The sequence below is a fragment of the Engraulis encrasicolus genome, chromosome 14, assembly GCF_034702125.1.
Source record: "Engraulis encrasicolus isolate BLACKSEA-1 chromosome 14, IST_EnEncr_1.0, whole genome shotgun sequence".
Classification (NCBI taxonomy): Eukaryota; Metazoa; Chordata; class Actinopteri; order Clupeiformes; family Engraulidae; genus Engraulis; species Engraulis encrasicolus.
In genome coordinates this window covers 37,226,172-37,298,260 of record NC_085870.1, presented here as the reverse complement: position 1 = coordinate 37,298,260, position 72,089 = coordinate 37,226,172, and the positions used below count along the sequence as shown (strand labels likewise).

The window sequence follows — 72,089 nt, the reverse complement described above, 5'->3', positions numbered from 1 at the left end:
TCTTCCTAGATAACCAACGAACCATCATGGGGGATGGAGATATGGAGTGCTTTGGCCCTGCGGCCATGTACCTCCGCAAGACAGAGAAAGAGCGTATGGAGGCCCAAAGCACACCCTTTGATGCCAAATCAGCTTTCTTTGTGGTTGACAAAGCGGAAGATTATGTGAAAGGAGTTCTGCAGAAAAGAGAAGGCGGCAAATGCGTAGTCATGACTCTGGAGGGTGATAAGAGTAAAGTAAGTCATTTATTATTATTACTATCATTATTATTGTTGTTGTTGTTGTTGTTGTTATTAACTATTATTAATAATACATTTTGTTGTTATTGGTGTAATAATATGTATTATTATTATTATTATTATTATTATTATATCAGAATATAACTATGACTAATTTGAATGAAGATTAAAATGGTACAGGTTAAGACAGTAAAATGGATTTAAAAAAAAAGAACCACAGAGAAAACTTTGAAGCAAACTGCCACATGCACATTCTATTTACTTCAGTTTGCAGAAGAAGAGTGCAACACTGCTTCTGATGAAGGCTTAGTGCTGAAACGTCAGCAAGCCAAAAATAATGTGGTGAAGCCGTAATGAAGCAGTATTGTGCTCTTCCTGCAAACTGGAGATGGTATGTTACGATGGTACTCTGAAAAGCTGCACCTGCTGACAAAGGGACTTTGAGTTACTCAACATGGAATGTGGTTAGATCGATGCAGATCTTGTTTCCTTTGACATTTTCTGCATTATATTTTCACATCTTACAGGAAGTCACGGTGAAAGAGGATGAAATCTTCCCCATGAATCCTCCTAAGTACGACAAAATTGAGGACATGGCCATGATGACCCACCTCCACGAGCCTTCTGTGTTGTACAACCTCAAAGAGCGTTTTGCAGCATGGATGATCTATGTAAGACTGAGATTTAAATAGCAATAACAAGTAAATAAAAATATAAACAATGTACATGTACTGTATAATAGAAAGACAATTAATGAAGTGTTTTCTTTTATTCTCTCTCAGACATATTCTGGGCTGTTCTGCGTCACTGTGAACCCCTACAAGTGGCTCCCAGTGTACGATCAAGTCGTTGTTAATGGATACAGAGGCAAGAAGAGGATTGAAGCTCCACCCCACATCTTCTCCATCTCTGATAACGCCTATCAGTTCATGCTCCAAGGTGAACAATTTTTAAACAATATTTCTACATTTTGATGATACATGTATTGTTGCATTGCATGTCCTGCAAATGGAATGATGTGGGAATTAAGTTATATTAAGTCATAAGAGAGGGATTAATGAGAAACATTTCTTTTCAGATCGTGAGAACCAGTCCATCCTTATTACGTAAGTAACCATTACAACTGCTGTAATAGCATTAAATAGTGACCTCGCCTTAGCAAACATATTTGAAAATATCTTTTTGCCCCTCAGTGGAGAATCCGGTGCAGGAAAGACTGTAAACACTAAACGTGTCATCCAGTACTTTGCAACAATTGCAGTGGCTGGAGGAAAGAAGGATCAGCCAGCTGCAGCTGGAAAAATCCAGGTTAGCTTCCATATTTCTATAATTGTGTGTGCAACTGTGTAAGTTTCCATTTTGATCATATCAAAATCTGAAAATTAAATGGCGTTCACTGCCCTGTAGGGGTCACTGGAGGACCAGATCATTGCAGCCAACCCTCTACTTGAGGCCTATGGTAATGCTAAGACTGTGAGGAATGATAACTCCTCCCGTTTTGTAAGTATTCAAAAACATTCAGAGCCGAACAAAATTGTTATATGAAAATGCAGAACTTAAAATAAAGTGTGTGGATAAAACATACTCCTTCCTCAGGGTAAATTCATCAGAATCCATTTTGGCTCATCTGGCAAGCTGGCTTCTGCTGATATTGAGACTTGTAAGACTCTTGAAATATACTCCACAAAAAATCAACATATTACATTTTGGAATTTAGCTACAAAAACACATCTAATAATGTTACAACTGTGTGTTACAGATCTGCTGGAGAAGTCAAGAGTGACATTCCAGCTGTCTGCTGAAAGGAGCTACCATATCTTCTACCAAATCATGACTGGGCACAAGCCTGAGCTGATTGGTAATGCAGGATGCTCCCATACACAAAAAAACAATACTATAAGGGAAATGGCAAAATGACAAAAAACACCTCTCACACGTCTTGTTTGTTTTCCAGAGGGCCTGCTTATCACCCAAAACCCCTATGATTTCCCTATGATCAGCCAAGGTGAAATCACTGTCAAGAGCATCGATGATGTGGAGGAGTTTATTGCTACTGATGTAAGATGTTAAACTTGAAGTGAAAACACAAGTAGATTAATAACTAATATATATGCATGGTTAATGCATTCAAAAGAAAAAAAATATGTCAAGATTGATTTTGTTTTACTTCAGGCAAAAAACAAATGATTGAATTTAAATGTAATGATAAAATATATGTGTAGCTTCTAATTCCATGATCCATGATTCCAAGTTTTCGGAGTTTCCTCTGTATTCTGTGTGTGGTATTGGAGCTGTCATAGTTTGTGTTAAATTCACAGAATTCTTACTAGTGTTGGATGAATGCAATTCCCTGGTGTACATGTATCCTTTATATCTGCAAACCTGTTGTAAGTTATTTTTGCTTTTTGTTTATGAAGACATACATAGATATATATATTTTATTTTTCTCATGTAGACAGCCATTGATATTCTGGGCTTCAATGCAGAGGAGAAACTTGGCATCTACAAGCTCACTGGGGCTGTGATGCATCATGGCAACATGAAGTTCAAGCAGAAGCAGAGAGAGGAGCAGGCTGAGCCTGATGGCACTGAGGGTGAGGACTGAATTTCAGCCAAACCAGGATATGTTAAACCCTCCAATTGCTTAAAAAATAAATAAATAAATGAGTACATTTTTATTTCTAAACAGAGGCTGATAAAATCGCCTACCTCATGGGCCTGAACTCTGCTGACATGCTGAAGGCTCTATGCTACCCACGAGTGAAGGTCGGAAATGAGTTTGTGACCAAAGGCCAAACTGTACCACAGGTCAGTATGTATTTAATGTCTACTGCAAAATGCAGCTTTGGAATCTCACCTTCATGTGAATAAAATATTCATTGTGAGATTAATATCTAAACATTATTTTCTTTAGGTGAACAATGCCGTTTCAGCTCTCTGCAAGTCCATATACGAGAAGATGTTCTTGTGGATGGTCATTCGTATCAATGAGATGTTGGACACCAAACAAGCAAGACAGTTCTTCATTGGTGTGCTGGACATTGCAGGATTTGAGATCTTTGATGTTAGTGTATTTCTATTCATTGTAAAACTGAAATGTATTTCTATTTGTTACCTGAGTACGTAGTCTTATAGTTCTAATATACATATATATATATTTCAACAATAGTTCAACAGCTTGGAACAGCTGTGTATCAACTTCACCAATGAGAAACTGCAACAGTTCTTCAACCACACCATGTTTGTGCTTGAGCAAGAGGAATACAAGAAAGACGGTATTGTGTGGGAATTCATTGACTTCGGTATGGATCTGGCTGCCTGCATTGAGCTTATTGAGAAGGTAAAATCAGTGACAAAAACAAATTATGATCAACAACAAAAACACTATGAAACATAACATTGATTTCTTTAACAGCCACTGGGCATCTTCTCCATCCTTGAAGAGGAGTGTATGTTCCCCAAGGCCTCAGACACTACCTTCAAGGGCAAGTTGTATGATCAGCATCTTGGCAAAACCAAGTGCTTTGAGAAACCCAAACCAGCAAAGAACAAGAAAGAGGCCCACTTCTCCCTTGTGCACTATGCCGGCACTGTGGACTACAACATCAGTGGCTGGTTGGACAAGAACAAGGACCCACTGAACGACACTGTTGTGCAGCTGTACCAGAAGTCTGCAATGAAATTGCTGGCCTTCTTGTATGCATCCCATGGTGGTGAAGGTAAGAGGGCTTCCTTACCTGTATTTTAATTTATACTGTCAGAGAACTTAGTGAAGTTTTTCAATGCCTGCTATATCATTGACACAGCTGATGGTGGTGGTGGTGGTGGCAAGGGTGGCAAGAAGAAGAAGGGTGGCTCCTTCCAGACCGTGTCTGCTCTTTTCAGGGTAATAACTTGAGATATTTTAATGCTTCATTGATTCATTACTTTGTGTCAGCAACAGGGATGCAAGCAATTAATTGACTTGAATCGACTAATGCGTTAATCGATTAAAAATCATCAATCGTAATTAATCGCCGATTCGACTGACAAGAGACCCAGTTGAAATGGGCATGTGAAGCGTGTGTTTGAAGAGATGTGTAAAAAGTGGGAATATTTAAATTATCGTTGGATGAAAGAATTTAAATAGAATAAATTTAAAGTAAATATTTCATCTAAATTTTTTATTTAAATATTTAAAATGAAAAGTTTTTTTTTTTTTTTCGGGAAACACTGAGATTTCAGGGGAAACGCAGTCTGTCAATTGATCGTAAGTCGATTGAAAAGGTCAATTAATGAATTAATCGGTCATTTGCATGCCTAGTCAGAAATGTGAGATATGGACAAGGAAAGTATATTGTCTTGAAAATCTCTTAATATGGTCCTGTTCACAGGAGAACTTGGGCAAGCTGATGACCAATCTGAGGAGCACCCATCCTCACTTTGTGCGCTGCTTGATTCCCAACGAGTCTAAGACTCCTGGTAAGATAATAGCTTAGTCGTTCAGTAGAACTGTTTTTGGATGTGCCATGAGCTTTACTGGGTTAATTAATACACACAATACTTTTGTTTCTTACACAGGTTTGATGGAGAACTTCCTGGTGCTTCACCAACTGAGATGTAATGGTGTGCTGGAGGGTATCAGAATCTGCAGGAAGGGCTTCCCCAGCAGAATCATTTATGCTGACTTCAAGCAGAGGTTATTTCTTAACTGTTTAATTCCAATGTTTAACATTTAAACATTGTCTTGTGTTTTCTGACAATCACAAAATGTTATTCATATCAAGTAAGTCAGTTTTATATACACATATATCATATAAGTGAATTATTTTTTCTATACTCACCTTAGTATCTAGCCTAGTAAACCAGCACCATCCGCTGGATCGCTTTTTTTTTTTTGCCTGCGAGTGGTCTGGCCTCGGACGGTCGAACATTTTGAACACATTGCCCTGAATCTGGCAAACCAATCAAAACGCAGAGATTTGTTTTGCGACGAAGCTCGCAAGGCTGGGAAAGCAAACCAACGAGAAAGGTCGTGCTGATTGGTCAGAGCATTGGCCTATAGGCACAGGCACGTTTTGAAAGACAACGGGTTGTTCTCATCAACAATGATGACCGGATGTACTATTCATTGGGGCAAGACTAAATTATACATCCAATCTCACATTTAGGCTAGTTTATCAGGCTACCTGGTAAGTTCACAGTATGACTTTAGGAAACAACGGTTAGGACATAATAGCAGCAAACAGTGTTGCCAGATTTTCTATGACAAATAAGCAACTGACGTCCTTAAAACAAGCCCAAAAGAAGCAACCAAAGGGGTGGGTTGTCAGTCGCGTGCCTAGTCAGGGAAGACCTTGCTCTTTGCGGGGGTCTGCGTGGCAGCTAAAATCACAAGTGACCACAGAAAGTGGGAGTTAAGGATGCTGTAGTAGCGTCACTTGTGAGGATGAGTGATAAAAAACGAGTTGCCATTGAGAAACACATCCAAATCACCGGCAGAGCAGGAGAAAACAGCAAGCCCAACCCTGAAAAGAACAAACGCAAAAAAAACGCAACCCGCGACTTTACCAAATTTAAAGCGACTGCTCAAAAAAAGGAGCCCAAGGTCGCTTATAATAAGCGGACTCGGCAACACTGGCAGCAATAACAATACACTTTTCAAAATATCATTTGAAAACATTACCTTTTCACACCATTTCAGATACAAAGTGCTGAATGCCAGTGTCATCCCTGAAGGACAATTCATTGACAACAAGAAGGCTTCTGAGAAGCTCCTGGGTTCCATTGATGTGGATCACACTCAGTATATGTTTGGCCACACCAAGGTTAATTATTTATCAATTTGTGAATGAACGGCACATGTTTTGAGAATACACGCATGAAATAGCATACTCTACCTTCAAGCAGTACAAATTCAAAATCAATACTGGATGTTAAATGATACAAACTCTTGTAGGTATTCTTCAAAGCTGGTCTGCTGGGGACCCTTGAGGAAATGCGAGATGAGAAGTTGGCAGTTCTGGTCACAATGACTCAGGCGCTTTGCCGTGCTTACCTGATGAGAAGGGAGTTTGTCAAGATGATGGAAAGGAGGTAATATTCAATGGAAACGGTCAATTTTCATCTAAATTAGAAAGTCTTGCCAAAACCTCTCACGTTTTTTGAGTCCCTGAACGTGTTTTTTAAATGAACATCTATGTCCTCCCAAACAGAGAAGCTATCTACACCATCCAGTACAATATCCGCTCATTCATGAATGTGAAAAACTGGCCATGGATGGGAGTATACTTCAAGATCAAGCCACTTCTGAAGAGTGCTGAAACTGAGAAGGAACTGGCAGAATTGAAGGAGCTCTATGGGAAAACGAAGACTGCCCTGGACACCGCCCTTGCAAAGAAGAAGGAATTAGAGGAGAAGATGGTTTCCCTGCTCCAAGAAAAGAATGACCTACAGTTAGCTGTAGCATCTGTGAGTTACCAATTTAAGTTGTGTTGTCCTTTGAATTTCAAAAAGACTAAATCACAAAAACTAATCAAGCAAACATTGAAAAATCAGCGTATTAAAAATACATCCACAAGAAATTCCATATCATGCGTCAAAATTTGAGTGCAGGTATCAGTTTCATTTCCTGTAGCAGCTGTGAGTTATCTTAATTGTTCCATATTTACTTATTGTGGAATTCATTTTGATTTCAGAAATCAAGTACAACTAAAAACAGCAAAATGACCGGACCAATGGACCAATAACTCAACTAAACTTCCGCATAAGGCCGAAAAAATGTCAAAGAAATCTTAAAACTATTTTTTCTTTCACACCAGGAAACCGAGTGCCTCTCAGATGCAGAGGAGCGATGTGAAGGACTCATTAAGAGCAAAATCCAGCTAGAAGCCAAACTCAAAGAGACAACCGAGAGGCTGGAAGATGAGGAGGAGATCAATGCTGAGCTCACTGCCAAGAAGAGGAAACTGGAGGATGAGTGCTCTGAGCTGAAGAAGGACATTGATGACTTGGAGCTTACCTTGGCCAAAGTGGAAAAAGAGAAGCATGCCACAGAAAACAAGGTAACATTTGTTAAAGTTGAATATCCATCTCAAGAGTTCTTAGGGAAATCATACATTGAGGACCAATATAACGTTAAAATATTTTTAGGTTAAAAACCTGACAGAGGAGATGGCCTCTCAGGATGAGAGTATTGGCAAGTTGACCAAGGAAAAGAAAGCCCTCCAAGAGGCACACCAGCAGACTCTGGATGATCTCCAAGCAGAGGAAGACAAAGTCAACACACTTACGAAATCAAAGACAAAACTTGAACAACAAGTGGATGACGTAAGTACTCAACAAATGAAGAGTTTCGTTGCAAAACGGTGTCACCCAATTTTGATTTTTGCATTTTATTATTGGAAATGACTTTGCAAAGTCTTATCATCTGCAGTATGTATGAATTCTTGCTATTCACATATTTTGAGAACATACTTTTAAAACCTAAATAAAATGCATTTTGCAATGCAATGGAATGCCCAATACAAAATGTCAGTTTCCCAAAATTCTACAAAATGGATATACAATGTGTTGCAATGAAACTCTTCAAGTATACCCTACAATTTTAAACTAATGACAAGAAATAAGACAATAAGCAGAATGTCAATGAGAATGATTCCCAAATGTGATGGACTGTTTGGAAATAACAACTTCAAATATAACTCAATATTACGCTAGATATTACATTTCTGCCATGTTTTTCATATTCACTTCATAAAAGCTGGAGGGCTCATTGGAGCAAGAGAAGAAACTCCGCATGGACCTTGAAAGAGCCAAGAGGAAGCTTGAGGGTGACCTAAAACTTAGTCAAGAAGCCATAATGGATCTGGAGAATGACAAGCAACAGTCTGAGGAGAAAATAAAAAAGTATGGCATATCAACCAAAACACTTTAAAATAGTGGGCACTAGTGCATGCCTAAAACATTAACTGTCTTCTGCAGTATCATCAACAAAATATACCAAAACGATTTATTAGCTTCATGATCTCCCTTATTTTTTTTCCATATAGGAAGGACTTTGAGATAAGTCAGCATCTCAGCAAGATTGAAGATGAGCAATCACTTGGAGCTCAACTTCAAAAGAAGATTAAAGAACTTCAGGTGACTAATATTTTAAATTATGTTCCCAATTTTGGAACATTTGGAACACAAAGTCCAAAGTAGTAACCTTTATCAAAATATTCAGGCCCGCATTGAGGAACTGGAAGAGGAGATTGAAGCTGAGCGTGCTGCTCGTGCTAAAATTGAGAAGCAAAGAGCTGATCTCTCCAGGGAACTTGAGGAGATCAGTGAGAGGCTTGAGGAGGCTGGTGGGGCAACTGCTGCTCAGATTGAGATGAACAAGAAGCGTGAAGCTGAGTTTCAGAAGCTGCGTCGCGATCTTGAAGAGTCCACCCTGCAACATGAAGCTACTGCCTCCGCTCTTCGTAAGAAGCAGGCTGACAGCGTGGCTGAACTGGGAGAGCAGATCGACAACCTTCAGCGCGTTAAACAGAAGCTGGAGAAGGAGAAGAGTGAATACAAAATGGAGATAGATGACCTCTCAAGTAACATGGAAGCTGTGGCGAAAGCAAAGGTATTACATTAATGAATGAAATATGTATTGACGTTTCTTTTAGTTAAGCATGAAAGCGTGATTAAATTTGCACATTTTCAGGGAAATCTGGAAAAGATGTGTCGCACCCTTGAGGACCAAATGGGTGAGATTAAAGCAAAGGCTGATGAAAATGCCCGTCAGCTTAATGATGTAAGCGCACAGAGAGCAAGACTCACTACTGAAAATGGTAAGTCAACTCTTATGATAACGCCATTCATCCAAATTCTAACTTGTGGTAAGAAAGATAGCAATTTGTCAAAATGATATTGGACAATATGAAATAATAACTATTAAATCATATTTTATAAAATTATGGGAGTTGGGATAGAATTTCCTACACATTTTGTAAAAGAGTGCAACTGCTGCTGCTCCAAGCTTGTTATACTATTGCTAATTTTTATTCTTCTGAATAGTATATCTTTTTATGTTTTCTTTTGAAGAGCGGGGAATTTTAATTAGGTTAAAAGTTTAGGTGGAAATTCATCAGTGAAACACTAAATAAAACATATGTAATGTGTGTCCCAAAGGTGAGTTTGCCCGTCAGCTTGAGGAGAAAGAAGCTCTGGTCTCTCAGCTGACCAGAGGCAAACAGGCCTTTGTACAGCAGATTGAGGAGCTGAAGAGGGGGGTTGAGGAAGAAGTCAAGGTAGGTTTCGTAATTAAAGTTGAGCAAAAGCTTTGAAAAACTTGTGCACCTTCTTTTGATGTCAGAGTATTCAATATAATTTATACTTCTTTAAAGGCCAAGAATGCCCTGGCTCATGCTGTCCAATCAGCTCGTCATGACTGTGACCTGCTCAGAGAGCAGTTTGAGGAGGAGCAGGAGGCTAAGGCTGAGCTGCAGCGTGGAATGTCCAAGGCCAACGGTGAGGTGGCTCAGTGGCGGGCCAAATATGAGACTGATGCCATCCAACGCACTGAGGAGCTGGAGGAATCCAAGTTAGATATGGTTTTATTACAAATATCAGTATCACTTTTTTTCTTATCTATGTGAATATTGCAACATTTTACAAAATTATCTTTCTTTCAGGAAAAAGCTTGCACAGCGACTACAGGAGGCTGAGGAATCAATTGAGGCTGTTAACTCCAAGTGTGCCTCTCTGGAGAAGACCAAACAGAGACTCCAGGGAGAAGTAGAGGACCTCATGATTGATGTTGAGCGAGCAAATGCATTGGCTGCCAATCTTGATAAGAAGCAAAGGAACTTTGACAAGGTCTTTGGCATGACAAACCATCTATGGCTTTGGTTAGCATTGTATTTGTACCTAATACCACTTTTTCATGAATAGACAATTTCATGGATATGTTTTTATTCTTTCGCATCAGGTTCTGGCAGAATGGAAGCAGAAGTTTGAGGAAGGTCAAGCTGAGCTGGAAGGTGCTCAGAAAGAGGCTCGCTCTCTCAGCACTGAGCTCTTCAAGATGAAGAACTCATATGAAGAGGCACTGGATCAACTGGAGACCCTGAAAAGGGAGAATAAGAACCTACAGCGTATGTCAATATTTCTCCTCCACATACTTGTGTCATATACCAACAAAGTATAGAGGATACAGTAATTAAAGGTGGACTGTGTAAGATGGGGGGCAGAGTAGGTATTGCAACTATGCTCCTCATTGAAACTGTGCTGCCTATTGCCAAATTTGATGTTTTCATGAATATTTACTACATAATGTATTAAATATTTACTAAGTAAATTACCAAAGTAAAGTAAGATTCGCAGCTAAAAATGTCTATTTCTGGAAATTCAAAATGGCAGACAATGGAGACGATCCCCCTTTTCATGTTTGAAAAGTGCTATTTTTACAGTCCTAATGAATACTTAGAATTTCATGGTGGTGGTAAGTATTGATGAAAAAGGTTACATGTGCGAATGGGCAGCATTAATTCTGCAAATACACTACTAAAACTATTACACAGTGCACCTTTCAAACTGCATAATCTATGCATAGACCATTCAAAACAACTCCAATAAAACAATTGTTATAACTATTACTATTTATTTTTACAGAGGAAATTTCTGACCTTACCGAGCAACTTGGTGAAACTGGTAAAAGCATTCATGAGCTTGAGAAGGCTAAGAAGACAGTGGAGACTGAGAAATCAGAAATCCAAACTGCACTGGAAGAGGCAGAGGTAAGATGGTCATGTTGAATTCAGACAATAACCGTTTTGTAAATCATTTGTATCTTCTTTGGTGAGAACAACAGCACAATAAGCTATTCTACCTGTCTCTCGATATAGGGTACACTTGAGCATGAAGAGTCCAAGATTCTTCGTGTTCAGCTGGAGCTTAACCAGGTGAAAGGTGAGGTTGACAGGAAGCTGGCAGAGAAGGATGAGGAGATGGAGCAGATCAAGAGGAACAGCCAGAGGGTGATTGATACCATGCAGAGCACTCTAGACTCTGAGGTCAGAAGCAGAAATGATGCCATGAGAGTCAAGAAGAAGATGGAGGGAGACCTCAATGAGCTGGAAGTACAGCTCAGCCATGCCAACCGCCAGTCAGCTGAATCAATGAAGCAGCTGAGGAATGTCCAAGGACAACTCAAGGTATAAACAGAGTCTACCATACAAGCAACTTGTTAAAACAGTGGTTCTCAACCTTTAACAAACGCCCCCTTGACCTCATCATAAACCTGCCAGTATTGAGAAAAAAAAATAGACTAATGCCCCCCAATGGGAACTAAGCTCCGCCCCCACTCAGCTGTATTCTTCTCAGCGCCCCCCTAGGGCTTCTCAATGCCCCAAGGGGGACTGTAGCGCCCCGATTGAGAAAGACTATGTTAAATATAAAAACAAATATTTCTCTAACTATTGTGGCATTATACACAGGATGCGCAACTGCACCTTGATGAGGCTGTGAGAGGACAAGATGACATGAAGGAGCAGGTTGCCATGGTGGAGCGCAGGAATGGCCTTATGGTGGCTGAGATTGAGGAGCTCAGAGCTGCTCTGGAACAGACAGAGAGAGGCCGCAAAGTGGCCGAGCAGGAATTGGTGGATGCCAGTGAGCGTGTTGGACTGCTGCACTCACAGGTAAGTGAGAAAAAATAAGCTATTGGTTGTTCTAGTAGAATTGAATTCAATATAAAGTATGTATTTAAAAATAGAGAATGAATTAGGTGTTTTTCCTCCTTTAGAATACTAGTCTGCTCAACACCAAGAAGAAGCTGGAGAGTGACCTTGTCCAGGTTCAGGGTGAGGTTGATGACATTGTTCAAGAGGCCAGAAATGCAGAAGACAAGGCCAAGAAAGCCATTACTGATGTGAGTTAAACCTTTGATACACCGTGTAAAGTACAGTCCACAAAGCGAGGGAAAAAGCTTTAAATTTTGTACATTTTTGGTATCTACACAAATTACACGGCAAGAAATACACAACCAAACAAGACATTATCTTCTAGGCTGCAATGATGGCTGAGGAACTGAAAAAAGAACAGGATACCTGTGCTCATCTGGAGAGGATGAAGAAGAACCTGGAGGTCACTGTGAAGGACCTGCAGCATCGCCTGGATGAGGCTGAGAACCTGGCCATGAAGGGCGGAAAGAAGCAACTCCAGAAACTGGAGTCCAGGGTATTTTGAAATATGTAGAATAAAAATGCTTCATTGATCTCAAAGAAATGTAAGGACGAAATGTGTGGAAATACTTTATACTATTGCGTACTACTGTATACTAATATACTGTAACATTGTCGTTGAAAAGTTTTTTTTTAATGAATGTAGGGTACCTATTTTTATTGCTATGCTATTGTTCACCAGAATTAAGCTAATCATCTATTGTCCCAGGTTCGCGAGCTGGAAGGTGAGGTCGATGCTGAACAAAGACGTGGAGGAGATGCTGTGAAAGGTGTCCGCAAATATGAGAGGAGAGTCAAGGAGCTCACTTACCAGGTGAATAATTCAACTTTGTGAATCACAAACTACATGAATGAATGTAAGACATAATCAGCTAACTACATTTACTGTTTTACTACATTTCTGCAGACTGAGGAGGACAAGAAGAATGTCACCAGACTGCAGGATTTGGTAGATAAACTTCAGATGAAAGTCAAGGCCTACAAGAGGCAGGCTGAGGAAGCTGTGAGTAAAGGCTTTGATTTAGATGAGCTAAATTCTGAACTATTATAATTAAACTTGACTGCCAATAACTGTAAAAATCATTTAATGTTCATAGGAGGAGCAGGCCAACACTCACCTGTCCAAGTTCAGGAAGGTGCAGCATGAGCTTGAGGAGGCTCAGGAGCGTGCTGACATCGCTGAGTCCCAGGTTAACAAGCTGAGGGCCAAGAGCCGTGACTCTGGCAAGGTAGGGATGACTAATTGAAAACACAAAAAGTCCATATAATAAAACATTATTATATTATGCATACAATTATCTCAATTTTTAAAAATCACTATTATCTCATGGCACCGACTTCCCTTCTGCTTTTTCTGTGTTCCAGGCCAAAGAGGAGTGACCAGTAATTGGGACGATGTAAATTAAAAGGGATTCATATAATATGACATCCTTAATAAAGTTATTTGAGCAATACCACACCTGTCTTTATCGTCCTTGAATTTCTCTTAATGCACAATGTTTTCCAAGTATCAGCTCAGGGATGAATATGGATAGAGATGAAGATTTTTTTCAGAAGTTTATAATTGTCTTGCATGATAGTTTATCTGAAAGACTGAAGTGTGCGTGTAATGAGCTAGCTTCCGTTGAAAATGAATGGCCCAAGAGAAGTCATGTTCAAGTTAATAGCACATACGTAGGACCTCTACTACTCTTTATCTACTATCTAATAATCGACCACAAGTATTGTTGCATTACACAAAAGATCAATTTGTCCATATGGAGTGTCCATGGTCGGCAGATCCTTCGTGAAAGAAAGTGAAAGCCCATTGGGAAACTCCAACTCCCATTGTCATTGTGACACAGCACTCCACAGCACACAAGTGAACACTGCACACTGCACACAACAACATTGCATTTATGCCTCACCCGTGCAAGGGGGCAGCCCTCAGTGGCGCCCCATGGGGAGCAGTGCGTTGGGACGGTACCATGCTCAGGGTACCTCAGTCATGGAGGAGGATGGGGGAGAGCACTGGTTGATTACTCCCCCCACCAACCTGGCGGGTCGGGAGTCGAACCGGCAACCTCTGGGATGCAAGTCTGACGCCCTAACCGCTCACCCATGACTGCCCATCCTTCACGACAGGAGTAGAGCTGCTCTTCCTCTAAATACATCCATGATAAACATTTTCACAGAGATACCATGTCTACACGAAACCTTCAACAATAGCCCATTTCCTTTATTAAATCAAAGAGGGTTTGAACGAAGATCACAAACCCATTTTGCTACAAAATGAAGTCACAGAGAGGACAGTCTCTCGCAACCCCCTCGCCAAATACTTCTCAACTCACCCCCAAGGAACTGAGCTATCAGGCTATTAACATAAAACAGGAGATGCAGCAGAGACATGGTTCTACTACTACTGTGCCGTGCTTTTATTGTTATGAATAATCGGTCGATTTTATAACTGTTGGTTTGAGATCACATCTACAGTATTTAAATATGTGGTAAAATCTGAAACAACGGGCTAAACATAAAACAAATTGCAAAAGGAATGATTCACCCTTTTTATTGATGCTTAATCCACCCTACATCACATATGAAAAAACAACCTTCATCACGTCAGTGGAACATATTTCCTTAAAGGTCAGAAGTAGCAGATTTCCAATGAATTTTGCCAATCAGTGGGTAAAACCCGCTACTTTTGGCCTCGGAAAAAGTATGTTCTGCTACAAACCCCAACTCCATAGAAGGTGGGACACAAGGTAAATTGTGAATAATAAAAAAATACTGCCATTTTCAAAACGTCTGATTCTTACATTTTGATGGAGAACGGCACAAAGAAAACATATCAGCCATCAAAACTGACCAAAATTATTGTTTTGGGGGATATTCATGAATATGTAAAAACAACACGTCTCAAAAGTGTTGGGACGGGGACAATAGAAGGCAGCAAATGCCAAGGAAGACTAAAAACAAAACAAGATACAACACTTAACAGTTAAATACATTAACCGATGAGATGATTTTATATAAAAAAAACAGTGTTGATTCCTATCTTGGACATGATTTCACCTGTTTAAATTGAGAGTGTATTCCTTGTCATGTTTTGCAATGTTTTCCTGTCTGTAGTGCTTACAGTATTTGTATTTTTGGAAAAAAAGGTTTGCACACTCCTTTGGATTTTTTTCTTCAAGTTATTTTTTTCTTCTTTTTATTCATTCATTCAATGGCAAGCATGATGACGTTTCGACCTCTCCTTCGACGTCATCATGCTTGCAATTGAATGAATGAATAAAAAGAAGAAAAAAATAACTTGAAGAAAAAAATCCAAAGGAGTGTGCAAACCTTTTTTTCCAAAAATACAAAGTTGAGGATTTCCCATTCATTTTTCCATAGGGTGACAGTATAGGAGCTGGTGAATAGGATAACATTTTAAACTATGACATATTGATTTCAAACTTTCACAATTGTTAAAGCCAAATTAGGGCAAATATTTTTTTTGCTGCAAGTTTTCTACTGTTTACTAAGTTTACTACCTGGCGGAGCTGGAGGAGGAAATGGCGGTGGTGTTGCGCAAGGTCAAGCCAACCGAGGCTACACGGACAGAGATCTGGGCCATCACAGATCTCATCCTCCGTGTCTCGCGATGCTCGGCTCAGTCAGCCCGGAGGACACTTGGACTGGCTGTGGTGGTACAGAGGAGCCTACTCCTGAACCTCTCAGCCACGGGAAAAAAGGACAAGTCTGCTGTGCTAGTCCATCTGGTGTCCCCGGAGGGACTCTTCAGCCTTGCGGCTTTCACTGCGATCCAGGAACAGTTTGAAGGTCTCAAGAAGCAATAGCCAGCTTTTAAAGCCATGATGATGCCCCTGCAGCCCATGCAGCAGCGCACACTCCAGCACACACCCGAGCAGCAGAAGCGAAGGCCCTCCTTCCGCTCCATTGTGTCCACTCAGTTTGACCTTGGCAGCCTGCCAATGAATCCCACTGTACTCCCAGTCACCCCCACACAAGTGCTCCAATAAGACAGACAGGGGCATTAAAAGCTTTCGCCGGACCCTAGACAAAAATATCTTATAGGGACGTGCACACACACACAGTGTGTAAATAGGCCCCAGGCCCCCTCCCTTGGGTAAGGGTCAGGTTGTCCAGCTCAAGTTGTGGTAATAGCTTTTGCCAGCCTAGGCTCTGTGAGACGGTCAGGGTGGCCTGCTCAAGTGGTGGTAGAAGCCTTTGCCAGCCTAGGCTCATTGGGAACAATTCAGGTTGACCTACCCAAGTGGTGTTAACAAAGTTGCCGGCCTACATTACATTATTACATTACATTATATTTGGCAGACACTTTATAACCAAAGCGACTTTCTAAAGAGGACATAATCATAGCCAACATCCATAGCAAATACAAATTGCACAGGAAATATACAGAACAACAAGTGCAGATGCAAAGAGGGGTTAGTAATTTTTTCTTTCTTTTTTTTTTTTTTTTTTTTAAAAGTAGGGTACACAATCACAAATGCATACATACAAACCATGTCAAGACTCTGGCCTGGGGCTAGGGCAGCTCAAATATTAGTCTAGTAGATAGTCACGAAAGAGTAGAGTCTTTACTTGCTTCTTGAAGGCTGCAAGAGATGTGCTTAGTGCTGCCTCTGGGAGACTGTTCCACCACTTGGGTACAATAACAGAGAACAGTCTTGAACAGTCTGGCCTAGACCCAGACAGCATATGAACAGGCCCCAGGCCCCTCCCTTTGGGCAAGAGTCAGACTGGCCCAGCCAAAAGGGCGTTAATAACCTTTGCTGGGCCTAGGATTCCTAGGTAAGCGCCAACTCCCAGTGATATCATACACACACACACACACACGGGCTTGTGATTGGCTCAAATTAGAGAAGCCCTGGGGCCAGGAGAGAGAAAAAAGGCAAAGGCCCCAGAACTCAATGAGCTTTGCATCTGGGACCTCCCTTGACACTCTCCTAGGAACAATGATTCAGGCTGATCAATTCTCTTTGTTGCTGTCTAGCTGTTTGCAGTAAGTTCTCTATGACTTTGGTTCTGATTGGGACTCAGGCTCAGGTTGTATCTTAGTGCTTTGCAGGACTCAGTCTTCATGTTTAGAATTTGAAATGCTTTACTGTTGACTTTTGTCCTGTTGAATCTGAGCCAAGTCGAGTGAATAAAGTTTTCAGCAACAACAATGTCACAGTGAGTACTGTCTTAGAAGAAGAGGTGCAGACATTACTTGTGCAGGGAGAGAGACCATGCACAAGAAACAGCTGTGAACTTCTGGAAGTTAATGCATGGCCTTGATTGGTCAATGCATCTAAGTCAACTCTTGCTACTACAGTAGGACAAAGGAGACGTGGCAGAGTAGCACAACAACACACAACAGTTGAGTTGAGAGCTAATTGTCTATACACTGATTTCATATTGGTCCCAGTTCAACAGCGCAGGTTTCACAAAAGCCTCAATATCTCTGTTTCTCCGTGGAGACACATAGAGACGCACAGTTTTCACCCACTAAGAGGTTTAAGGGTGTCGGCATGCTTACTGTAGGATACGTGAGTGCGAGAACGATTTGTTCATGAACGCGTTAACATGCGTATTTAATGTCAAAGTCGCGCGTTGGACACTACAGCCATATGCGTGCGTCAGGTGCGATATCTTCAAACTCGCTGGGGGCGATCCTAAGAAAGACTGCACAGTTCCACGCGTGTGCTTCTGGTGAAGACGACAATGCCAGCAACTTTTAAGAGCGTCTCACTGAGTTTGTCTGAAATGACAAACATTTGCGATCATGCTTCCTTATTGCACTTTGAAAAAGGAGCGTGTAAATATAGGAGCAGTAGCAGTATTGTTTCCTTGCCCAGGGAGCCTCTCTTTTTGTTTTTTGTTTTCCTTGCCGTCTGTGTTCCCAATTTCCGCATTGCAATGCTGCGTGCTCTCTGCCTCTGGATGTTACCGCCAGTATTTTGTGTTTGGTCAACTGCTTTTAAAGCAAGCATGTGCAGTCGGTTGCTCGCGGTGACGTGCGTAATTTGCGGCTCGCAGCAAGCGTGTCAAGACCTTAACTCTCCCCTTTCAAACAAGCCATAACATATTTCAGTGGCTCTGTCACATAATAAATAGTTTACTTTACAATATATGTCAAAAAAATTATCAGAACACCAGCATTCTACGCCAATACTCTGAGAGAGAAAAAAGGAACAAGGTCAATTGTTTGGCCTTTACATTTGACCTTAAATCATCAATATCACTTTGGCAACCATTGTATTCTGGAACCTCATCATCAACTGATAACTTCCAGCATGTTAAAGAGATTGCCGTCAAAACCCTTTTTTAACATATTTCACGGTGTTGGCTGGCGGGCAACAATAACAAATGAAAAGCTTCCACGTTTAATGTTTGTGTATAAAAAAATAATATTTAGCTTTGTTATATCAAATCACAAAGTTGTTTCAAACTTATTTATCTGATCACTGTATTTCCTACGCATTTGTTTCTCTCAACCAGCTTCATACTGTGTCCAATATCCAGTTAACGAGGTTTCTCCAAAGCTGGAGGGTGATGTCAGATTAATATTAAGATGCTATATTCGTCCTTGGTCCACATAGTTGGTACCATGTAGCTGGTACCTAGTATATTAGATTACAGATTTTATTGAGTTTGATTTCAGCTGCCATCCTGTGGGGTCAAATATGGCCTGACCTTTAATTGGAGCTTAAAATAAGGCACAAAATGAAACATCTTGAAATAAATCCATGTGGCTGATGTTATATGAAATAAAACATGGATAAAAGTGGGTAAAGTATATTATATACCATGAAGTACATACCATGAAGAACATAAATCTGTTAGCATTGCTCAACAATATCGTTGCCATCTGATGACCATGAGAATGAAGACTATGCTGAACATAGACCAGAGGCTTGACATTAACTTTTCCGCTCGCCTGCCACTGTAGCTAGTGATTTTCCCGAGTCACTAGCCATCCAGCTATTCTATCAGCCACATTTTTTTTTTTTAATCATGACGCTGTACATTTAACCTCAGAAGATGAGATGCTTAAAGCAGAAAGATGAGTGCATGGGTTTCTACATGGAAATAAAACAAATAAATATGAACTGAGTAACTGAGCTTTTTGTTGAACTTAAATAAAACAATTGATACACAAGAGGCAAAATGCAGAATATACGCTATTGTGATATGTCATACCATAGAATAAGCTACCTGCCAGAATGGTTAGTGGCACTGAAATTGTTAACAGCCAATATTTGAGATCAATATTTAGAAAACTGAAGTTGACCCTTCAGTATGGTACTTCAAAATGACTCACCTAAATCACATCAATCACACTGGAGAACAGTCATCAGGAAAATGATCTTCTCCTAAAGAAACCAAATATCATGTGAGTTAAGTCATCAAACATTTTACATCATAACACAACATAGCTCCCAAATAAAGATAAATCCAAACTGACGTTTGACGCTTGTCATATTCCCTGCATCTGAAGTTATTACTATGAACAGCAAGTCTTGTCATATTCCCTGCATCTGATAACAAAGACCCTCAAAGTGGTTGTTCTGCAGATTCAGACATCAAAAGGCGGGCATACACTGTGCGATATTTTCAATCGTGGATGTTAAGCTCCTGCTCACACTGCATGAGGGAATTCCATGATTTAAAAGTTCACATCTCACGAATCACGTCCTCACACTATAAGAGCAGAGGCCCGGATGCGAGCAGAATGCTCACACTGTGCAACATGACAGGCTTGTTTTCCGGAAGTGCAGATGACAAAAACAGGGAAAATAAACGCACGCCTGAGGTGAAGATGAGAAGGCGCTCAAGAGCGAATCACACCACCTTGTCAATTTGTGCATGTGTTGTGTCAAATTGGGTAGTAGCAGAGTCATACAGAGGGGAGAGTTGTGCAATTGGAGGACCAGGAATTAAATTGCAGCCCCGCCTATCAACGAGATCGAGGTCGTGCCTATAGCGGCTGTCTTTCCATAGACTCAACATAGAACCACCACATTAGAAGCCAAAAATAAGGACTAACGAACTATACTGCGGGGTAATCACCACAAATATGTAAACTATCAACTGTCTCGGTAATGATAATCACAACAGTTTTACCATCTGTGATGTTTATCTGAAGTTATTACTATGAACAGCAAGTCTTGTCATATTCCCTGCATTGCTGTGTGCTATGCCCACTTCTAGGCACTAACATTCGCAACGCTTAAGCAGTTCTGAGATGCTAAACAGCTAATTTTGCTAATGCGGAAGTCGGCCCTAGGACACAGACAAGCTGTCAATCAACCAGAAACGAGTTTAGCCGGTTTGCGTCTCTCCATGTCGCAAACCCAGGGGTGCGGTCTCCTTTCTCACCGTTTTAGAGGAGGCGTGTTTATTCTAATTACCTCCGCCAGGAGGTTATGTGATCGCCCGATTTGTTTGTTTGTTTGTTCGTGTGTTCGCAGCACCTGGCCTCTTGCGCCACGTCACAATGGCAAAGTCATCAGACCGAATTAGAGCCCTTATAAAGGCTGGACAGGGTGTGATGACGTCACGTCCCAGCGAGTATAAAACGTTCTGCTGCACCTGTCAGAGTGTCATAAGCAACAAGATGCATGAGGTGAAAATCATCACTGATCACCAACTATGTTTGGAGGACAGCTTCTCCTGAGCACTGGCTCACCGTCGAATATGCCACGGGCGTCCTGTTTGTTGCTGCCACGGGGTGTGCGAGGTGAATTGGACAATTCTCAAGGGACTGTCTTTGCCGCGAGAGCGCTTACACCAACCACTATCAAAGCCCATAGCCCACAGCGCATGTATTTGGCATACAACCACGGGTGCGCGAGGGAATTGGACAATTCTTAAGGGATTGTCTCTTTAGACTGCCACATAGTCCGTGGTTATTTATTGCACGCGAATTGCAACCAGTGTTTTATCCGTGGTGATTTAATTGCTGCTTCACAGCGCACTAAGCAGCCTCTGTGAAACGCGACGCGGCAAGAATATCACACACACACACACACACACACACACACACACACACACACACACACACACACACACCCCATCTATTTCCTCCAAGTTCGTGAGACCGGCCCAAGGGAATGACTGTCTTTTGCCGAGAGCGCCTACACCAACCACAATCAAGTAGCCCATGTGAGGAAAGTATTTGGCATACGGCTTTCAACAGGCACCCTTGAGGTTGTTGAAGTTCACAATGCTGTCACAAAACATTCGTAAATGCTTAGGGAGAGGTGCGCGCGAATTGCAACTAGTGCATAGTCCGTGGTGATTTGTTGCTTCACAGCACACTGATGCCATAGCATATCAGTAGGCCTACCACAAAACATTAGCGTAGCCTAGTATGCTGAACTTAATTTCATAACGAACGAACGGTGAAGAGATTCATAACAGCGCACTGAAGGCATAGCATATCGCCAGCAACACAAAACATTCCAGCATAATATGCTGAACTCATAGATTGTTATAACTAGCTGTACTTAATTTCAGAACCAACAGTGAAGAGATTCATAACGGCGAACAGTGATTTTCAATAGACCTAAGGAATAGGGAGCAGGGGATGCCTCTTCAATAGTATTAAGAATATTCTGTCCATTTGTTTTTTGAATGAAAGAGAGCGCGTCAAGCAGGTGAATCCGGCGATGCCCTCAAGGAGCCAAAGTGTAGCAATGAAATACGAACAAGAATTGTATAATAGTTGGACTATTCAAAGTTATTATAGCCTCTGTGAAACGTGAAGTCCAAGCCAAAGCATCAGACACACGCGCACACCGCAATAGCTTTCCAAATCCTACCTCATTCTATCCCAATTTTAATGTCTAAAAAAACATAAAGGCCTGTATATATTGTAATTCAATAGGTCTACAGCTCATCCACTGATTGATCCATGTACTCCATCATCTGACTCAAAAAAAAAATATGGCGAAATTACCGGCAACATTGTCACTGCGAGCTCTCTGAGCTCTGCGCTTTTGCAGACGTTGGCAACAAAGGAAAGGGGTCACGTCTTTCAAGCTCGAAGTTAAGTTTTCAACTAGGCCTAGTTGGTGAACAAACATGGGATGAATGAATGGATCCATGCAAGTCATCTGTTAACAGGCAAATTAAATTGTATGTAATGACTAGAAAATCATATTGACAAGCTTGCGGTTATGGAATGACAGTGGCGTCAGTGAACTCGGCGACGCCCTCAAAGAGCCAACACTTATCCGTGAAACATGAACATAAACTAGGCTACAACAAGAATTGTATAAATAGTTGGACTATTAAAAGCTATTAGCCTCTGTGAAATGCGGATCTGAGAGGGATGTAGTACACTTGACAACCATGTTTTCTCTGGATTTGAGATTTTAAAGGGTAGGCTATGAAAGGCAGCATGCTGTCTATCATATTTCTTTTATAAATGTAAAAAATGTGTCAAATAGCAACCTGTGAGCTTCAATAAGCATTTGCAAATCACAATCACTTTGCCAATAGGCCTACCACAATCACAGGTGAACTAAACAGGCCACAGCTAACCAGAGGAACATGGTACTGTAATGGAGACAGATATAATTTGGTTACAACTTCATGGTTCAATTTTCTGAACAGGTGTACATCTACATGGATGACACCACATCATGACACACATATCCTATGTGTCTAAAAAGGAACTGAACTTCCTTGGCGGAGGTCTGCGCTCTCTGAGTGCATTTCTAGTTACGATGGTTTTCAGACACTGGATTTATCAACAGCCGCTCACTCCTACGATGGGATTCGAGAGGTACGTATGTTTAGTAAATCTCACAAGAGCCTTGTCATACGACGAGATCTGCACTCATTTCTACGATGGTTTCTACGCAAGTTTGTTAAATATTGGCTACTGTCTTTATGTAGCAAGAGGCTGGTGCTGTACGTATTTTTAAGACAAGTCCCAGGGGAACACAGAATGAGGGAATAGCATCAGGATCAGGAGGTGACTGTGTGGGTTATGAAGTTGGAAATCCGTGTAAATATGCAACATAGGATGAATAAAAGGACATGTATGCAACAATTTGTAATGACGTGGCGAGATGCAAGTATGTCCAAATGTTGGTAACGGCTTGCACTGTACGTTGGTAAGCACGTAATGGAAGTGTTTGTAAGTGGAAATGTATGGAATTCACTTAACCCCTTAACACAGAGCCTATGTTATAACCTTAGTCACCAAAATTGTAATCTGTAACTTAAGGCTCTCGGTACTGTCATAGCAATGTTGTTATGATGTAGTTGAGTATTTTCGGCGAATAGTGAGTAGGCCCGCTGGTGACCTCATCTGCAGTAAGAGGCTGCAGTTGCGCTGCTTCCTGCTCCCATTCTTCGAAAAAACAAACAAACAAACAAACAAAAGAAACGATTGGCTTAAATCACAAAAAAACCTATGCTATGCTACCATATCTGACAGAGTTGAAAAAAACAAACCTTCTTTAAGGAGTTGTCACCCTTTGAACATGTGTTAACTGACCCAATGATCCCCCCCACCGCCCCCCACCAAAAAAAAAAGTAGAATGCACTTCACTAGCCTGGTCCTGACCATCCCAAAATACTACCATTTCACTTTGTATTCATCGTCTGGAGGTTGTTTGATCTGACGTGATTGCAGGAAGCGGGAAGGAATTTTTCAGAAAAATCTTGTTGTCGAACAAACATGTCTGACATCTATCTAGGCGATATAGGACCGTTTAACAGACATGTCTGACAGAACATCCTACCGGATAAAATTACAAATTTGGACCGTTTGTCAGAACACCGCTCAAATCCTGCCGCTCAACATCGCTCCACAGAAAGCAGGTACCAGTGCGGAGCCAAGTCTCTTGGCGGAAGTACGTAGGATGGTGCGCGAGGATAGCACTTCACTGCTATTCGTCCATTATTTGAATTTTTGAGACATTTTTTATTTGTACCATCATAGACACTCAATAAAGCTTCAGCATATTTTACTATAGGCCTAACAAATGTTGAGATTTTTTTTTTTTTTTCAGTGGTGTAGGACTTTCAAAACACACTTAAAACAAAAGTTAACACACTTTTAAAACACACTTAAAAGATACAGCGATAGTAGTGGAAATCATTTTGATCCTAATCACTGTGATGTTACATTTTCATACTTTGACACTCTTAAATTTGACTTGGTAGATCGAGACACACCATCATAAGTAACTTATAAGTACTTCATAAGTAAATCAACTTCATAAGTAAGTCAACTTCATAAGTAAAGCTCAATTTAAAAAGGGTTGGGCACCTCTGCTCTATGATACTCATGTATCACATGTTATTTTGAAAAGGTCCGCTATAAACTCATGGCTTTGATCCAGATGCAGTATAAGTAGATTTTACAGTCTAAAATGGCACCAGGTCATCCTGTCACACAGCCGCATGCTTGCTTTTAAAAGGTCATTATTGATGGTGTTGTGAAAGTCAAAAGCCATCATCCTTATCAATCTCTAATTTAACAGCTGACGAAACCCATTCTCTTAAAAGTGTGTGTGGGGGGGAGGTTATTTGATGAAAATGTCCATCCTTTCTGGCTGTTTCAGTGTCTCATGTTTCTTTGTCACTTGGCCCCACCTCTGGAGTTACCATGAGTTGGTGACTACAGAGAAATTAGAACACAGGGGAGAAGGCTCAGTCTCATTGGTTCCCATTGTAGCCAGTTAGCTTTGCATGCATTCTGCAGTAACGAGCGTAGGCCAGTCCTTCATGTGGGAAAATGTATGGAATGGAAAGGGGAACCCATGCTAAATACATTGCTACTGCCATTTCCAGTCACAAATATTATCAACAAAACATTCCTGGTAAGCACTATGACTGTTGTTTAACAATAGGCTGTATTGACAAATCGTTCAGGTGTGTAGTTTTACAGCTGGTTAGAAGATTTCAACCTGTACTCGCTAGCATCGTGCTAATGTTTATGGGTTTGGCCCCATAAAAATTGAGCTTTGTGACCCAGTATATAATAATCTAGTGGCGCAAAATAATCGAAACGCTACTCAAATGGGGTCTTATTATTTCTAGCTTCGAACTTAATATTAATATTTCAGGACAAAAAATTATAAAAAATCACAAAAATTATAATGGTAAAAAACTCCATTGACACCCATTCATTTTGCACTGTCCCGTGGTTAGGGTTAGCCAATTGTGGCTAACAGGAAGTTCCGTGAGTGAACAGCCCCTGGTGTCTATCACCCACTGAATTTGCTCAGCTAGTGTCATTGGTCCAAGATGGTACATCAATGTGTGCTGTGGCAAGAAGCACAGTGTCCAGAGCATGGACGAGATGCCAGTACACCAGGGGACGTAGAGGAGACCATAGGACAGTTTTAAAACTCAGCAGCGGGATCACCATCTCCTTCCTTGGGGCAGGTGGCACAGGAAAAGCACTGCCAGAGCCCTGCAAACCTCATTTTGATGTGCATGTTTCTGCTCAATTGGTCGGAAATAGTCTTCATGAAGTCTGTATGAGGGCCTGGTATCCACAAAGTGTCACGATAGGGAGCAATTTGCAAGTACCAAAAAACATCAAGATTGGCACATTCACCATTGGTGCCATTGATTAATTGTATCTCACATGTGAAACTGAAGTTAGGGTTTGTCACTGAATAATAAACCCACATTACAATTTTCTCAGCATAGTAGCAACACATAGATCTGATTTGAAATTGGTCCCATTCAAATACAAATGTACTGATTTATCTTTTTCACTTGGGTCACTTTACACCATATTATTATGACATATTAACAATATTTATGATTTGACAAAAGTGTGTTAATATTATGTCAATCTAGGTAGCTGGATAGGAAGATGTGAATCCAGGGCCGTCGTTAGCCCTATTTATGGGGGGTAATGAAAAAAAATCCTGAGCCTGAACTTTTCCCCCTGCTCTAACAACAACGACAAGATACTGCGTAGTGACGTAACGTAGGCGTATTTTGACACATTATTCAAACATTTAATAGCCTGTGTATGGCCATTATTCAAGTCTGATAGTAGAAGAAAAACCTGAACCTGTAACACTTTCTGAGATAAGAATAACCTGGCTAATTATTATCAATGTTTTTATTTTTGCAAACTCTGTCAAGCCTGAAATCAGGCATGGAGCCTGAATACTATCAGCCCTGTATTAGCGCCCCCTTCAATGATTTTGCACAATTTTTTTTCCAAAAACAAATGCAGTAAAGCACTGAATACGAGCCACCAAGAAGGCAAGTTAATCTGAATACAAATTCCTGTTTGCTTATTTATTGTTTAATGCCACTTATATCCTACTGCACAGCAATAAAAGCAGGGTGCACAGCAATATGTTATACGGGGGGGGGGGAAACAGGTAGAGGATTGTGCTTTGTGACTAACACCTCTAGAAAAGTGTAATTACTTACATGGATGAAATCTTCCGACCCAAAATACCAATTTTCACTCACAATACCCGTGTAATAAATCCACTTGACATTGTCTTGAAATTATAGTTGAGCTTTAATATTTTGAAAAATATTACAGTTTGAAAATGACCTAATGTCTGTCGGGTATGCATAGTTTTCCAAGTAAGGAACCTGTTTGAATGAATCAGGGCCGGTTCTGGCTTATTTGGTGCCCTAGGCGAGTTTGAGTTCTGGCAACCTTAGCAAGTATTATGATATCAGGTGGGTGTTAGTGAGTAGTGAGTAGGCTACTAACAGCTACTTTACTGGATTTCATTGCTTGGCATACTTGGCTAATGTTAGCATGCTAACTAGCGATTTCTCAGATCAAAAACAAAGCTCCTTTTCTCTCTAATTCCAAACAGTAACCTCATAACCTTATTAGGCTTTCCATAATCACAAACGGTTGCTGATTAAATCACATAGTTCCAAAACACCCTCTGCAACTCCTGCATCATGCAATGAGTGGTTTAATGAGAACATAACAATTCTCCATACAGCAGAGCACTGCTGTTTGCGCTTGCCCTCTCTGTCTCTCGAGTGAGTCTCCAAATTCAAAATAGATCGCACGCTGTCACTCGTCCCGCCCCCTTTCTCAGAACTGTCTGTTTATTGGTTCACAGACTTCCCAGAGACAGTTGGAAGCGATATTACTATTGGCTGAGGGGCGTTTTGCCGTGAGGAGCGCTTTCGCCACGCTTTGTTGATTGCGACTTCATTAAAAAAACTTCATATTGCAAAATTACGCATCGGAGAGCGCCATTTCGGCGCTCCTTCTTCACATGGCGCTCTAGGTGACCGCCTAGCCGGCCTATGCTTAAAACCGGCCCTGGAATGAATCGCTTCCTGACCACTGCTTCTCCTGGAGAAGCGCAGTTAGTAACTCATTAAAGTTCCTAGTCCTTGTGTAGGCTAAATTATGCTGTCTGCATTTTTATCCAATCATTTTAACTTCCGTACATAATATTCATCAGTTGAAACTTTTTGAAATGGTTTTTTTTAGCTTACATATAAGGTAGAGGTGCACCGAAAATTTGGCCACAGAAAATATTAGCCCGAAAACGCAAAAAAAGACACTTTCGGTTTTCGGCCAAAAGCCAATTGAGTGGCCGAATCGGAGGCCGAATACAAAATGAATTGAAAATGGGCATTAATTATACTCATTTCAGTTCTACTCTAACATTTGAAGACTTCAAATACACGTTTATTTTCTTACAAAAACATGTAGGCCGTAGATTTAAGCAAAAATAGTGAAAAAGATATGAGCACTTCCAGTCTGGTTTTCGCCCCCGACATAGCACTGAAACCGCCCTAGTTAAAATCACTAATGACCTGCTCATGGCTGCTGACTCTGGACTACTCTCTATTGTCATTCTCCTTGACCTCAGTGCAGCCTTTGACACCATCTCTCATTCTATCCTTCTCCACAGACTCTCCTCAATTGGCATTAGTAACACACCCCTTGACTGGTTCCACTCCTATCTCTCTGGTCGTTCTCAATTTATTCAAATGAAGTCTTTTAAATCTAAGCCCTCCCCTGTCACCTCTGGTGTCCCTCAAGGTTCTGTTCTGGGGCCCCTCCTCTTCATCACCTACCTCCTTCCCCTTGGTAATATCTTCCGCAAATTCAAAATTAATTTCCATTGCTATGCTGATGACACCCAGCTCTATTTATCTGGCAAACCCTCTGACACTCTCCCTCCCCCCTCCCTCACCACCTGTCTCTCTGAAATCAAATCCTGGTTCACCTCCAATTTCTTGAAACTCAATTCTAACAAAACTGAAGTCCTACCTGTAGGCACCAAATTCACCTTATCCTAATCAGATAGTTTTTCCTTCTCAATTGATAACTCTCCTGTCTCCCCCTCCCCTCAAGTTAAGAGTCTGGGCGTCTTGCTTGATGGCTCTCTATCCTTCCTCTCCCACATTAACAACATCACACGGTCTGCTTATTTCCACCTACGCAACATTAACCGTCTCCGCCCCTCTCTCACTTCCCATTCTACCTCCATTCTTGTACACAGTCTTGTCACCTCCCGCATTGATTACTCTCCTCTTTGGTCTCCCTCAAAAATCTCTCCACAAGCTCCAACTGGTCCAGAACTCAGCTGCCCGCATCATTACAAAAACCCCTTCCTGTCACCATATTACCCCTGCACTGCAACATCTCCACTGGCTCCCTGTCAAATATAGAATTCATTTTAAAATACTTCTCCACACCTTCAAGGCTATCCACAATCTTGCCCCCCCTTATCTATCTAATCTTATTCACATTGCTGTTCCCTCCCGCCCCCTCCGTTCCTCTTCCTCCATTCTCCTCTCTGTCCCCTTTGCCCGTCTTAATTCCATGGGGAATAGAGCTTTTAGCTGCTCTGCTCCTCAGCTGTGGAATGCCCTTCCCCCTGACATCCGCAATACTGCCTCTCTCCCCCTTTTCAAATCCAGGCTAAAAACCCATCTTTTTCAAATAGCCTATTCTTTATGATTCTTAAAATCTGTTTTATTTTATTTTCATATTTAAAAAAAAAAATGTATTCATTTTTTTATTCATGTATTTATTTTTGTTTAAAATTCTGTTTATGTGTCTTGTTTTATTTTGTTTCTGTCTGTACAGTGTACAATAAAATGCATTATTATTATTTATTATTAAAAACCTAACTTTTGATAACTTTTAACTGAATTGTAATATTGGTTTCGGTTTCGGTATTCGGCCAAGTGCACAATGATTATTCGGTTTCGGTTTCGGCCACAAATTTTCATCTAATATAAGGAATGTTCATTAAAAAATACACTTTAACTAGTGTTTAAAAATCGGTATGGTGCTCTTAAAATAATTGTTCAAGAAGACGCTTTTGCACACCTCTGTAGGTGGGCAGGTGCGTAGGATATTATCCCAGTGGGGTTGTCATTCAAGAGTAAAAAAATCGTGCACACTGTCCATTCCACCAACAAAATTTAACACAACATGAAGAAGGTCGGATGACCGAAACAATGTATTAAAGTGTGTTGGTGGAATGGACAGTGTGCAGGATTTCTTTGCTCTTAAAAGGATGAATTCATAGACAAAACCTTAGCAGGTGAGCTGAAAAAAAATGTGCATTTTCTTCCTCTGGGGCTAAGCCCCCCCTGTCTCTCAAACCTAGTGACTGGCCTGTGTGAATCTGTCCTTGCAGCAACTTGTTTTCAGCCACAACGTATATTGTGACAGAGTTAATAAAACTAAATTTTAAGACAAAAAAGAAAAAAGGAGACACAGCACTCATATGAAGAGCAGCTACATTTGCATTGAGTCCTTCAAAGAGCACCCATAAAATGTGTTACAGTATCAAATGTAACCTTGATCCTTGATCATGTGTCACTATCCTAAGAAAGAGTCTGTCAGTCTGTCTGTCACCAAAAAAATAGTTATAAAATTGTATTGACAATAAAAGAAATGTTTATGTGTACTGTACTCTAAAATAGCATCCACAATTGCAAAGATATTGACATTTGTCATGTCATATTCTCACAGTATTCTCTCACTCTTCAATAGTTTTTGCATGACTACCTACCCTATGTTCGTAGATATATAATATTATGGTTATAGACAACTATAACTTATAGTTGAGAAGTGTGAACTCAGAAAAAGGCAATATTTATCTTTTCCTTTTAAAAGATGAACTCAATGAGGAGTGGTCCCTGAACAGGTCCCTGAAACATTATACTAATACCATATTTGGTATTGACCACATATCGAAATATATTTGGCCATCAGATGCTATCATGAATATATTTGGCCATCATGTTTATATATATATATATATATATATATATATATATATATATATATATATATATATATATATATATATATATATGTGTATGTATATATATATGTCTACTGAAAATCAACTCGTTTGGCAGAGAAGATAATGTCAACCAGGACATGCCCATATCAGGCAGGGTTGGTCTGCTGACTGGCCACAAGTATCTCTATATAAGACAGATGTCTGGAGGTCTCCCCTACACCAACTGCTGCCTTCTACAGGTGAGTGACATCCTTTGGATAGATGAAGTGACTAGTTGTAGGGAAAAGACAAGTATTTAAAAATGGAATGCTACATAAAGAAAATATGGAATGCTATATAAAGCAAACCATTGCATATTAATAGTACATAGCCATTTCTGCATGATAATGCAATATGATTATTAGCATAAGTATATGCAGACTGAGTGGTTGTATATTTTACAGACACGCTGAACTTAACATCTCAGTTACTGTTGGGGCGTGAGACAGTAAGTCAACTTTTTATGAAAAAATAATACACAGAAAATTATGTGTAACAACACTCAAAGTTGTAGTTTAAGTCTAAGTTTAAGTCACTTAAACTTAAACTCAACTTAACACACACATTTGGAAAAAAAACACTTTGATACTGCTATTTCACCAGGGTCATTTGTTTTCCAGTTGTATCTAGTTTCCTAATAACTGCTGTGCACCATTTCCCAAACAATTTCAAACATATCCAAAAATAGACTATTAGAGAACAAAGAAAATGGTGCAAAAGAAGTTATTACCTCCGCTAAGGAGGTTATGTTTTCGGTCGCGTTGGTTTGTCTGTTTGTCTTTGTTTGTCTGTCTGTATGTCAGCAGGATAACTCAAACACTTATGAACGGATTTGGCTGAGACTTTGTGGAGTTGTTGGAAATGACCCAAGGAACAAATGATTAATCTGGAGGTGATCCGGATCACGAAACAGAACCAGGATTTAAAAAAAAAAGATTCTACACTATTGCTAGCCTAGGAATCTAGACGCCCCTAGTGACCGCTAATTGAATTGCAGACGGGGCGAACTTTGACATTCCAGTTTCCAACTTCCAAAAGAAGGCAGAAAGACTTATAAAAAAGGTGTAACATAGTCAAATGTTCTACCAAACAGCTTCCTTGGATGAAGTCTCTAGTTAGGAAATGAGATACAAATGGAAAACAAATGATGATGGTGAAGTAGCTGTGATTGAGAGAGAACAGTAGTGTTTCCCAATTGATGAACAGAGTGTTCAATGAAAGTTGTGTAAGCTTCCATGCAATATATTTCCTAGTCAATGAAACTCATAATTACAGTTACAGTATGTTCCAGCTGTTAGGACCTTTACCTTTATAGTAGATACAGTATTTTTAAGCATATATGTCATGCCCAGCCCCCCTTCTCTCTCTCTCTCTCTGAGCAAAATGTTACTTAACACTTTCAAAACGATTTTTTAATAAGAAAATAGTGGTGAAGAACTAATAATATCTGTATCGTACAGTACAAACAGTAGTGAAAGGTATCTTAACATTCTTCCAAGATAACCAACGAGTCATCATGGGGGATGGAGATATGGAGTGCTTTGGCCCTGCGGCCATCTACCTCCGCAAGCCAGAGAAAGAGCGTATGGAGGCCCAAACTACGCCCTTTGATGCCAAATCAGCTTTCTTTGTGGTTGACAAAGCGGAAGATTATGTGAAAGGAGTTCTGCAGAAAAGAGAAGGCGGCAAATGTGTAGTCATGACTCTGGAGGGTGATAAGAGTAAAGTAAGTCATTTATTATTATTACTATCATTATTATAATTGTTGTTATTAAATATTATTAATAATACATTTTGTTGTTATTTGTGTAATAATATTTATTATTATTTTCATTATTATTATTATTATATCAGAATATAGCTATGACTAATTTGAATGAGAATTAAAATGGTACAAGCTAAGAAAGTGAGATGGATTTAAAAAAGAAGAACCAAAGAGAAAACTTTGAAGCAAACTGCCACATGCCTATTCTATTTACTTCAGTTTGCAGAAGAAGAGTGCCACACTGCTTCTGATGAAGGCTTAGTGCTGAAACGTCAGCAAACCAAAAATAATGTGGTGAAGCCGTAATGAAGCAGTATTGCGCTCTTCCTGCAAACTGAAGACTATTACACTCTGAAAAGCTGCACCTGCTGACAAAGGGACTTTGATTTACTTAACATGGAATGTGGTAAGATCTATGTGGATCTTATTTTTCCTTTCATTACGTTTTCTGCATTATATTTTCATATCTGACAGGAAGTCACGGTGAAAGAGGATGAAATCTTCCCCATGAATCCTCCTAAGTACGACAAAATTGAGGACATGGCCATGATGACCCACCTCCACGAGCCTTCTGTGTTGTACAACCTCAAAGAGCGTTTTGCAGCATGGATGATCTATGTAAGACTGAGATTTAAATAGCAATAACAAGTAAATAAAAAATATAAACAATGTACATGTACTGTATAATAGAAAGACAATGAATGAAGGGCTTTCTTTTATTCTCTCTCAGACATATTCTGGGCTGTTCTGCGTCACTGTGAACCCCTACAAGTGGCTCCCAGTGTACGATCAAGTTGTTGTTAATGGATACAGAGGCAAGAAGAGGATTGAAGCTCCACCCCACATCTTCTCCATCTCTGATAACGCCTATCAGTTCATGCTCCAAGGTGAACAATTTTTAAACAATATTTCTACATTTTGATGATACATGTATTGTTGCATTGCATGTCCTGCAAATGGAATGATGTGGGAATTAAGTTATATTAAATCATAAGAGAGGAATTAATGAGAAACATTTCTTTTCAGATCGTGAGAACCAGTCCATCCTTATTACGTAAGTAACCATTACAACAGCTGTAAATAGTGACCTCGCCTTCGCAAACATATTTGAAAATATCTTTTTGCCCCTCAGTGGAGAATCCGGTGCAGGAAAGACTGTAAACACTAAACGTGTCATCCAGTACTTTGCAACAATTGCAGTGGCTGGAGGAAAGAAGGATCAGGGAGGTTCATCTGGAAAAATCCAGGTTAGCTTCCATATTTCTATAATTGTGTGTGCAACTGTGTAAGTTTCCATCATGATCATATCAAAATCTGATTATTAAATGGCATTCACTGCCCTGTAGGGGTCACTGGAGGACCAGATCATTGCAGCCAACCCTCTACTTGAGGCCTATGGTAATGCTAAGACTGTGAGGAATGACAACTCCTCCCGTTTTGTAAGTGTTCAAAAACATTCAGAGCCGAACAAAATTGTTATATGAAAATGTAAAACTTGAAATATATTTTTGTTAACAGCGTGTGGATAAAATATACTCCTCCTTACACAGGGTAAATTCATCAGAATCCATTTTGGCTCAACTGGGAAACTGGCTTCTGCTGATATTGAGACTTGTAAGACTCTTGAATTCTTGAAATATACTCCACACAAATTCAATATCTTACAAAAAACACATCTAATGATGTTACAACTGTGTGTTACAGATCTGCTGGAGAAGTCAAGAGTGACATTCCAGCTGTCTGCTGAAAGGAGCTACCACATCTTCTATCAAATTCAGACTGGGCACAAGCCTGAGCTGATTGGTAATGCAAGATGCTCCCATACACTGAAAAAACCCAATACTATAAGGGAAATGGCAAAATGACAAAAAAAACACCTCTCACACGTCTTGTTTGTTTTCCAGAGGCCCTGCTTATCACCCAAAACCCCTATGATTATCATATGATCAGCCAAGGTGAAATCACTGTCAAGAGCATCGATGATGTGGAGGAGTTTATTGCTACTGATGTAAGATGTTAAACTTGAAGTAAAAACACAAGTAGATTAATAACTTATATATATGCATGTGTCAAGATTGATTGTATTGTTTTACTTCAGGCCAAAAATAAATTATTGAATTTAAATTTAATAATTACATATATGTGTAGTTTCTAATTCCATGATCCATGATTCAATGTTTTCTGAGTTTCCTCTGTATTCTGAGTGTGGTATTGGAGCTGTCATAGTTTGTGTTAAATTCACAGAATTCTTACTAGTCTTGGATGAATGCAATTCCCTGGTGTACATGTATCCTTTATATCTGTAAACCTGTTGTACATTATTTTTTCTTTTTCTTTATGAAGACATACATAGATATATATTTTTTATTTTTCTCATGTAGACAGCCATTGATATTCTGGGCTTCAATGCAGAGGAGAAACTTGGCATCTACAAGCTCACTGGGGCTGTGATGCATCATGGCAACATGAAGTTCAAGCAGAAGCAGAGAGAGGAGCAGGCTGAGCCTGATGGCAATGAGGGTAAGGACTGGAGGAAAAGCAAAACCCTCAGGATATGTTAAATTGCTAAAATAAATAAATAAATGAGTACATTTGTATTTCTAATCAGAGGCTGATAAAATCGCCTACCTCATGGGCCTGAACTCTGCTGACATGCTGAAGGCTCTATGCTACCCACGAGTGAAGGTCGGAAATGAGTATGTGACCAAAGGCCAAACTGTACCACAGGTCAGTATGTATTTAATGTCTACTGCAAAATGCAGCTTGGGAATCTCACCTTCATGTGAAAAAAATATTCATTGTGAGATTAATATCTAAATATTATTTTCTTTAGGTGAACAATTCCGTTTCAGCTCTCTGCAAGTCCATATACGAGAAGATGTTCTTGTGGATGGTCATTCGTATCAATGAGATGTTGGACACCAAACAAGCAAGACAGTTCTTCATTGGTGTGCTGGACATTGCAGGATTTGAGATCTTTGATGTGAGTGTATTTCTATTCATTGTAAAACTGAAATGTATTTCTATTTGTTACCTGAGTACGTAGTCTTATAGTTCTAATATACATATATATATATATATATTTCAACAATAGTTCAACAGCTTGGAACAGCTGTGTATCAACTTCACCAATGAGAAACTGCAACAGTTCTTCAATCACACCATGTTTGTGCTTGAGCAAGAGGAATACAAGAAAGACGGTATTGTGTGGGAATTCATTGACTTTGGTATGGATCTGGCTGCCTGCATTGAGCTTATTGAGAAGGTAAAATCGGTGACAAAAACAAATTATGCTCAACAACAAAAACACTATGAAACATAACATTGATTTCTTTAACAGCCACTGGGCATCTTCTCCATCCTTGAAGAGGAGTGCATGTTCCCCAAGGCCTCAGACACTACCTTCAAGGGCAAGTTGTATGATCAGCATCTTGGCAAAACCAAGTGCTTTGAGAAACCCAAACCAGCAAAGAATAAGAAAGAGGCCCACTTCTCCCTTGTGCACTATGCCGGCACTGTGGACTACAACATCAGTGGCTGGTTGGACAAGAACAAGGACCCACTGAACGACACTGTTGTGGGGCTGTACCAGAAGTCTGCAATGAAATTGCTGGCCTTCTTGTATGCATCCCATGGTGGTGACGGTAAGAGAACTTCCTTACCTATATTTTAACGTATACTGTCAGAGAACTTAGTGAAGTTTTTCAATGCCTGCTTTATCATTGACACAGCTGATGCTGGTGCCAAGAGTGGCAAGAAGAAGAAGGGTGGCTCCTTCCAGACGGTGTCTGCTCTTTTCAGGGTAACAACTTGAGATATTTTTATGATTCATTGACTCATTACGTTGTGTCAGCAATAGGGATGCAAGCAATTAATGGACTTCATTAAAAATCTTCAATCGTAATTAATCTCCGATTCGACTGACAAGAGACCCAGTTGAAATGGGCATGTCAAGTGTGTGTGAAGAGATGTGTAAAAAGAGGGAATATGTAAATCATCTTTCATCTTGGATGAAAGAATTGAAATAGAATAAAGTTAAAGTAAATATTTCATCTGAATTTTTTATTTAAATATTTACAATGAAAAGGGTTTTTTTTCGGGAAACATTGAGATTTCAGGGGAAACGCCGTCTGTCAATTGATTGTAAGTCGATTGATAAGGTCAATTAATGAATTAATCGGTCCTTTGCATCCCTAGTCAGAAATGTGAGATATGGACAAGAAAAGTATATATTGTCTTGAAAATGTAACTCTTAATATGGTCCTGCTCACAGGAGAACTTGGGCAAGCTGATGACCAATCTGAGGAGCACCCATCCTCACTTTGTGCGCTGCTTGATTCCCAACGAGTCTAAGACTCCTGGTAAGATAATTGCTAAGTCGTTTAGTAGAACTGCTTTTGGATGTGCCATGAACTTTACTGAGTTAATTAATTTACACAATATTTTTGTTTCGTTCACAGGTTTGATGGAGAACTTCCTGGTGCTTCACCAACTGAGATGTAATGGTGTGCTGGAGGGTATCAGAATCTGCAGAAAGGGCTTCCCCAGCAGAATCATTTATGCTGACTTCAAGCAGAGGTTATTTCTTAACTGTTTAATTCCAATGTTTCTCTAGCTTCATCTTACAGCTTAACATTTAAATATTGTCTTGTGTTTTCTGACAAGCACAAAATGTTATTCATATCAAGTAAGTCAGTTTTATATACACATATATCATATAAGTGAATTATTTTTTCTATAATCACCTTAGTATCTAGCCCAGTAAACCAGCTCCACCTGCTGGGTCGCATTTTTTTTGCCCGCGAGTGGTCTGGCCTTGGAGGGTCAAACATTTAGAACACATTGCCCTGAATCTGGCAAACCAATCACAACACAGATTTGTTTTGAATCAAAGCGGGCAGGGTTTTAAGGGAGTGACGACGAAGTTTGCCAAGGGGTTGTTCTCATCAACAATCTTCGGACATGCTATTCATCGGGGCCAGACTAAATTATACATCCAATCTCACATTTAGGCTAGTTTATCAGGCTACTTAGTAAGTTCACAGCATGACTTTAGGAAACAATGGTTAGGACATAATAGCAGCAATAACAATACATTTTTCAAAATATCGTTTGAAAACATTACCTTTTCACACCATTTCAGATACAAAGTGCTGAATGCCAGTGTCATCCCTGAAGGACAATTCATTGACAACAAGAAGGCTTCTGAGAAGCTCCTGGGTTCCATTGATGTGGATCACACTCAGTATATGTTTGGCCACACCAAGGTTAATTATTAATCAATTTGTGAATGACCGGCGCATGTTTTGAGAATACACGAATGAAATAACATACTCTACCTTAAAGCAGCAACAATTCAAAATCAATACTGGATGTTAAATGATACAAACTCTTGTAGGTATTCTTCAAAGCTGGTCTGCTGGGGACCCTTGAGGAGATGCGAGATGAGAAGTTGGCAGTTCTGGTCACAATGACTCAGGCGCTCTGCCGTGCTTACCTGATGAGAAGGGAGTTTGTCAAGATGATGGAAAGGAGGTAATATTCAATGGAAACGGCCAATTTTCATCTAAATTTGAAAGTCTTGCCAACACCTCTCAGGTGTTTTGAGTCCCTGAATGTGTATTTTAAATGAACATCTATGTCCTCCCAAACAGAGAAGCTATCTACACCATCCAGTACAATATCCGCTCATTCATGAATGTGAAAAATTGGCCATGGATGGGAGTATACTTCAAGATCAAGCCACTTCTGAAGAGTGCTGAAACTGAGAAGGAACTGGCAGAATTGAAGGAGCTCTATGGGAAAACGAAGACTGCCCTGGACACCGCCCTTGCAAAGAAGAAGGAATTAGAGGAGAAGATGGTTTCACTGCTCCAAGAAAAGAATGACCTGCAGTTAGCTGTAGCATCTGTGAGTTACCAGTTTTAAGTTGTGTTGTCCTTTCAATTTCAGAAAGACTAAATCACAAAAACTAATCGAGCAAACATTGAAAAATCAGCGAATTAAAAATACATCCACAAGAAATTCCATATCATGTGTCAAAAATTGAATCGGGAATAAGTTTCATTTCCTGTAGCAGCTGTGAGTTATCTTTTTTGTTCCATATTTACTTATTGTGGAATTCATTTTGATTTCAGAAGCCAAGTACAACTAATAACTGCAAAATTACCGGACCAATGGATCAATAACTCAACTAAACTTCCGCATAAGGCCGAAAAAAATAAAATAAATCTTAAAACTATTTTTTCTTTCACAATAGGAAACTGAGTGCCTCTCAGATGCTGAAGAGAGGTGTGAGGGACTCATTAAGAGCAAAATCCAGCTGGAGGCCAAACTCAAAGAGACAACCGAGAGGCTGGAGGATGAGGAGGAGATCAATGCTGAGCTCACTGCTAAGAAGAGGAAACTGGAAGATGAGTGCTCTGAGCTGAAGAAGGACATTGATGACTTGGAGCTTACCTTGGCCAAAGTGGAAAAGGAGAAGCATGCCACAGAAAACAAGGTAACATTTGTTAAAGTTGAATATCCATCTTAGGAGTTCTTAGGGAAATCATACATTGAGAACCAATATAATGTTACAATGTTTTTAGGTTAAAAACCTGACAGAGGAGATGGCCTCTCAGGATGAGAGTATTGGCAAGTTGACCAAGGAAAAGAAAGCCCTCCAAGAGGCACACCAGCAGACTCTGGATGATCTACAAGCAGAGGAAGACAAATGCAACACTCTGACAAAGTCAAAGACCAAGCTTGAACAACAAGTGGATGATGTAAGTACTCAACAAATGAAGAGTTTCATTGCAAAACGGTGTGTCCACCATTTGTGATTGTGCATTTCATTATTGGAAATGACGGCAAAGTCTTATCCTTTATGTGTGAATTCTTGCTATTCAAATATTTTGAGAACATACTTTTTCAACCTACATAAAATGCATTTTGCAATGCAATGCAATGGAATGCCCAATACAAAATGTCAATTTCCCAAAATTCTACAAAATGGATATACCGTATTTTTAATATTAACTATAATTGACGATAAGTCACACTTTTTTTCATGGTTTGGCTGTACATGCGACATATACTCCAGTGCGACATATATATGGGTTTTTTTTCACCACGGGAGAGCACTATGTGCGCAACTATGTTGTGTTGCCTAATACCACTGAAAGAAAAAATGTTACAACTTACCACAACATTATAGCATTTACAATGACAATGGAATATACCACCCAAAATAAGTTAATATACTGCTGAGATCAAGCTGAAAGCAATTAAATATGCAGCCGAAAATGGCAATAGGGCTGCAGAACGGATGTTTGGATGTAATTGAAAACTGGTTGGGGACTGGAGAAAAGCGGAGGAACATTTGCATGTTAACGCAATCGCCTCTCTATCCGAGAACAAACATCTGTGTTATTAAAGACAGTCAGCCGACTTCCAGGTGAAAATCGATCATTTCTGCGAGTTTCTGACAAACGAGCACAACGTGACACTACCATAGGCTACACAACATGGATGAAATCTCCCTCACCTTTTGATACCCTCATGGGCTGAAGTGTCTCAGAAAAGGGGGTAAAGAAAGACCGTGAACTGCGTGCTGTGGAGACTCGAACCCTCCCACGGTCCAAACGCAAAACAATGCCAAAAATTGAATGTTGTTCTGACTACAGGGCAACATGGCGCATTATCACTGCTTCTTCTTCTTTTTCTTCTTGTGGTTTTATGGCGGTTGGCAAACTATCTTAGTTTGTGCATTACCATCACTGCTTCAGATGCTGGTTTATAAAACAATGCCGTCTTCGAGCAGTAGCCTACCATGCGCCAGTTATCAGAACACAGATTCCATGGATAGCTTTTAACCTTTCAAAAATGTGCGACGATTAGTCCGGTGCGAGGTATATATGTTTTTTTTTCTGATGCGACTTAAACTCCGGAGCGACATATAGTCCAAAAAATACGGTACATTGTCTTGCAATGAAACTCTTCAAATATACATTACACTAATGACAAGAAATAAGACAAGAAGCAGAATGCCAATGAGAATGATTCCCAAATGTGATGGACTGTTTGGAAATAACTTCAAGTGTAACTCAATATTACGCTAGATATCACATTTCTGCCACGTTTTTCATATTCACTTCATAAAAGCTGGAGGGCTCATTGGAGCAAGAGAAGAAACTCCGCATGGACCTTGAAAGAGCCAAGAGGAAGCTTGAGGGTGACCTGAAACTTAGTCAAGAAGCCATAATGGATCTGGAGAATGACAAGCAACAGTCTGATGAGAAAATTAAAAAGTATGGCATATCAACCTAAACACTTTAAAATAGTGGGCACTAATGCATGCCTAAAACACTAACCGTCTTCTACAATGTTATCAACAAAATATACCAAACTATTCATTAGCTTCATGATCTCCCTTAAATTATTATTTTTTCATATAGGAAGGACTTTGAGATAAGTCAGCATCTCAGCAAGATTGAAGATGAGCAATCACTTGGAGCTCAACTTCAGAAGAAGATTAAAGAACTACAGGTGACTCATATTTTTAATTATGTTCCCTATTTTGGATAACACAAAGTCCAAAGTAGTAACCTTTATCAAAATATTCAGGCCCGCATTGAGGAACTGGAAGAGGAGATTGAAGCTGAGCGTGCTGCTCGGGCTAAAATTGAGAAGCAAAGAGCTGATCTCTCCAGGGAACTTGAGGAGATCAGTGAGAGGCTTGAGGAGGCTGGTGGGGCCACTGCTGCTCAAATTGAGATGAACAAGAAGCGAGAGGCTGAGTTCCAGAAGCTGCGTCGTGATCTTGAAGAGTCCACCCTGCAGCATGAAGCTACTGCCTCCGCTCTTCGCAAGAAGCAGGCTGACAGCGTGGCTGAACTGGGAGAGCAGATTGACAACCTTCAGCGTGTCAAACAGAAGCTGGAGAAGGAGAAGAGTGAATATAAAATGGAGATAGATGACCTCTCAAGTAACATGGAAGCTGTGGCAAAAGCAAAGGTATTACATTAATGAATGAAATATTTATTGACATTTCTTTTAGTTAAGCATGAAAACATGATTGAATTTGCAAATTTTCAGGCAAATCTGGAAAAGATGTGTCGCACCCTTGAGGACCAAATGAGTGAGATTAAAGCAAAGGCTGATGAAAATGCACGTCAGCTTAATGATGTAAGCGCACAGAGAGCAAGACTCACTACTGAAAATGGTAAGTCAACTCTTATGATAACGCCATTCATCCAAATTCTAATTTGTGGTCAGAAAGTTAGCAATTTGTCAAAATGATATTGGACTATATAAAATAATAACTATTAAATCATATTTCATAAAATTATGGGAGTTGGGATAGAATTTCCTACACATTTTGTAAAAGAGTGCAACTCCTGCTGCTCCAAGCTTGTTATGCTATTGCTAATTTTTATTCTTCTGAATAGTATATATATTGATGTTTTATTTTGTAGAGTGGGGAATTTTAATTAGGTTAAAAGTTTAGGTGGAAATTCATCAGTAAAACACTAAATAAAACATGTGTAATGTGTGTCCCAAAGGTGAGTTTGCCCGTCAGCTTGAGGAGAAAGAAGCTCTGGTCTCTCAGCTGACCAGAGGCAAACAGGCCTTTGTACAGCAGATTGAGGAGCTGAAGAGGGGGGTTGAGGAAGAAGTCAAGGTAGGTTTCGTAATTAAAGTTGAGCAAAAGCTTTGAAAAACTTGTGCACCTTCTTTTGATGTCAGAGTATTCAATATAATTTATACTTCTTTAAAGGCCAAGAATGCCCTGGCTCATGCTGTCCAATCAGCTCGTCATGACTGTGACCTGCTCAGGGAGCAGTTTGAGGAGGAGCAGGAGGCCAAGGCTGAGCTGCAGCGTGGAATGTCCAAGGCCAACGGTGAGGTGGCTCAGTGGCGGGCCAAATATGAGACTGATGCCATCCAACGCACTGAGGAGCTGGAGGAATCCAAGTTAGATATGGTTTTATTACAAATATCAGTAACGTTTTTCTTCTTATCTATGTGAATATTGCAACATTTTACAAAATGATATTTCTTTCAGGAAAAAGCTTGCACAGCGACTACAGGATGCTGAGGAATCAATTGAGGCTGTTAACTCCAAGTGTGCCTCTCTGGAGAAGACCAAACAGAGACTCCAGGGTGAAGTAGAGGACCTCATGATTGATGTTGAGCGAGCAAATGCATTGGCTGCAGGGCCGGTTCTGGCTTATTTGGCGCCCTAGGCGAGTTTGAGTTCTGGCGCCCCCCCCCCCCCCTTTTTTTTTTTTATACCTTACAGAACACAAGAGTAATACCGGTAGTAAGCTTAACTAAATAGCATCAAGAACAATAACTGTTTTGTATCAAATGGATTTCTGGTTCTTTTGGACAGCCGACCAACACATCAGATTGAGTCGCATGAAAGTACCTTCACTGTGTGGTGTCTTGGATGTAATGGTGGTGGTGCCCCCAACCCCAGATGAGAGGGAGGTTATCAATGTGTTTGAATTGTAAAATGGAATTGAAATGCCAGGATAGTGGCACAGTACATTTGCATGTCAAATGCATGTGTAGACAATAGGCCTACCAAGGAGGTCTGCATTGATAGCCTATCTACACTACCTACAGCATCACAAAGCATGGCAGCATAACAATTTTAATAAGCTACACATTTGTGCTGTCTATGATTCCAAACCAATTTCATTTCTGTACTGGAAATAGTGGTGCATTTGTGAGTAGGAGAATGAGAAGGGGGCTATCTATGTGTTTGAACTGGAGGGACAGGGTGAGAGAAAGGGAGAAAAGCTGTCACGCTTTTGAATTTCATAATATACAAAATATAGTAAATAGCCTCACTTGTCTGCAATACTACATCACTCAGCATGAAAACATGTTGTGCATGGTTCTCTTACATGATTTAGGCCTATATGTCATTCTGGTCTGGAAACAATGTTTTTTTTAAGCTTACAACAAGCAGGTAATTCATTCAAGTGGATGGAAGGAGATATGGCAGCTAAACTTGTTTTAAACATGGCACCAGTCTTACTTTTTATTGCTGGTCAACCTAAGCAAGTATTATGATGTCAGGTGGGTGTTAGTGAGTAGGCTACTAACAGCTACTTTACTGGATTTCATTGCTTGGCATACTTGGCTAATGTTAGCATGCTAACTAGCGATTTCTCAGATCAAAAGCAAAGCTCTTTTTCCCTCTAATTCCAAACAGTAGCCTCATAACTATTAGGCTTTACATTACCACAAACGGTTGCTGATTAAACCACATACTTCCAAAACACCCTCTGCAACTCCTGCATCATGCAATGACTGGTTTAATGAGAACATAACAATTCTCCACCCAGCAGAGCAGCATTGCTGTTCGCGCTTGCCCTCTGTCTCTCGAATGAGTCTCCAAATTCAAAATAGATCGCATGCTGTCACTCGTCCCGCCCCCTTTCTCAGGACTGTCTGTTTATTGGTTCACAGACTTCCCAGAGACAGTTGAAAGCGATATTACTATTGGCTGAGGGGCGCTTTGCCGTGAGGAGCGCTTTCGCCACGCTTTGTTGATTGCGACTTCATAAAAAAACCTCCATATTGCAAAATTACGCATCGGAGAGCGCCATTTCGGCGCTCCTTCTTCACATTGCGCTCTAGGCGACCGCCTAGCCGGCCTATGCTTATAACCGGCCCTGATTGGCTGCCAATCTTGATAAGAAGCAAAGGAACTTTGACAAGGTCTTTGGCATGACAAACAATCTGTGGCTTTGGTTAGCATTGTATTTGTACCTAATACCACTTTTTCATGAATAGACAATTTCATGAATATGTTTTCATTCTTTCGCATCAGGTTCTGGCAGAATGGAAGCAGAAGTTTGAGGAAGGCCAAGCTGAGCTGGAAGGTGCTCAGAAAGAGGCTCGCTCTCTCAGCACTGAGCTCTTCAAGATGAAGAACTCATATGAAGAGGCCCTGGATCAACTGGAGACCCTGAAGAGGGAGAATAAGAACCTACAGCGTATGTCAATATTTCTCCTCCACATACTTGTGTCATATACCAACAAAGTATAGAGGATACAGTAATTTAAGGTGCACTGTGTAAGATGGCGGACAGAGTAGGTATTGCAACTATGCCCCTCATTGAAACCGTGCTGCCTATATTTTCATGAATATTTACTAAATAATGTATTAAATATTTATTAGTATGACCAAAGTAAAGTAAGATGTGCTGCTAAAAATGTCTATTTCTGGAAATTCAAACTGGAGGAAAATGGAGAAGATCCCCCTTTTCATGTTAAAAGTGCTATTTTTACAGTCATAATGAATACTTAGAATTTCATGGTGGTGGTAAGTATTGATGAAAAAGGTAATATGTGTGAATTGGCAGCATGAATTCTGCAAATACACTACTAAAACTATTACACAGTGCACCTTTCAAACGGCATACTCTATGCATAACAAAATCTATTCAAAACAACTCCAATAAAACAATTGTTATCACTATTACTATTTATTTTTTGCAGAGGAAATTTCTGACCTTACCGAGCAACTTGGTGAAACTGGTAAAAGCATTCATGAGCTTGAGAAGGCTAAGAAGACAGTGGAGACTGAGAAATCAGAAATTCAAACTGCGCTAGAAGAGGCAGAGGTAAGATGGTCATGTTGAATTCAGACAATAACCGTTTTGTAAATCATTTGTATCTTCTTTGGTGAGAACAACAGCACAATAGGGAGGGAAAGTAATCTCATCGCCCCCTGCTGGCAACGTTCCAACCCCCTGCAACAAATGAATGTTTTTTTTCTTTTAAAAATTACATCTCGGCCCTGACGACGAAGTAGAAGTAGTGGCAGTCATATTATGGGCATGTTGGCCCGTTTTATCGAATCAGGTGGTAAAATGTTCGGTTTTTCACTGATCTGAGCTGATTTTAATATTCTTTAAAAAGCTAATACAGAACTACACTGACTGGCATGTGTGGCTTGTTTACTCCATGTAATTAGCATAGCCAAATTAGCATAGCCAAACATGAGCCAGAGAGGTGGTTACTCGTCACCACAGAAGCCATCATATCTACTAGAGAATTTAAAACCATACCAAAATGATCGCGTGTATATATGTGTAATAAGAAGACAATGTGGAACTCATAGGATTACAAGAATGTGAAGATATGCGAAGAACTTGCGTTCGTTCGCGTTCATTTGTTTCTCTGTGTTGTCAACGAGGCGCGAAGCACAGCATGCTGGGAGCTGTAGTCCGTTTCCGACCAGATTGGCACAATTTCTATTTTTCTTAAAAGGGCAAAAAATGACTTAAGATTTTCACAGGTAGTAGTTCATGCAATTGTGTACGCTGAAAAATGTGTCTGGTGTTATAGTTCCAAGTCATATCTTTGTGGGATTTTTTTAAAAACTTGTCTATGGGAGTTTCAATAGGATCACCCTGGTGTTTGGAACGTAACCGCTAGGGTCGCTGTTTTCCACTTTCCCTCCCAATAAGCTATTCTACCTGTCTCTCGATATAGGGTACACTCATTGACAGTAAATAGAATGGACGCCAAACCAACGCTATTTGCCATTCAACGCTTTGAAGCCAGATTTGGGAACATTCCAACTTACATTCCACCTTAGCAACGCCAAACGCAGGTGCTGATTGGACAACAAAACACCCAATCAGACAACGCTAAATTCAAATCATGTCCCGCCCCTCTACGGGCCGGGGAGACGATTGTGACATCATAATCTTTGTTATGAGACTTCGCACAATGCTCGGGGCTTGGTTGCTGGTAGTATTAATAAACAACGAAACCCTCGAATGTAACAGTACCACCCTATACATCTCATGAGTGAATCTGGCGATCGACAAGGATGGAAAATATAATATTCATGTAATAGTGTTCAAGGGCTGGATGTAGTCTTGGAGTTAGTTTGTAAACAGTACAATATACCGTACACATTGACTGACCGTACACCATATTAGCTAGTGGCTAGCATGTGCCAGTCCGAAGTTGGGAGACTTAATTTCTGCTAAAGTGTAGTGTCTTTACAAGTGGTGGAGACATCGCTATGGCATATTGTTTGTGTATGCTATTCTTGAAATATGTTTGTGGGAAAAAGTGGTGGGGACACGTTTACCTCTGGTGACACCCACATCACAAGTAAACGTACAAGTTATGTTTTGTAAGTACACTAGCACATTGGCTGTTGCACCTTTTTCGCCATTGCAACTGATGGGATAGACAGACATAGCCAGACCGTGTTGATTCTGAAACCCCAACAAGGAGGACCCACCACAAACTAGCTGATCGGAGGACAAGTACATACAGACTGAGGCCTACTCTGTACTCGAATAAGTTACTGGTGTCACGGAAAGATATTTGTTTATTTTATGCCTTTACTTTCAACACCTCTGTCCACCACCCACACCAAGAATTACACCCATTCCTGCAACACATAAATAACTCCCGTTGAATGCTTTGCCATTTACAAATGACGAATCTAAACCTTTCCGTTTCACAGCTGTCATCTTCACAAACCTGAAGGTTGTTTCCCAGGCCCCATCGACGTCGAGGCAGTCACGGAGATGTTAGTTGCTCTCATTCAGTCAACACAGTCATTTCAGACTTTTGCTTTCAACAGGATTCAGAAAACACTTCTTTTTACATATGTACAGCTTTATAAATATGCAAACAAAGATTTAACTTTTCCCCAGAAGCTTCTAAAGCGATGCATTACCAGTACTTGAGATTCTTCTGTTCATTAATTTAAACTGACAGTTACAGTGTGTTAAGACCGTGTTAACCAGTATTGCAAAATAATTAGGAAACAAAAAGTATGGGCAGTCATATTTTATCATTTATTAAGCTTGTTAAAACAATGAAGTGGTGTGAAGATGGTTGTGGAGAGCAGATCCTAGGAGGTGCTGGGCCCCTTCTCAGGTGTGGATGACTACACATCTTGAGCTGTAGAAAAAAATAATAATAATGCAAATGAACATGAAAGATGAGAACAGGATCCATGTCATACACGAACTACAAAAAAATACATGTACATAACATTGGGCCACAGGTCTGCACACATGTGAATGCGCTGGCACAATCTTTTAAAATTGAGTGTACTATAAACAAAACGTATAAGAGTAATAATCCATAAATGTATGTACCATTACATACAACACTATGATGTGCTATGCCAGTGTGCGAGGATTTTTTTTGCTTTTCAATAGTATACACTGTGATACATAAGAACACTACGTAACATACGGAGTAACGTGGACAGCAGTGGTCCTGCACAACACCTTGGTGGCGCCTCCTCCTCAGATGTGTGTGGGTGACCGCAGCACAGGTCCTTGGTCCAGGTGGTGACAATGGTGGCGCCTCCTCCTCAGATGTGTGTGGGTGACCGCAGCACAGGTCCTTGGTCCAGGTGGTGACAATGGTGGCGCCTCCTCCTCAGATGTTTGTGGGTGACCGCAGCACAGGGTCCTTGGTCCAGGTGGTGACAATGGTGGCGGCTCCTCCTCAGATGTTTGTGGGTGACCGCAGTGGCCCCTGACAAAAGTGGTGGTGGGAGATTAGGAAGGAGAATCCCCCTTTCCAGCACTCCCACCACCACCAGAGAAAGACAAGTATTAGTGGTGTAGGTCCTTGTCATGATAATAATAATAATAATAATAATAATAAAAAAAAAACTGCATCGCCAACAAATACTTGGTAATGGAGAAGACTTACTTTGAATGATGACAGGCAAGTAGTGTAGACAAACCTGCGGAAGGCTGTGGTGGGAGTTCACTCACTCCCACCACAGCCAAGAAAAAAAACCAAGAATCACTACTTCCAATTTAAAACCACAGTTTGTAATTGCTACGTGACAACAAATAGGCGGCAAGACCAACGGCATTATATATATATAGTAATAAGAGGCACGCTTTAATTTACTGAGTCACACACAGCGCCCTTCTAATGCCCCCCTGGAGGTTTCTCAGGAAAATGTCATGTCCGAGGTCCGTCAAGTGGACCCCATCAGCTAAGAACATCCCCGGCCAATTGTGTTTAATTTCGGGGTGCCGAATTGCTACTCCCCCTAATGACCCCACAAATGCGGACATGACATTGTTTAGAAAGGCACGTGTACGATTAATTCTGGAGGGGCGCCCACACCTCCACACGCACCTTTCTGTGATGCATGAGAACACTAACTTAAGGTTGGGGTACCTCTCATGCATCTGGCCTAAGTACTGCTTCATTTGGTTGACCAATTTAGTCCCTTGAATTTGTCCTAGGTCATTTCCTCCGACATGCAAGACTATCATGTCTGGGGCAGGTCTAGAGCGCAACAGGGAGTCCAGCCGTGACTTGAAGGACCCCCATCGCAGGCCTCCAACTCCAGACCAGGTTATGTCTGCCGGCAGGTGTAAATTCTTACCCATACTCACCCTTGCCCTCTCAGATGCCCGGCGGATGTAGCTGTCCCCGATGATCCAAACTGCTGGCCTGGTCTGACGACGGTCCATGATGTTGTTGTCTTCTTACTTGTTTTTCTAAACAAAATGACATTTGGGACAAAAACCACTATTAAAAGTGTCTTACAAAAAAAACCTTTAATGCAATATGTATATATTTAAAAAGATAAGCATGTTTATTAAGGCCCAATTAGGCCTATGTTGTAATGATGGTAAGAGTCTCACTTTCCAATCACTATTTGTTTCATATTATTAATAACAGGTTATGCAACAAACAGCTAAGAGCAACTGTATATACCGTGTATATATATTTTTTAAAAACTGACCTTTGACTGACTTTGATTAGCTGTTCAGCTGTAGAGCAGATTCCTGGAACACAAACAGAACAGTCCACTTCATCAGTTATAAATCAGCGACATGTCCATCTGGCTAGCTTGGTTAAGCACCATGCCATTGAGCAACATCTTGCGGGAAACTAGAGCCTTGACGTATGCAAACACTACTGTCAAGAATACCAGTACATTTTGCTTAATTATGATAGAGTGTTGTCACGTCGTAGCGTTACATGCAAACAATTATTCATATATGCCGTCATGAGATGTTGCTGGGTTGCATGTAACGCTATGGCAAAAACTCATTTCATGGAAAAGTACACATGTTCCATAGCGAGACGGCTGCTAGCATTGCCAAGGAACACGAGGACTGGTTACTAGTCCAGATTGCCTACGGCGCTGTTTCCCGCCTGCTAGTTGCACAATATCATAGCGTTAACTATTCCGATATCATATACATTCAAAGCAAATCATTCCCATATGTAATCAACGACACAACAATCATACACACATTTTTTTTGTGCGACAGAGGTTACTGACTCGTCCAGATTAGCACCACAACTTCGTTTCCCGCCTGCTACTGCTGCACAAAATTTTGGAGTTTAATATTTCCATTTCATATGTATTAAATGCGAATCATCCCCGCATATAGACTATACAAACGTCACACAACTGTTGTTGCAACAGGAAGACGAGACAATCAAGTATGCAAATTATCTCCACAAATTATTTTTACCCTTCCTACCCCGCCTCAGCCCACATTAATCTCCTTACCTTACAAAAGCACGGAAAGGACATAAAACTAATGGCGGTCAGACTTTATAGTCAGAGTGGAATTGTGGGATTGCATTAGAATGCCGCAAACTCTGCGAAGAAACTGCAGCGAGAACAATGTCGTTCCCAAGAAAACCCTTTGTAGGCCTAACAGATATTTTACTGAATTGTCTTACTTTCTCCATTAACTCCATTTCCCCCAATGTTTCATACCATCTGTAAAAAACAAAAAAAACAAAAAACAAAAATATTTTTAAATCTCGACAAGGGCCTTTCATCTTTCATCCGGTCTGCCTTAGATTAACCCTTTCATGCATAAAATAGTAACACCCACAACTAACGCAGACAATGGGTCGAAAATAACCTGCAAATTTAGATTAAAACATGGCATGTCCAATGACATTATGTACTCCCGATATAATTTATTCATCTCATAGCCTGTCACGAAATGTGTCAAATTCAATGCCAAATGAAAATAGAGACTTAAATGTACATGACATTGGTTTTATTCAGAAAAAAAATGGAAATTACCTCCATTTTGCTGTTTGTTTCTCTCCACTTATGTTGTCATACCTCCACTAAGGCAAAGCACTACATGTGAATAATATTAGACAATGACAATAAGCTATTGCAGATATATGGTCATCCAGGTCATTTTCAGACCCATCTTATGCATTAAAGGGTTAGAGCCCACTCACCACGGCAAGGTGCAGACCCCGAGCGGGGACAGGACAACACATACGTCACAAACATGCACGCATTACAAACATATATATCACATATATAAGACGTGCATAAGACACATACAACAGATTTAAGAACACGAAAAATGGTGTAGGGCTCGAACCAGGGGAAAGACTAAGACCAGAAGGCCACAGGGAATTTTACCAACTCCGTCTTTAGCCGCGTCTTGGAGTGCCAGCTTAAAGAGAAGTGAAGAAATCCCTGTAACCAGCGACAGAAGAGGAGCAAGAACCAGGGGGAAAAGTAAGACCAGTAGAACTAGGCCACAGGGAATTTTACCAACTCCGTCTTTAGCCGCGTCTTGGAGTGCCAGCTTAAAGAGAAGTGAAGAAATCCCTGTAACCAGCGACAGAAGAGGAGCAAGAACCAGGGGGAAAAGTAAGACCAGTAGAACTAGGCCACAGGGAATTTTACCAACTCCGTCTTTAGCCGCGTCTTGGAGTGCCAGCTTAAAGAGAAGTGAAGAAATCCCTGTAACCAGCGACAGAAGAGGAGCAAGAATTGCTGTGATCTTGACTCGTTTTTTAAAACATGCAGCAGCAGAATTGAGATGTTTAGTGAGAGGTTGACAATACATTTAAAAATGGAAAATACAATATGTACAACACAGACATATGTACAATACAGCACAACAGACATAACATCCCTCTCACTATTGCCCGTAGAAATGAATAAGCTTATTTAAGTGCCTACGAACAAGCTTGCCTTTATGGGCCATCTCAGTGGCTCTCCTTGCAAAATGGTTAAACCTAACCTTGCAATAATAGGAGGAAGTGTTCTTAACCAGAACATGAATATGGTTAACCTCAACACACGTGTCGAACATGTGACCGTTGAGTTGTGGAAAAAGTGTTTTGCCCTCCGTTTCTGCCAAAACTTGGGCGACAACAATTTTTGTGAGGCCACGGCCACCGGGAAGATGACCATCATTCAGCTTGATCTTCCTCTGAATAACCTGCTCCGTGGTCGAACAGATGAAAACAATGTCTCTTGATGGTTGCTGCAGACCTCCTCGACTCTTGAGTGTTATAAGTGGATGTGTGGTGTCATCATCAGCTGTTAATGCACCAGAACACGCGAAGCAAGATGTTTTTTCACGTAATTTCTTCACAATGAACCCAGCGATGTAGCTGACTGCCGCCTCCTTGAACTCAGACAAGGGGTCCACATCTGGCAGGTGAGCAGTAGCAGCTTCCGACAAGTCCACTTCCACAAGCTCCATGTCCACTCTTCTTGCGATACTGAATGTTGCAGGGGTGGCATCAAGCACATCAGTGTTGTCTCTGAGGAGACAGTTACCTGTACCTGTTCGAACTTGGTGACGTACAAGCAACCGCTTGTAGGCTGCTCTGAACTGTCTAGCATTGGGATTGCTGTTAAATCCCCCTCTGGCTCTAACAGCACCAAAGAAAAGCTCCAAGTGATCCTGACTTAACTTGTACGTCAAAAGGTACCTGCAAGCCGCATTGCTGCTCTCCACCAAGTCATGGTAGACATTAAGTGCACTTCTGCTGGTGGCTGTAAAGCCCACAATGGGAGTAAATTTAGTTGTTTCATGAAGTGGCACCAACTCTCCATGCAGTAAGATGCTCAAACCACGGAGAAAGATCTCTGCTCGCTGCAATATGTCCACTGCCCGTTCCTTAGTGGTAGGCTTCAGTGGAGCTTTGAAGCCTTTTCCAAGAGGATTACGACTGTTGAGAACATCAAAAGCAGAATCTACAACACGCAGGAAATGCACAGTTGCTTCACTGCCTGAAAAGTCAGTCAACTTAAGCTCCTTGTTGCAGAATTCGATGGCATCAGCAACACTGCTGCTGAACAGCTGTGCTGCCAGATGGACCTTCATCTTCTGTCTTCTCCACTGGATATGGGCCATTTTCAATTTGTTACCAAGTCTCAAACCCTCCCGTTCTTGGTAATCATTCAGTGCCGTAATGTACCTCCACTCAATCTTCTGCCCATCCTCTGTGTATAGAACTTTCAGATCGCCAAAATGATTGCGGAGAATCTTAAGCATATGACAGGCATCCAGGAGAATGTGGACCCGCTGACTTTGGTCCTCTGGATGTGGAAAGAAAGGCTTCATATTGGTCATGCTCAAGTCAGCACCAAGTTTGCTGGCCATTTTGAGGTTGGTCCTCATGCCATCAAAGGTCACAGAAACTACCTTGATGCCAACACCATGAAGCCTACTTAAGCTTTCTCTCACAACATTTGCCTTTTCATCAGCATTCATGCTTTTGATGAGGAAGTATGCGATGGGGATCTTCCAAGACTCATTGAGGGCCGTTACCATGACAACTAAAGCATCTACTGCAAGTGTTGTTGTGACCTCACCACTACCAATGTCAACGTAACCATGTAGCCCATCCCCATTATGCTCTACCATGTCACGCAAGCGCATCTCATCCAATGTCAAAGCACACACAGTGTCTCTGCCTTGTGCATTGTTGGTTTCTATGTGACCCTTCAAGGCGGTAAAAGAGGCAACAGTAAAACCTGGATCTGCTGACACACTGCTGTACCACAAGCGAATGGTCTCCTTATGAGGCAGAAAGTTGTTAAAAGTCTGCCTAACATATTCGTATGCCTTTGGGGAGTAGAAGTGAAGTGTAGTGGCAAACTGCCTCAATTCCTCAGAATATTTAGCAGTTTTTCTATCCGCTAATATCTTACGCATAATTTGCTGCGGTATCTCATTGATGCTATCGAGGTGGGAGGCGCACTGATCTGAAATCAACAGTTTTTTTCTGAGCTCCGAAGTCACCCTTTTAAGAGAGGTGATTCTTCTCTTAAGCCGCCTGGTTCTCTGTTGCTCGAGCCTCAACTTTTTCCTATACATCCTCAAATTTTTCATAAGGTAGTCATTTTTTCGCTTTAATGACCGCACAGAATTTGAGCTATGCTCTGTTGGGATACTTACCTCAGGAACAGCCACAGCAGCAATACTTACCTGTGATGCCACAGCAGCAATACTTACCTGTGATGCCACAGCAGCAATACTTACCTGTGATGCCACAGCAGCAATACTTACCTGTGATGCCACAGCAGCAATACTTACCTGTGATGATCTCACCCTGGCAGGTGTTACTTGCATATGCTCAGGCAAGGTGAAGATCGTAGGTACTGCCTTGGTCTTCAGACGGCGGCGCCCTTCCTGTGTTGTAAACGCATCTGCTTCAAAATGCTCACTGCACACACGAGATGATGGGATGGGCTCCCAGTTCTGTCGCCTGATCTTCGCTATCCACTGTTTTCTCCTCTTGGCATTGTGATCACCTGAAGGAAAACTGGGGAGACAGACATAAACACATAGTAATGTAAATGCATAAACATTAATAATTGTAAATTATTCACGTTAATATATGCTTTTACAATTTATATGCACATATAATGTACAATAGAAAATGTATCCTCATATCTTATTTCAGACACATATTCACATGATATAAGTAGAGTAGTATAAATTGTAAAGACTAGACTAAAAACAATAATTACCACAGAAATCATGGTTGTCATAGACCAATAGTTATCAAACTTTTTTTTTTTTTTTTTTTTTTTTTTAACATAGACTGATTGTAGACAACACACTGACGACATCTACTGACAAACCTTGACATTGCAGCATGTCTTACTATGTCTGAGAAGGCTGTCAATAAGCGAATAATGACAGACTACTGCTGTAAATTGGACAACACTTGTGAAATGAGTGATAAACATCTAAAACAAGGACTAGCTCTAGAGCTCTACGCGTCGCTGTATTACTTCCCACCAGGCGGCAAAAAAAATGTATTCGCAGCAAATGTCGTAGCAATTTAAAACATGTACAATTCAACAAGTAGCCTGATGGGCACTAGATCAGATACCGGTACACAAAGAATCCGAAACTACAGAGCGAGCTGAATATGCTCAGTGATTATACACCTAGAAATAGGTTGCTTTAAAAGCTATGTTGTACTCTGAGGTAAATCATACGATAGGTGACAAATCTATTAACCTTACAGCGGTTTAAAAACGGTCAGCAAAAGCAATAGTTCACATAGAAACGAAACCATGCCCGATAAAAGGAAATTTATGCCGCCACCATTTAGAATCACAAGATTAATCAGCGATAGCGTCTTGAATGTTGCCTGAGGTAAAATTGCCGCCTAGCCAAACAGCACTTTCTCCAGCATCTGGCCGGTTTGCTTGCTGATTTGGAACACTACTAAACAACATAAATAACGTAATCTTCACACAAATGACCACAAATAACATAACCTGTACATACTTAACTGACGACACACAAAGAATAGGCTACTAGTCGCGCTAGCAGTACTGCAGGTTATGTTGCCAGTGTCTTCACTCAACACCGATACTAAGAAACGACCTCATAATAAGCATACAGGCAACAGCATATTGTTTATTGTATACACATCGACAGCGGCCAAAACACTTAAGCACGATAATAAACCGAGGTAACTTGCTGTGGTGGTGGCTACTGGCAAAGCTAGCATGATCTTGACATTAGGAATAGGCTATACTTACCGAAAAAACTGCACAGAGCTCTCAACAGAAGGCCGATTAGTACAACCAAAAGCACAACACGAAGGCATTTCTGTATAAAATATGGAACAAATATAGAACAATAAAACAAGTGAAGATGAGATTAAATGAATCCGAACTGCAACCAAGACCGGTCAGAGTGTTTGACAGCCGACAATGACAGCTTTCAAAAACAAGGGGGAGGGATAATCTTCCAGCGAGCATATTTATACCCCTGTGGGGTTTCCCAATGACGCAGTACTCACGTCACTGAGTGTGTTTCCCTAGAGACGAGCTGGTTCGGAACCATCTACTGTCAATGTTCGGAACGCGCAACCAGACTAACGACTTCTAACTGTCAATCAAACCATGTTCTGATGCTCATTGGTCAATTTAACTTTTAATATCTCTCTAAAATAAAACATCACCACAAAAAATCACCACCCTGGTAAGTTGGAGAGCAAGGGGACCTACTAGTTGAGCGAAAAATGATCCCCCTGGAGTGGCATTTAAGGGAGATACAGGGTTTTATGTCTCTCATAGGAATGAATGGGATTTGGCCCTTTTTTGGTCTTTTTGGGTCCAACCTTGGCTCCAACTTGGCTCCAACTTGGCTTCAACAATGAAATAGAATTTTGGCCTCCATTCTATTTACTCTCAATGGGTACACTTGAGCATGAAGAGTCCAAGATTCTTCGTGTTCAGCTGGAGCTTAACCAGGTGAAAGGTGAGGTTGACAGGAAGCTGGCAGAGAAGGATGAGGAGATGGAGCAGATCAAGAGGAACAGCCAGAGGGTGATCGATACCATGCAGAGCACTCTAGACTCTGAGGTCAGAAGCAGAAATGATGCCATGAGAGTCAAGAAGAAGATGGAAGGAGACCTCAATGAGCTGGAAGTACAGCTCAGCCATGCCAACCGCCAGGCAGCTGAATCAATGAAGCAGCTGAGGAATGTCCAAGGACAACTCAAGGTATAAACATAGTCTACCATGCAAGCAACCTGTTAAAGCAGTGGTTCTCAACCTTAAACGAATGCCCCCTTGACCTCATCATAAGCCTCCCAATGCCCCTTGACCTAATCATAAATCTGCCAGTGTCCCCTTAAGTATTGAAAAACAAAATAGACTAATGGTCCGCCCCCACTCAGCTGTATCCTTCTCAGCGCCCCCCTAGGGCTTCTCAACGCCCCAAGGGGGACTGTAGCGCCCCCATTGAGAAACACTATGTAGATTAAAAAAAATATTTCTCTAAATATGGTGGCATTATACACAGGATGCGCAACTGCACCTTGATGAGGCTGTGAGAGGACAAGATGACATGAAGGAGCAGGTTGCCATGGTGGACCGTAGGAATGGCCTCATGGTGGCTGAGATTGAGGAGCTGAGAGCTGCTCTGGAACAGACAGAGAGAAGCCGCAAAGTGGCCGAGCAGGAATTGGTGGATGTCAGCGAGCGTGTTGGACTGCTGCACTCACAGGTAAGTGAGAAAAAATAAGCTATTGGTTGTTCTACTAGAAATTAATTCAATATAAAGTATGTATTTAAATATAGAGAATGAATTAGTTGTTTGTTCCTCATTTAGAATACTAGTCTGCTCAACACCAAGAAGAAGCTGGAGAGTGACCTTGTCCAGGTTCAGGGTGAGGTTGATGACATTGTTCAAGAGGCCAGAAATGCAGAAGACAAGGCCAAGAAAGCCATTACTGATGTGAGTTAAACCTTTGAGACACAGTGTAAAGTACAGTCCACCAAGCAAAGGAAAAAGCTTTACATTTTGTACATCTTTGGTATCTACACAAATTACACGGCAAGAAATACACAACCAAGCAAGACATTTTCTTCTAGGCTGCCATGATGGCTGAGGAACTGAAGAAAGAACAGGACACCTCTGCTCATCTGGAGAGGATGAAGAAGAACCTGGAGGTCACTGTGAAGGACCTGCAGCACCGCCTGGATGAGGCTGAGAACCTGGCCATGAAGGGCGGAAAGAAGCAACTCCAGAAACTGGAGTCCAGGGTATTTTGAAATATGTAGAATAGAAATGGTTCACTGATCTCAAAGAAATTTAAGGACGAAATGTGTGGAAGTATTGTATACTATTGCATACTACTGTATACTATCATTAATATACTGTAACATTACTGTTGAAAAGTTTTTTTTTCATGAATGTAGGGTACCTATTTATATTACCATGCTATTGTTCACTAGAACTAAGCAAATCATGTATTGTCCCAGGTTCGCGAGCTGGAAGGTGAGGTTGAGGCTGAACAAAGGCGTGGAGGAGATGCTGTGAAAGGTGTCCGCAAATATGAGAGGAGAGTCAAGGAGCTCACATACCAGGTGAATAATTCAACTTTGTGAATAACGAATTACATAAATGAAAAAGACATAATCATCCAACTACATTTATTGTTTTACTACATTTCTGTAGACTGAGGAGGACAAGAAAAATGTCACCAGACTGCAGGATCTGGTAGATAAACTTCAGATGAAAGTCAAGGCCTACAAGAGGCAGGCTGAGGAAGCTGTGAGTAAAGGCTTGAAAGACTTAAGATGAGCTAAATTCTGAACTATTATAATTTAACTTGACTGCCTATAACTGTAAAAAATAATTTACTGTTCATAGGAGGAACAGGCCAACACTCACCTGTCCAGGTACAGGAAGGTGCAGCATGAGCTTGAGGAGGCTGCAGAGCGTGCTGATATTGCTGAGTCCCAGGTCAACAAGCTGAGGGCCAAGAGCCGTGACTCTGGCAAGGTAGGGATGACAAAGGAAAACACAAAAAGTCCATATAATAAAACATTATTATATTATGTATACAATTATCTCAATTAAAAAAAACACTATTATCTCATGGCACTGACTTCCCTACTTCTGCTTTTTCTGTGTTTCAGGCCAAAGAGGAGTGACCAGTAATTGGGACGATGTAAATTAAAAGGGATTCATATAATATGATATCCTTAATAAAGTTATTTGAGCAATACCACACCTGTCTTTATCATCCTTTAATTTCTCTTAATGAACAAGATTTTCCAAGTATCAGTTCAGGGATGAATATGGTTAAAGATGAAGATTTTTTGCAGAAGTTTATAATTGTTTTGCTTGACAGTTTATCTGAAATACTGAAGTGTGCTTGTAATGAGCGTGCTTCCGTTGAAAATGAACGGCCCAAGAGAAGTCATGTTGAAGTTAATAGCACATACGGTTCGAGATCACATCTACTTAAATATGTGGTAACATCTGTAACAATGGACTAAACAAATTGCAAAAGTAATGATTCACCCTTTTTATTGATGCTTAATCCACCCTACATCACATATGAAAAACCGACCTTCATCACTTCGGTGGAACATTTCTTAGATTTCCATACCATGTTTAGGAGATTTGGAGGTTATGGGCATTCTAATTCACCAGACATAACATCCCATTCATTTTCAATGGGGTTTTCTGTCTGGTGAGTTAGAATGTCGATACCACCAAAGCACCTATACGTGGCATGGAAATCTACGGTATATTGAAAAGTGAAGTGTGGGTCACCAGACCAAACAAACAAAAACAGCTGAGAGCAAAGCATCAAGGATACCTGGGCTTCCATAACTCCCATACAATGCCCTGCCATTGACTGTAATGTTAAATGCAGCATTCCAGTTACAGCTTATAACCAAGTTCTGAACATTGAAATGTAATTTAGAAGGTACCAAATGCCAACAGCATTGATGTAAATGGGAAAAAAGGAAAGAAATTTGGATTACAACACTGAACACTGATTACAAAACTGTTTTGCGTAATAATTTGAAACAGAGCATTTTGGGCATTTTAAGTTTTTTTATTATTTCAAAAAATACCGTTATCGTTGGAAGGTTCATTCAAAAACTTTTTAATTGTACTCTAATGCAGTGTTCATTTTGTGACGAAATATTTTCGTCATAATTATCGTTAACGATTGTTTTAACCCCCGACGACAATAAAACGATGACGGAAAAAACAGCATGCGTTTGTACGAAAAATATAACGATATTGATTTATATTTGCGTCCAAAAAATAAAAATGTGACTACAATACTGTTGGAGTAATTATACATAAGTTATCCACTTTGACTAACTCTTGGCCCAGGCTTTAAGTCAGGGCAGTGTACGTATGAATGTGTCATTGTCTTCCTCTGTGCCTGCAGGCCAGAGAGAGAGAGAGAGAGAGAGAGAGAGAGAGAGAGAGAGAGAGCAGGATGTTCTTCAACTGTAGCAAACGAGAGAGAAAGACAAGGTCACATTCAGTCTGTTTCAACTCAATAACAAGATATGACTGCTAAGCAATATGCTACTGTGTAAACTGGTTTCAACTGGCTTAGCTAATTACCCCTCCCCTTAGACCAATTGAAACCACAATTGTAACCAGGGCTATCCTTCAATAAAATGTAAGGAGAAAGGAGACTGTTTTCAGAGTGAGCTTGGACATTGTAACTGAAAGCAGTCTCCTGGCCACCCTCCTTGCAAGTTTTGAATTTAACTCAAGTTGTCTGTGACTCTTCTGTAGCCTACAGGTTATTAGAGATAAATGTTGGTAGCTTAAACCTAACAGTTACCAATTAGGAGACGAAAACAAATAGGAAGCATTTTTTGTTAATATGTCACTGAAACATTGAAAAAGAATTGCCTGCTATTTCGCAAGTCGCGACCCTCCTCTGCTCCGCGTCTCCCTCTCCCTCACACACACACAGGCACAGTGACAGGCAGCATCGGTGCCGCACACCCGTGACCTTTTTTAACAGAAGTAGCCTACTTTTCAGTGCAATCCTGGCTGGAAAGAATATTGTTGCCCATTTATCCATGACGAAGAAGTTTATGCAGTCATGAAATAGTGGTGGTGGTGTCGCACAGTAGCAAACATCTTTCTCTAGCGATGCATTTTTGCGGAACTTCTCCACTCCCTGTCGCTTTCATGAACCTGCTAGCCGACGGTCGTTGTCTGATCTTTTTTCAATGTTTGCTAATGTTGTAATGTAATTTAAGGGTCTATGTGTAGGCACAAGCCTTCAGATAATAATCACTTTAGTGCCGATCGCAAAGGATTCGGAAGTGTGGACTTTTGAGACTTGTTTCAGTCAAGGACACTGAAATAGGAACTAAACGGCCCTTCCACGCTTTAAAGGGGCCCTATTATGCTATTTAGAATACCTTTCATTGTTAATATTTTGCTTTACTCTGGTTAGTGGAGTTAATTTCCAATGACCACGTGTTTTTTAGGGCAGTCATGGGTGAGCGATTAGGGCGTCAGACTTGCATCCCAGAGGTTGCCGGTTCGACTCCCGACCCGTCAGGTTGGTGGGGAGAGTAATCAACCAGTGCTCTCCCCCATCCTCCTCCATGACTGAGGTACCCTGAGCATGGTACCGTCCCACCGCACTGCTCCCCATGGGGCGCCACTGAGGGCTGCCCCCTTGCACGGGTGAGGCATAAATGCAATTTCGTTGTGTGCAGTGTGCAGTGTTCACTTGTGTGCTGTGGAGTGCTGTGTCACAATGACAATGGGAGTTGGAGTTTCCCAATGGGCTTTCACTTTCACTTTTCATGTCCATTATTTTTATCATTGTGTACATGTACCCTACGCCGCCTGTTTGAAACGCGTGGAAGTGCAGAATTTTAGACCGTCAGCACTCTGAAATCTCGGAGCAGCATGGAGCGTTTCATCAAGCATTCTATTACTAATATTACGTCAGCAGCACAGCTGCTTTTTTCAACCCTGTAGCCTATGTCTAAAGTTGAAAGAAAAATAGCCTAGTTCACCCAATGTTCACAATTAATCTGAAAAGGACGCATCATAGGTCCCACGTTATGTTTACCCTGACTTCTGAGCGCCTTGCTGTGTCATTTGATGAAGCCCAGTCTCTATCCAATGCGAGTCTTCCGTGCATGGGCAGTTTGATTTCAAAATCGCATGGGACAATTAGGCTACCATGAATCTGAGAAAGGTTTGAAAAGTGCTGGGTACAGGCTATTACGTCCGATTTGAGGTTTCATGAAATAATACGCATTGCATAAGATGCTTAACGCGATATTGTGGCCATATTTTAAAAATAATCTGCGCTGTCTTTAGCCTATTTCTGATATCCTGCGCTGAAGTCATCTGTATCTCAAACATTATTAACGCAATATTAGGGGCCTGATTGGTTAACCCACTGTCTAGCCTTGCATAGGGCCTATTGTAGGCCTAAAGTTGAAGTTATCAGCCAAGTTTACAGCTCGCAAACAGAAGTGTCGCGCTGGTCGTTGGGTGGGAGTCTAGATCTGCTGTTGACAGGTGGAAATTTGAAGACACAAAGAACATTCTCGGGGAGGATTGAAATCAGATCACCTTTCCTTGTTAATGGCAAGTTAACCTTCACAAAATAGGCTATACACGAAGCTTATCATCTGCAATTCAAAGTTCAAAGTTCAAAGTACTTTATTTGCCATTTGTGCATAAACTAGTAGTCCAAGCACATAGGAACTCTTGTGCAGGCCCTCTGAGTCAATAAATAGAATTAAATAGAAAAATAGGAAGACAAAATACATTAAAAAGTGATAAAAATCAAAGAGATCAAAAGAATAATAAAAAAAGGTGGATCAAATTCTTTTTTGCCATCAGCCTCACTGTTGCTGGGAAGAAACTGTTGAAAAACCTTGCTTTTCTGGTGGGAATGCTGTCCGCTCTACTGTGTCTCAGTTTGTATGTGCAGTTCTTGTGTTTGAGCAGAGAGTTAGCTGGATGGAGCGGGTCTTTAATGATTCTCTCTGCTCTCCTATGGCTGCGCTGTACATATATGGAGTCCATGAAGGGAAGTGCTGTGCCTATAATCCTCTCCGCAGTCTTGATTATTCGTTGCAATTGCTGTACACAGTTCAAAGTATATTTATTCAGTGAAGTTGTAGCTATTTCTTTTCTTCGCTCCCGCGGCAGCCCCTCGTGCTCTGTCTGGCTGTCAAAGACGCAATCCGAAATTGAAAGAGTGCGCCCAGTTTACAAGCGGCACGACTTGTCGGACTCAAACCTATCAATTCAACGCCTGTCACTCAGTGATATAGTGACACCCTATTTGTGATATGAACTCCGTGTTCAAATGCGTCCTGTGGTCTATTTGCAAGCCAGACTGAATAGGAGCACACGCGTTGCTGTTGTTGGCTTTTAAAAATGAGTTCTTGTTTGCTCGTTATCTGTAGGCCTAATGCACAATGGCGATAGGCTATGCTTCATAAAAATATTTCAGACCTAGTATTTTCAGGTGCATGGTCTCATTTTAGTAACTGCATATTCAGTCCCGGCAGAAATGGCGCGCCCGGTGGACTGCTGCGCAATGGGCAGTCCTCCATGGATTGGTTTCATACTGGGTCTTATAATAACACCTACTGTAGGCCTAGTCTCTGTTCGCATTTATCGACAGGGCAGGAGGTTTAAAAAAAAAAAAAAATGTAAACAATATCTGTTACAGTTTCATTAATGGCATGCCGCCCGACGACTAACCAACTGGCTAAGCGTTGCCAACATTGCTGATGCAAACGGCTACTGGTCAAGTCGTGATAGACCTATTTGGATAAAATCAGCGCACGTCTTCTAATTTATATTATGCTTCAAACGGCAATGAAAGTGTAGGGTTTTCACATCTTAACATACAAAAGTTAGTCTTGTCAGCAGCAGATGCACAACGGCCCTGAAGCGAATAGAGAGAGAGAGGAGAGATTTGAGTCTTTCACCCACTTGGAAGTGTTTTGGATTATCAGTGCACAACTGGGTTAACGCGCTCTGCCTGTTTTCGACCTTCCTCATTCAACCGTTTCTGACCCGTTAGCCATATGCCTACCTACCGGTATTTTATCAATATAAAATGCAGCTTTAATATCACAATCAAACAAAAATATATATATAACTTAGGGCACAGGTGAGTGTAGCCTACAAGACCGATGCTGTAGCCCATTTGACGGAGCCGATTTATGAATTGAAAAAAAAAACATGCGTGATGGAATCAACTTCTGGATGGCGAAATCCTACACTATCCTTGTAGGCTACACTATTATTGTACAATATTCTTATACACTGAGTGGTGTATTCACAAATAGGAAACATCACATCACAATACTGTCAAATTCAGCCATGTGGCTGCTATTAACAAATGGACAGACGAGCCGCATTAGGTCTACTGTCTCTGCAATGAATAAATGGTCATTGACATCGTCAACACTCCATCTCATAAGCAGCAATGTTAGGTACAGCATGACGTAGACCTGTACAGGAAACAAAAGTTATAGAATGTTGAAAACCCAACCACGCGTTCTCTGGCAGTTGAGAAATAGCGTTCCTGCGGCAGAGAAATTCTCCCCCAAGAGGACAATTTGTGAAATGCAGCTTTCACCAAGCTTTTCCATACAACAGATGCTGTGTAACCCAATAAATGGGTAGTGGACACTTCCAACAGGTGCCATTGTAACGCTTACATACAGTAACCTGGCTACTGCACCCTGCGACGCTCTTGATTAGCCTACTGGTATACCCACAAGTATTTTTTCATAACGTGCCGTCCCGTTTCTCCCCAAAGTCGTTCTAAAATATCGACAGAGTGTCGTGGCCATGATTTTTTTTACACATTGGACGCACTGGCTTACAAGACGCTCTGGCAATTTTTTTACTGATGAGAACTCACAGAGGAGACAGAGTACAAAATACAAAGTATTTTTAATAATTTTCAGTTAATTATCTACATTCTAGACTTCATATTTTAATTAATATTTTTCTTCTCTCTTTTCTCTTTCCTATGAAGTAAACTGAATGATAATAAGTTATATATGATGAAGTGCTATACAAATCCTATTGCTATTGCTGTTGCTTTTATCTCTGCCAAGGAGGTTTGTGATAAGGTGAGATTTGCCCTCCCCTTCTCCCAGTTGCACACTTTTAAAAACTCAGAACTTTGTATTTGTTGCGCGATTAATTGGAACTGTAAAGCGCACTGCATGGAAGAAGCACGCATACGCTCATCAGGCGCGCACACGGACACACATATGCAACCTCAAAGTAATTGCATCTCCAATCCTGGCGGCCGACAGCGTATAGCATAAGACTATCGTTTCCACATGATTGTCATTAAGCTATGCAAAAGAGCTCACCGCAGTGGTGGTTGCAACTTTGACTTTGGGAAAGGGGAACGTGACTGAGAGGGGATTATTGCAATGTGCACTGTGATATTATGTTTGTCATGTATATAATGTCGTATGGGTGCTTGATGTGTTCATGGGCAACTGTGTTTTGTTTTTGTTTCGTTGTTCATTGTAAACTGGCAGTTTTGTGTAGGTATGTTTTTGTAATGATCACTGTTTATTTGAAACAGTGTAGCTGTAGCTGTAGTAGTGATTATTTGTAGGTCTAGAATGGTATGGACCAATTATGTAAAATGTTTGTCATTGGTTAAGTGAATGATGATAGCTAAATGAAGGGTGTAAGTATACCCAACCCATTGTTGCGAGGGCAGATTAGTAAGCAGCTGTTGCTGAGCTGGCTTGACGTCCAAATTTTGTGCTGAGTCAGAGTAGTGCATTTAGGCTGATTATTGCCGTTAAATTTCTGTATTTAATTTTCGGATCCAGTTTATTTTCTTTGCCAGTAAGTTTGTCCATTCATGTTCAGTTGCCCTCGTGCAAGTTTATGTTTGTTTTGGTGTCAGAAAAATAAAAGCGCTACATATTTTTGATAATTCTTGGACGTTGAGGTCAAATCCATCTCTCTACCTCTGAACCCCAACCGTTTAAGCCATCCTTGACGAGTGAGAGCATGTCGCTTTATCACAAGGTTATGTTCTCTTTCAGTCGAATCACTCGACATCTCACTCTGCGTGACCATTTGCCGAAACTTGATTTCAATCATGCCATTAGGCCAATTGGGATATACCCCCAGCTACACGAGCTCTGAGTTCCATTCTGAAACCTTTTTCTTCAGGAATTGCCAGAAGATTTCCTGCCACTAAACCGTCTACCAGAACACGCTTTTCGCCCGTCTACAGACGTTATGGGTTTTCTACCTTCGGCTTACTACTTTCAACAAGCTTTTGGACTGTTATCGAGTTTCAAACCTTTGTCGTTGCAAATTTGTGTTTAGTTGTGTTTGGTGTTACCCGGACATTCCCCATGATGTCAACACGGATGACGATTAAGACAAGCCCTTGACTCAGGGAAAAGACTGGACAGACGGCCCCCAGTTTTCGCCCCCGAGACAGGAACCGAAGGATGACCTGACGGTTACAGTTAACCTCAACACCGTCTCAGTCACCACCAAAGAGGCTTGAGACAAGAGGGCTTACTCAAGTCATGACAGCGTAGTACGAAATGATGGCGAGGGGAGTACGGAAATGTTATTCTTCTTCTACGGTCAGTATTGGAAGCATCAGGGAAGCATGCAATGACACTTTCGTGAGGGTCGGAGTGTGGAACAGGTCATAGGACAGCGTGAATGTTTGTCAGCTGTCCTTAATTACCCCCAGCAATTACTGCTGACCAACAGCTGCCGTTAATTTGGCCACAAATGATCCATCATGGTGTCGCCCCCACTGACCATGCGCAAGGGAGTACGGAATTTGTATTCATTGCACCCACTGACCAATGACCATGCGCAAGGGAGTTATTTTTCCTTCCACTCGTGTCCTCAGGCAACGGCCCCGTACTACACCGTGGCCAATGCTTCCCCCCGAGAGATTGTTCTTCTGTTGAGTTTCTTTGGTCACCACCTCCAACTCCCTGCAAGGTGAGGACGCAGACATGGAGGCTGTTTCGGAGGATGGCTATGCACCATCCTCCCAGGCTCATGCCGAGGCACCAGTACCCTCCATCACGGTTCACCTTTACGCGGCGTGCAAGAGGGCAAAGAAAAAAACTGGGGATACCCTGGCCTACCCCGCCCCCCACCCTATATTTCCTTTTAATTGTAAGATTAAGTCAAATTTATTAAGAAATGTTTTCTTTGTTTTTGTTCTTGTTTTCTTTCAATTCTTTGGAAAACATTTTTTCACATCCAACTGTGCTTCTCTGCAAAAGAGATGGTCGCTATCCCTGTCTGTGTGAGTATTTCCAGTCCAGTTTTAACACCGCTGCTACTGCAGATTTTATGGTTATGTTTCAGTTCATTTCAACGCAAAGCACCGTAATGATGACAATAGCAGTGGCTTCAAAAATACACAAGCAGAGGATTCCTTGGCATCACAATGTTTGCGTCCATCGTGATGCCAGCTGTCCATCGCCGATGGACGATGATATCTGTCTATCTATATATGTCTATCGGCACAACCCTACTCCTTTCCCTGATGTCATGGAAGACCTCAAAAAGTCTTGGCAAAACCCGTACTCGTCAAAGGTCCCTGTGTCTGATTTAGTGAAGGGCATGGCGATTCTTTCCCGCCAGTTCGTTCTCTTCGTTCAGTTCTGCTGAGGAATTTGTTCGTTCACAGTTCGTTCACTCGTTCATTTTGATTACGTCACGCCACAATGCAAGAGAGCAAGGGGTGAATGTCGAGCGAACTAGTTCAGTGCAGTGTTGCCAAAAGATAATAAGCCAAAGTCGCTATGGGCTTGCTGAAAAGTCGCTAGAAGTCGCTAGATGACGTCATGACGTTACGTATGACGTCACAATGTCACGCACGGCGCGCTGATCTACAGAAAACGTGCGCACATGCCTTCGTCCACAGTACAAATGGGCGGTGCTAGCTACTTTTTGGAGATCAGAGCTTATCTGCAGCCCCGCTTAACCGTGGGAAACGCTTCTGACAGCGGCGCAGTCAGATTTATGTGGAAAAACGATTCATTTGTCACTGAAAATGCACGTTTTAAAAAGTTGCCACATACACCAAAAAGTCGCTAAAGGCGCTAGATGAGTTTTTTTGTCGCCATGTGCCCGAGATTCACTGCGGTCGGTGCGGCCAGCCTGCTAGTGCTCATTTAAATTTGTCATATGCTTGTAGGGTAGACCGAGTAAAGTTAAGTACAGGGTACAGTTTAGGTAAATCAAATATACCTGTGTAACAACAAGACTCTGATCTAATTCGAAAGTGTAGGCGTAACATAAATGACAGTCCTAAAACATTTGGTGATCAAGATTGTGTAATCTCTGTTTATGTTGACATTCGGTTCCTGCCATATCTTTGTCCCATATCGCTTGCCGTAGTCTCATACAAGCAGATGTACGTGCATGAGAATTCCTGTGCGTATCACAAAAGCTGCCACACCGTGGTGTCACGTCTATCTCTACCCGCCACTGGAAATGCATTGTGTGGTGTCGTGGGGAGGGACACTGATTTGCCTCTCACAAGACAAGCGAAATAGTCGCTAGATTCGGCCAGATTGAGCCTGAAAAGTCGCTAAGTCGCTAGATGATTTTTTTTGTCGCCAGAGGTGGCCAAAAGTCGCTAAATCTAGCGACAAAGTCGCTAAATTGGCAACACTGGTTCAGTGAAGGAGAGGAGGAGGGGGGCATTCTTACTTTGCCTGTGTGCTTCTCTTGTCCAAACATATCAACTTAACTCATTTTGCCTAGTAATGTTATTTATTTAACAGCAGCACACATGAAAAAAAAGCTCAATTACAAGCTGCTTTTAACAAAAAAAGTGTGCCTTCGTCTCTGCCACGTTACTTTTGGACGTTACTTTTAGACGTTACTTTTAAGTGATACACCATGGTAAAGTCTGTTTTTTATTAGGACATATCAGAAGGAATCAAAATAATATTATTTCGGGCTTGGCTCCCTTCCCAGCAAGGAGAGTAGAGACAGGAGGGCTTACTGAGAGACAGGAAAAGAGACAGGAGGGCTTACTGACGTCATAACAGGGTAGTACGAAATGATGGCGAGGGGAGTACGGAAATTTGATTCTTCTTCTACGGTCAGTATTGGAACAGGGTTTCCGCCACATTCATTTCACCGTGGCGGGCCGCCACGCCTTCGCTATGCCCCGCCATCCCTCGGAAAAATTCGGAGTCCTGTCAGGGTTCTAGCAAGCGCAAACTTGCGTTGGGCTAAGGCCCGTTACGCTATGATTTTGGACCGCTTACAGAGTAACGGCGTCCTGTCTGTATTTATTTGTACAATAAAGACAGATCAATGTCAGTGGGCTATCGCCCTTCTGCCAAACTTGACACTTTTCCGTGGATTCTTGACGGTTTTTAGTCATCTCTGTGAGCGCTGCGTTAGATTTCAGCGATATCTCTCAGCGCTACACAGGGTCGGAACGGCATGAGTTATGTCCAAAAGTAGCCTATAGCCTAATTTGTGTTTGCTAAAAGCCATCACTGTAAAACTAGTTCACAATTAAAAGCAAATAGAAAGGAAATATGCTGCTTTTTATTGAGCTATCCTACTGCATAAAGTTCCTTGATCTGCCATCATGTTACACGCGCTAAGAAACATCATCCAAAGATAGAGAGAACTGTTAACCATGCGTGCCCACTTCGGGTAGTTCCAAATGTCGAAGTTGTTATAAGCCTAAGCTCTCTGCGTGGCTAAGCAGTGATACTTGTGATTTATTATGTAACAGGTTGGACTAGGTCCCCTGTTAGTGTGCATGTTATAATTGAAAACAGCTGCCCGTGTGGGCGAGGGTGGAGCCCTTCCGGTTAGTATAAATTGCCTACTATGTTGTCTGTTAGCCAGGTGTGGCTAACCTCAGTACCGGTTGGCGCTTGGGGAAGCCCTGTACGCTGGGTGAGGTAGGTGATGTTGGCGTGTTGGGTGTTGGACCCACACTGGAGCGCGTAGAGCGCAGCTGAAATGCGGACGCCAGGTTGCCGCATGTAGCCTAACCGGCTCGAAGGTAAGCCCTTCTGTGTGCACCTGGCGATAGCCAATTATGTTTGTACTGTGGCTAACGAGATGTTGTTTCACTGCAGCATTGCATGGTGAAGCAAGGGTCAACCGTAGACTTCCAAGCTCGGTCCAGTGCTTCCCAATTGCAACTGAAGGTAATTTCTAATTAACCGTCACTCTGTGCCTGTGGCTTTCATGCCACACCTTGCTCATTGATAATGGCATTTCCCTGGCATTAACCCAGTCTGTCTTGTGCTTTCTAGGTTGAGCACATTATTGTCAATTGGCTGGGGTGGGGGGACGCCGCCGTCTTTTCCCGGTGTTTGTGTTTGTTATTTTGCCTTTTACCACCACGAGCTCTTTTAGTAGTGGCAGGTTGTTGTTCCTTTGCGCAGGTGCGCGACGCTTTCGTCTTTCAGCCATACGGTCTGACACGGTCAGCTCCAGTCACCCACCCCTTAGACAAGGGATGAGTGATTGGGGACTGGCCGGTTGAGATTTGTAGCAGTATCGTGTAAACTTATTGGTGAGGTGTAGATCCCCTGAGTGGTATAGTAAACTCTCTGCCAAGAGGCCTGATTTGATAAACATAGGCTACCTCTTCACTGTGAATCATTTCAGTGTGCTGTGACTTATTTTGTTTATTTTGATTATGTTTTGTGTGTACAGTTTTGATTGATTGCAGTGTTATTTTGCATTCGCAGTGCAGTGTGTAGTTAACACACTCAGTAAATTACCTGTACTAGGCCTACTCAGTGCTCTCGCACTTAAGCCGTCACCGTTTCACGATATGTACCTGTATTGACTTCAGTCGAGTTAAGACTCTGTTTGTGTATGGACTCAAGTGAACTGCCTGCTCATTTTGGAAACGAATAAGACTGAAAGCAGAAGAAAATAAAAACTATTGTATGTGCAACAGCTGTGTCATCCTTGTCATCTAGAACCTGTCGGGGAAAATTGTATTGTTAACATCTGGGTTGTCTCACCCTTAACGAGACTGGCGTAGTCACCTTTTAAAACCTAATTACTTAAAAAGCTAGTAATCCTACCAACCTCCACTCTGCTAGAATTATAAAATAAAAAAGGGAGAACCGCAACAAACGCGTTCAAAGTTTAACCCTCTGAGGTCTAAGGCTTTTCAGAGGCTTTTAGACTGCTTGCACCACCCTAACATTTTCAAGTATTTTCATTTTAAATATATCACTGATTCTTGAGAAAGCGGCTAAAACATGTCTCTGCAATAAACTGCCAATTCTGTTGAAAATAAACTACATTTCCATGAACAAAATGAATCCAGGTAAAGACACAGGGGTCTGTTACATAAATGTACAGTCGTTTGAAATATTTAAGTGTAATTTTATTACTTTTCATGGCTATAAACCTGCCCACACCCTGTAAAAACAGCTGTCCCAAGGACAGACATCATCATTTCAATTGACTTAAAATGTAAAAATCACTGATATTATTGAATAATATCACCATGATGTGTAAGTCCATATTGAAGTGGTTCTGCAGATATGCACATAGTGTGTGTTAAGCAATATTTACTACTATTTTCTGATTGCTCAAAGTGTGTCCAGCATATTAGTCACCACCGTCAGATTTTTTTTAAAAGACAATAAAATCAGGTATGCGCAAGGTCATTGTCATTACTTAGGACACCTTTTCAAACCTTTAGATCTACCGAGTACTTCACCATCACTGAAGCTCCTGTAAGTTTACTAATTTCTCCTCAATTTGATCATTTGTTTGGACACTGGTACTGTCCCAACCATAAACTGTCAACACCGTCGAGAGTTTTAATAGTATTATTGTTACATTAATGTTAATTATATATACTTTTTCAGAAGCGTCATGAAGCCCCTAAGAAACAGAGCGAAAACGAAGTGGCTAATGTGAGCAAAAAATGCACAATATGTAAAAGAGTGTTTTTTTGTCTCACACCGTCAGATGTCACCACCGTCAGATTTTGTTCCGCTCATCATCTTGTTCCATATTTTACTAAATTGTGCTGGTTAATGAAACATTACCAGACATATTAGTAATAATTGTGACCCAAACTTATACTCCAGCCTCCACTGAGGTGCATTTGGAGGGTTTTTTGTCACAAAACCTGACGGTGGTGACATCTGATGTAGTTCACAAAAAAGCATGTGTTTTACATGTTTTTGACAAGTTTTAAGAATATGCTTCCAATAACTATCTACAATTATGTTGAATTGTAAAAGTAATTCACTTAAATACAGTAAACTTATTTTTTTTACTTCTAATTCTGTCTGACGCTGGTGACAAAACCAAGAAAGAGCCCATTTTATGAAAAATGTAAAACATGGGGAGCTTGGCCAATACATTCACTGCACAGCCAAGACGTTCATCTATGATAATACACCTCTATATTTTGGATTTGAACAACTTAAAACCTGTTTATGCCACATTTTCAATAATCTACACCTACATCCTAGAGTATCTAACAAATGAAGAAAAAACACATGCACAATCATACTGTGCACACACAAAAATAAAGTGTTTATGCTAGATGTCATTGACTTGAGAGGGTTATTTATTTTGCTAAATGTAGGTAATAATTAGGTCACTTTCACCACCTTCAGATTACTGTCACCACCGTCAGTTCTTAAGTCACCACCGTAAGAAGGAGTTTTGGACATTTTAAATGAATGTGCTTACAAAATTTTCCTTTGTAGTTGTTGAATTATCAAAGTAATAGCAAATTTAAGCCTACACAAATATTTGTGAAATTACAAAAAATTGTTTGATCTATTTAGCCATTAAGTAAGCATTGTCTGACAGCACATATTTTTAAATTAGAACACATGAAGCAGTATTAAAATAGAATGAAAGTGAATTTTCAACATTTAAAGGCGTATGTGTGAACCAAAAAACACAAACAATCACTTAAAAACTCCAGATACATATGCAACCAAATCAATACACTTTTTATTGCTTTTAATTGTGTCTGACGGTGTTGACAAAAAACAAGGTATGATCGGAGAAAAACCTGATTTCTGAAAAAAAATGGAAAATGGGGAGATTGGCCTTGTGCATTTCTGAAAAGCCAAGACCTTTGTCTACGAGGATATACCATATTATTTTGTAATTCACTTCGTTTTTTTCTTTCAAGATTACAACCTGTTTTAGCCACTTTCTCAAGAATCAGTGGTATACAATTGGGACCTGGAAGGTCTGAGGTTTCTAATGGTGTGACTTATATGTTTCTAGACACATTGCCCTCTGAAGGGCACTCGGACCTCAGAGGGTTAAGGGTCGGAAATGGCACCTTGGGTGGCACGCGACGGCATGAGTTATGTCCAAAAGTAGCCTATAATGTGTGTTTACTAAAAGTCATCACTGTAAAACTAGTTCACAATTAAAAGCAAAGAACTAGGCCTATTTGATTTCCTCCATTTACTTAAGACCTGATGTAAAGCAGGAGGAATTTTCTACCAAAGACAAGAAATGTGGCGTGAAAT

The 72,089-nt window shown here is 40.9% G+C and overlaps 3 protein-coding genes across 3 annotated transcripts in view; all 3 read left to right on the top strand.

Annotated features, from left to right (window-relative positions):
* Positions 1–11: 11 nt before the first annotated feature.
* LOC134462556 (myosin heavy chain, fast skeletal muscle-like) lies at positions 12–13,389 on the top strand. Its single transcript, XM_063215646.1, has 39 exons — positions 12–236; positions 767–910; positions 1,022–1,178; positions 1,318–1,345; positions 1,433–1,547; positions 1,647–1,739; positions 1,836–1,899; positions 1,999–2,097; positions 2,194–2,297; positions 2,695–2,833; positions 2,929–3,047; positions 3,154–3,303; positions 3,409–3,579; positions 3,655–3,958; positions 4,046–4,125; positions 4,613–4,700; positions 4,800–4,917; positions 5,923–6,046; positions 6,178–6,314; positions 6,434–6,689; positions 7,040–7,282; positions 7,371–7,547; positions 7,981–8,126; positions 8,270–8,360; positions 8,446–8,835; positions 8,917–9,043; positions 9,384–9,502; positions 9,599–9,795; positions 9,887–10,070; positions 10,183–10,348; positions 10,866–10,990; positions 11,099–11,407; positions 11,690–11,893; positions 11,998–12,123; positions 12,261–12,431; positions 12,645–12,749; positions 12,843–12,938; positions 13,033–13,164; positions 13,301–13,389. Exons 1-39 carry the CDS (start codon positions 27–29, stop codon positions 13,313–13,315), a joined length of 5,823 nt encoding a protein of 1,940 aa, XP_063071716.1. The 5' UTR covers positions 12–26; the 3' UTR covers positions 13,316–13,389.
* Positions 13,390–30,565: 17,176 nt separating this feature from the next.
* Positions 30,566–57,784, top strand: LOC134462570 (myosin heavy chain, fast skeletal muscle-like). Its single transcript, XM_063215660.1, has 41 exons — positions 30,566–30,667; positions 31,719–31,945; positions 32,459–32,602; positions 32,715–32,871; positions 33,011–33,038; positions 33,117–33,231; positions 33,331–33,423; positions 33,535–33,598; positions 33,689–33,787; positions 33,889–33,992; positions 34,366–34,504; positions 34,593–34,711; positions 34,818–34,967; positions 35,079–35,249; positions 35,325–35,628; positions 35,716–35,786; positions 36,258–36,345; positions 36,445–36,562; positions 37,128–37,251; positions 37,383–37,519; positions 37,639–37,894; positions 38,244–38,486; positions 38,575–38,751; positions 40,130–40,275; positions 40,423–40,513; positions 40,592–40,981; positions 41,063–41,189; positions 41,530–41,648; positions 41,745–41,941; positions 42,033–42,182; positions 43,669–43,702; positions 43,815–43,980; positions 44,486–44,609; positions 55,460–55,769; positions 56,071–56,274; positions 56,380–56,505; positions 56,643–56,813; positions 57,033–57,137; positions 57,229–57,324; positions 57,424–57,555; positions 57,693–57,784. Exons 2-41 carry the CDS (start codon positions 31,736–31,738, stop codon positions 57,705–57,707), a joined length of 5,814 nt encoding a protein of 1,937 aa, XP_063071730.1. The 5' UTR covers positions 30,566–30,667; positions 31,719–31,735; the 3' UTR covers positions 57,708–57,784.
* Positions 57,785–66,926: 9,142 nt separating this feature from the next.
* The window catches only part of LOC134463464 (uncharacterized), a 13,118-nt gene continuing 7,955 nt past the window's right edge, over positions 66,927–72,089 (top strand). Inside the window, exon 1 of the mRNA XM_063216661.1 lies at positions 66,927–72,089. This exon is cut by the window's right edge and continues 235 nt beyond it. The gene's annotated coding sequence lies outside the window, so the exon portion shown is untranslated.

What these genes read in the sequence shown, in the direction of transcription:
- LOC134462556 (XM_063215646.1), top strand. Translation starts at nt 27, where the DNA reads ATGGGGGATGGAGATATGGAGTGCTTTGGCCCTGCGGCCATGTACCTC. An exon ending in ATGATAACTCCTCCCGTTTT is followed by an intron (nt 1,740 to 1,835) that starts GTAAGTATTCAA and finishes CTCCTTCCTCAG; the next exon opens with GGTAAATTCATCAGAATCCA. An exon ending in GCATTGAGCTTATTGAGAAG is followed by an intron (nt 3,580 to 3,654) that starts GTAAAATCAGTG and finishes TTTCTTTAACAG; the next exon opens with CCACTGGGCATCTTCTCCAT.
- LOC134462570 (XM_063215660.1), top strand. Translation starts at nt 31,736, where the DNA reads ATGGGGGATGGAGATATGGAGTGCTTTGGCCCTGCGGCCATCTACCTC. An exon ending in CAGGATTTGAGATCTTTGAT is followed by an intron (nt 34,968 to 35,078) that starts GTGAGTGTATTT and finishes TTTCAACAATAG; the next exon opens with TTCAACAGCTTGGAACAGCT. An exon ending in TCTGATGAGAAAATTAAAAA is followed by an intron (nt 40,276 to 40,422) that starts GTATGGCATATC and finishes TTTTTCATATAG; the next exon opens with GAAGGACTTTGAGATAAGTC.